The following is a 72,089-nucleotide window of genomic DNA, read 5'->3' as shown; positions in this document are numbered from 1 at the left end:
ACTCTGTGGTCAGTGTGTGGTCAGTGCTGTGACTGTCATGCTCTGTGTGATTGATGGTGACTAACGGTTAACCCTGCTCACCAGCTCTGGGAAATATGGAATTCATTATTATCTGTTTCCCCTGAGGGGTCAAAGGTTAAACTGAGACAATGATAAAACAGAGGCATCGTTTGCTTTGGGGTAGGATTTGGGATAGAGGGACAGCCCTATATCTCGGGGGAGGGGAAAGGTGTAGGCCTACGTTAATGTTAGCAGCTGTGTTCTCTCACCAGGTTTTACAGCAGACAGACAGCGAGTGTGAGAGAGCACGTTCGGGTGATGGAGAAACTGTGACGTTACTCCAGGGTCATGGTACCGTAATCAGGTTCAGAAATATGAAGTAAACATTGAGAAATGTGCATACATACATTTCCTATATTCATCACTGTGAGGACTCCCAGCTGCTGGTGTGAGGCAGGATTTAAAAAACCCTGTCAGGATTAGCAGGTGGGCCTTCTGCAGTGTGGTCAGGAGATGTATGCTATGGGCATTGAGAGTGTCATATTACTTTCTCATATTTGCAGCTCCAGCCAAAATGGCCACGTAAATATATGATATATTTTCTCTTACTTTGAAGTGCCTACACTGATAATGAACTGTTTTATGACAATGTTGTGTCGTATTAAGAATCACACAGTGACCATTCTAAAAATCACTGTTATCAAATGGGTGATTTCCCATCACCACACCACCACGTTAAGGCCGTGACCTCCTGCCCTTTCTGGCTAGGCCCTATTTGGCCCAATTATTAGCTGAAGTGATGAATTTGATCTCTTTTCAAAAGCCACCTTACACAGGGCCTCTATTCTCTCCTCAGCGTGTTTGGCCAGCGGACTAACAAGAGTGGACTGGTGCATTAATGATGATAGATTCCACACCCAACCCAGGACCTTAGAGAACAATCACTAGCAGAGTGCCCTGCAACGGGCTGACCCCCTGACCTGTCTCAGGCCACACAGCAAAGGAAATCTATAAGCAGATTTAGAGGCCGAACAGGAGTAACCAGTGGGGTTGACCAGTGGTGCTGGTCAGGAGGAGCTAGGGAAGGAGGCTGTTTGCTGGACAAACACGCTCAGTCACACCAGATCCACAGCTGGGAATTAATCCCATTCTTACTCCCTTGAATATCCGGGGCCATGCAAAACAGAGAGCTAGGGCTGTAGTAAAATATGCTAATCTTTTTAAAACCTAATGAAGCACAATCTTATTTCACAACAAACTGAATTTAGTTTCGAAGAGGCAGAAAAATAGGTGTTGTACGGAGTCTGTTGGTGCTCTGTGAGAAACCAGTCATCTTTTAACTCTGGGGGGTCTGGGGACTCCTGCACCTCAGCAACCAACTGGCTGAAAGCATGGACTGTTTCTCCTGATACTGCTTATCAGGCCTTTCAGCCGAGGGGATCCTATTGACTGTATTTTACAGTGTTCCACATGTATGGTCTCATTTACATATGAGCTAAATCTTTCTGAAAAATACATGATCCACATGTTTTAGCCTATGCATTCCAACACCCATTTATGCATATATAATATAATAACGTTTACATTTGCATAGTCTCGACCAACCCAATTAATAGTATGTTTGTTAGTAATACTGTAGGGTCATGTGTCTAGTGTCTGTGATTGTGGCACTGCATTGACAGGCTGTGTGCGTAACAATGCAGATTTCCCTGACAGATCAGCCATTCTGAGAGGGAGCAGGAGCTGTACTTTGCCCAAACATCTGCCTGGACTTAACTATCAGCTGTGAGTCCTGTCTGTAGTTTTTTTACTTCTCACTCAAATAGGCTGGCAGTCTTTACAAGCTGGGCGATAATCCCACCTTTTATAGCCACTAAGAAGAGGTAACTCTGCTGCTTTCTGATTAAATAAACCCCCATGCTGATATGTATTCCGTCACACATTTATGCGTTTATATTATAATACTTTTCAATGTGTATTAATTTGCATAGTCTCAACCAACCCAATGTTACTAATACGGTAGGGTCATGTGTCTGGTGTCTGTGATTGTGGCACGGCCGGGCTACATTAACAGGCTGCCTTGAGGAGTGGGACTGTACATACTCACTGGGAAGTGAATGAGACTGGCGGGTAGGAGCGTTGGGCAAGAAACTGAAAGGTTACTGGATCGAATCCCCGAGCTGACAAGGTAAAAATCTGTCGCTCTGCCCCTGAGCAAGGAGGTTAACCCACTGTTCCCCGGGCGCCGATGACGTGGATGTCGATTAAGGCAGCCCCCCGCACCTCTATGATTCAGAGGGGTTGGGTTAAATGCGGAAGACACATTTCAGTTGAATGCATTCAGATGTACAACTGACTAGGTATCCCCCTTTCCCTTATAGGCCTTCCCAATCACCCACTGCCCCCTTTGGCTAGCTAGAGTGATGATGACCGTATAGTCTCGAACAAACATTCAGATAACATTCTGCAGTTATCTTCAGAGAGACTAATAGTCATAATATTGATGGTTGTAGTAAATGTGACATTTAGATTTTTTTATCATACGCCTAAATAAAGTATAAGAAGTACTGTTCTTTTAGTGGGCTTGCTTGTATCCTTTTAAATCAGTTATATTGTCAAATCAGCAGTTATAACAAGTCAGTGTAATAATGTCCTACTTCTGTTTTGTTTTGAAGGGTTAGGTATCGATTAATACCTAGTCTCTTATCTCTTTCAGTAAAAGGGGGTGGAGGGGGTTACAGATTCATGTGGGACCTTAAATGGAACCCTTTCATAAAGCTCCTGGGGAAACAAACATTGTGCTGCATTCAAGGTCAAATTGTTTTCCATGAAAAACTGATAAAACTGATGTTTTCATCACTAAGTAAACCTTAGTCATTATTTGCCTTTACAAAAGATTCCATTTTAGGGGAAACCAGCCTATCACAGCCCTGTCCTTGTATGGGGCCATGTAGGATATTTGGCAGTTCTTCTGACTAATGTGGGGTAAAAAATAATGTTTTTGAGCAGATCCCTTTGTCCCATTGGCTGTGGCGGTTTATTAACCTGACTGGTAGATTATTTCATAGTAGTCAGACAGTGACCAAGGTTATGGCTCACAGGAGCAAACTTCACAGCGTGGGCATTATGGAATACTGGCCTGGGAGGGAATTCCCAGAATGTCTGTGGTCATTCTCTTGATGACCTCATCATGGCTGTGATTCCAGACCCTGATACATGTGTATGGAATTCTAAAAATTACCTATAGAAACCACAATAGTTATTTTTGACTAGTTAATGAAAAATGTGTAATGCATTATCTAATGTTCTTTCATCGCTCTTCAGTAATCCATAATTAGTGATTTAATTGCGTTTCCAGGGAATCTTAGGTACTTGTCATTCTGGGCTGTAGGGTGACTCATTCTTCATAACTGAAATGAAAATATGGTTCCAGCATCCCGTCACGTCATGCTATTTATTTGCAAAATGACATGTCACAATTCCGGTCACTGCTTTATGATGGTGAGTCATTCAGTAGTAGTAAGCACAGAAACATAAAGATGCTACACTGAGCTTGAACAGACACTCTTGTTGTGTGTGTCTTCGCAGCTTCTTTGTTATTCATTGCCAAAAGTGGATCTATACTATCTTGTTCCTATCAATGTCAGATAGCAGCCAGTGTCTATTCAGCGATGGCAGTCCTGCTGGGAAGGACTTAGTGATTAGAGCAGACAGGTGTTCTGGGTCCTGAGAGACATAAAGAAAAGGAGGCATCGATGGCAACATGAAGCCGTCATGGACCAACATCCATAAAATAGATCATGGCAAGGAGAAAACAGATAAGGGCTCTAGGCCATAGAGAAAAAGATTCAATCCATAGGGAAGAAATCTTTGACCAGGCTGGATGCTAAGCTGAGGTCCGTCCTCTCAGGTTGTGGGAAGATGTGAGAAGTGTCCGCGGAGGGAGGGGGGAGGAGGAAGGGTGTTTCTCATCTGTAGAGGTCAGTTTTGAGGCCTTGTAGTTAGCAGCACTGTCTACCCTTACGGAAAAAACACATGAATTTCACCTGATCGTATGTGAAGTGTTCCAAAAACAAGTTTTCATGTGATCACTTGATCTTATGTGACGTTAATGTGATAATCTGACAACACGTAAAGCAACATGATAACATGAAACTACACATGTGAAAACATGTTACCACATGTGAAGTGTTCCAAAAACATTACAGTGGGGAAAAAAAGGATTTAGTCAGCCACCAATTGTGCAAGTTCTCCCACTTAAAAAGATGAGAGAGGCCTGTAATTTTCATCATAGGTACACGTCAACTATGACAGACAAAATGAGAATTTTTTTTCCAGAAAAACACATTGTAGGATCTTCAATGAATTTATTTGCAAATTATGGTCAATAACAAAAGTTTCTCAATACTTTGTTATATACCCTTTGTTGGCAATGACACAGGTCAAACGTTTTCTGTAAGTCTTCACAAGGTTTTCACACACTGTTGCTGGTATTTTGGCCCATTCCTCCATGCAGATCTCTGCTAGAGCAGTGATGTTTTGGGGCTGTCGCTGGGCAACACGGACTTTCAACTCCCTCCAAATATTTTCTATGGGTTTGAGATCTGGAGACTGGCTAGGCCACTCCAGGACCTTGAAATGCTTCTTACGATGCCACTCCTTCGTTGCCCGGGCGGTGTGTTTGGGATCATTGTCATGCTGAAAGACCCAGCCACGTTTCATCTTCAATGCCCTTGCTGATGGAAGGAGGTTTTCACTCAAAATCTCACGATACATGGCCCCATTCATTCTTTCCTTTACACGGATCAGTCGTCCTGGTCCCTTTGCAGAAAAACAGCCCCAAAGCATGATGTTTCCACCCCCATGCTTCACAGTAGGTATGGTGTTCTTTGGATGCAACTCAGCATTCTTTGTCCTCCAAACACGACGAGTTGAGTTTTTACCAAAAAGTTCTATTTTGGTTTCATCTGACCATATGACATTCTCCCAATCCTCTTCTGGATCATCCAAATGCACTCTAGCAAACTTCAGACGGGCCTGGACATATACTGGCTAAAGCAGGGGGACACGTCTCGCACTGCAGGATTTGAGTCCCTGGCGGCGTAGTGTGTTACTGATGGTAGGCTTTGTTACTTTGGTCCCAGCTCTCTGCAGGTCATTCACTAGGTCCCCCCGTGTGGTTCTGGGATTTTTGCTCACCGTTCTTGTGATCATTTTGATCCCACGGGGTGAGATCTTGCGTGGAGCCCCAGATCGAGGGAGATTATCAGTGGTCTTGTATGTCTTTCATTTCCTAACAATTGCTCCCACAGTTGATTTCTTCAAACCAAGGTGCTTACCTATTGCAGATTCAGTCTTCCCAGCCTGGTGCAGGTCTACAATTTTGTTTCTGGTGTCCTATGACAGCTCTTTGGTCTTGGCCATAGTGGAGTTTGGAGTGTGACTGTTTGAGGTTGTGGACAGGTGTCTTTTATACTGATAACAAGTTCAAACAGGTGCCATTAATACAGGTAACGAGTGGAGGACAGAGGAGCCTCTTAAAGAAGAAGTTACAGGTCTGTGAGAGCCAGAAATCTTGCTTGTTTGTAGGTGACCAAAAACTTATTTTCCACCATAATTTGCAAATAAATTCATTAAAAATCCTACAATGTGATTTTCTGGATTTTTTTTTCCTCAATTTGTCTGTCATAGTTGACGTGTACCTATGATGAAAATTACAGGCCTCTCTCATCTTTTTAAGTGGGAGAACTTGCACAATTGGTGGCTGACTAAATACTTTTTTCCCCACTGTATTTTCACATGATTTCATGTTAAATTGCATGTGAAATAATGTGATTTTCCACATGTGAATTAATGTGGTTTTTCTGTAAGGGTATGGTATGTGTCTATGGTATTGGCCCTTGGCCACTGGGCTTGGAGTTGTTTGGCCATGTCATCACATTGCGGCCAAAGAGATTAAATCAACAACGTAATTTCAACATAATCTTGTCAAATGTATAATTGGATTTAATATGCTAACTGTGCAGTGTGTGTTGCTACTGTGGGCCTGTCAGTATCGTGCTAGCATGTCATGCTGCTGTAGCCTAACGTGACAGGAACAGGAAGAAACCCGCTCTCTCTCAGAGATATCATATGCCTGGTGAATTTGTCACCCCACATCACAGTCACCACGCCAGCACTTGTTGAATACTTGGTTAGTATTTTGTGAGTGACGTTTATTCTAAGCACTTAGAGAAAACCTTTTTTATCACTGTGAGCCAATGTGCCTGTTTGTCGTTTTCTATGTATATTTTTGGGGAGACATTTTGTATAAGTTTTGTCACGCTTTATACAACTTGTCAGGGTTTTTTCTCTCTCCCCCTTTTTCGCTCTCTCTGTCTCTCTGTCTCTCTTTCTCTCTCTCTCTCTCTCTCTCTCTCTCTCTCTCTCTCACTGTCTCTCTATCTATCTATTTCTCTTTCTCTTTCTCTCTCTCTCTCTCTCTCTCTCTCTCTCTCTCTCTCTCTCTCTCTCTCTCTCTCTCTCTCTCTCTCTCTCTCTCTTCTCTCTCTCTCTCTCTCTCTCTCTCTCTCTCTCTCTCTCTCTCTCTCTCTCTCTCTCTCTCTCTCTCTCTCTCTCTCTCTCTCTCTCTCTCTCTCTCTCTCTCTCTCTCTCTCTCTCTCTCTCTCTCTGTCTCTCCAGAACTAAAGAGTGATTTACTGTATTCACCAGTCGGCCTGGACCTTTCACTGAGAAACAGGCTGAACAGAAAGAGGAATAAACGTTGCTGCAGTTTTCCCAAGCATTTCTCAGATTCATTATGTGCATAACTTACTTAATAGCATTCCTTCCTTGTGCACTTCACGCCATGCCTACCCACCATGCACTGCAAAGGCTTTATATGCTCCTGGTGCTAAGGAAGGAAGGTCTCAGAGTTAGGAGAGGAGGGGAGGGGTGGGTGCAGAGAGGGGGGTAAAAACCTTTTTCAGACTTTTACATAGTTTGCAATTTCTGTGGGTTTTTATAGCCAAAAAAGACCGGAACAGCTAGCACAAAAGGGAAATGGGAAAAACCTTTAGGGAAAAATGTCCAAAACATAAGGCAGTGCTAGGACACGTCGTGTTGCTGAGAATACAGCTTGCGGTGAGAAGGATTTTGGTATTAAAAGAGTTTCCCCCCACACACAGCAAACAGAACAGAGTTGATTAATTCAGCCTCCACCCCCAGCTCTGAACATGATTCCCCCTCTCTCCCAACCCGAACCCCAGCACAGGAGCACTTGGGCATGTTTAGCACAAATGTAATTACGTCCTCGGTAAGCGGCCTGCTTTTTAAAGAACCCCTTCTCCTCCCGTCTCCTACTTCAATACCTGATGATGTCATGGCCCTTTGTGAGGTCGCAGAAACTCTTCAAATCAACTGCCAGTCATGAACTTTTCATTCAGAAGTTTTTTTCTCTCTCCCCCGTTTCCCCTATTTCTTTCGTTTCTTTTTTCTTCCTCTTTTCTCTTTCTCTTCATTTTCTGTTTGCTTCATAACTGAGGTCCCTTTTATGGGTTGATCAGACAGCCCCCTCCCCATTTGCTCTGGCTGCCTTTGGGAGCCACTTTATGAGAAATGCATGCCCCTGTTTAAATGTATTGATAGTCGTCATAGTCCACCCAGCCTTTTGTCCTCACAACTAGCTAATTTCTAAGAAGTTCCAGAACACTGATGGGACAACACTTTGCTGCCCAACATATATGACTTGAGACATATTGCAGTTTGCAGGAAGGAAGAAAATAAAGAGATTTGTGATTTTGACGCGGCTGCATACAGAATGTCAGCCATTTCACAGACTCCCTCAGTGGCAGAGAGGAATGTAATGTGGCAAACAAATGTTGTGACAGTCAGACAGCTTGTCTGGAGCGGTTTATAGCCCGTCTGCATTGTGACTGGTACATGGTTACACTATCACCCCCAAACTGTCCATACCACATGCCTGGCAGTCTTGGGCATGTTTAAGAGAGGAACAATTCAGAGAGGAACTGGAGGATAAAAATTACAAGCTATAATGTAAAGTACTGATGCTGAAGATATTTTCTGTGGATTGAAACAAGCGAACAAAACAAATAAACTGCGTTCTGAAAGTCACCATGTTGTGTTGGGCTCATCTTGGCTTTTAGAGATTAGTCTCACACCAGTGATCTCAAAGGCTCTAATTAATATCCTTGTAGTCAGATAGTTGTAACGTACCACCATGTCCTAACCCCCTTCTGATTGTTATTTGTCATACAGTCCTTTTATCACAACAAAGAATGAATAAAAACGAGTGGGCACAATAAAAATACATTAAGGTTTACTCACCCCCCACACCCACTCTCACTGTGGACTTTTCAATGGTACATATACAGTATGTCTAATTATCCCTGTCAGTGTGGGAGAAAGAGGGAGGCATTCATTCGTTCATTCTATCACTCCCTCATCCTCCCTCCTTTTCTCTCCTCTCTCTCTGTATCTCTCCTGTCCAAGTGATTACAGCACACTTATAGACCTAATTGGCCTTACTGCTTATTAGTGATACAATTATACAGGCCAGCCTTAGGATTGTCGTGTGTTCAGCCATCTGTAGATAAGAGACACTATTCAGATCTATCCATAATTCAAACCAGTTAATCTTCCGTTGGAAAGCCCAGGCCTTTTGTGTTGCACCGTGTATGGTGCTATGGTTCTGTTATTATCCTGCCAGCCATGGGCTTTTCATTTCTCCTCTGTCTTTTGATCCCTTTTTCAGTGATCAGTTTGTCCGACAGTGGTACTGAATGTGAAATTATGAAATTACCACTTTACACATCCACATAATGATTCAGATATTTAGAGAAATATCCAAGAAGTTTCACTAATGCCACCCAACTGTGTTGCAATTATAAGCTTTATTTTGCCGTTCCATGCTTTGTTAGGCGGTAAAAGCCTATGTTTTATGTTTTGTTGTGTAAATATTATTCTGTTGAAATCCTACTGATGCTTTTGAAAGATGGGATGTGGTATACACTAGAATATGTGAGCAACCTCTGTGACCTCCATGAGCAACCTCTGTGACCTCCATGAGCAACCTCTGTGACCTCCGTGAGCAACCTCCTGTCCTGTTGTAGCACAGTCATCAATGAATCTTTCCCAGAAATGGTAAGCCGTTTACACACACCACACATGAGCCAGCCCATCAACACCATATATGGCTCAAGGACATGCTCTTAGGAACATATTGTAAGTCTATGTTTGCTCAGACATACCACTCTCTCTGTTCATGTTTGAAGAGGAATAACTTTTACAGAAGAGGGATAACTTTTGTAACTTTTACAAGAGGAATAACGTGTACCAATGTCTAGTCAAGGAACAGTTGGACAGTCCTTTCCATAGTTATGATGTACAATTAAATGTACAGTATACAGATGTAGTGTTATGGAAACCGTACACGATTGTAGGCTGGCTGTAGTTGCACAGGGCATAGTGCTCATCTGCTCCACACATGCAGAGTCGGGCGACCAGGCTAACCCTGCACCGCTTCTCTCTCCAGTCCCCACATGGCCACTACACTCCGCAGCTCCCACTGCAACATCCCTCTCCAGGCTGGGAAAAGACAACATGGGGTGCCTGCCTGTAGCCTAACCCCACATGTACCTGTAACCCCCTTTGTGCTAACTATGCTACTGCACAGCGTCGGATTCCAAGTGAAATCATCCGTTTTGGAAAGGCCGTCTTGGCACCCGAACCCAAATCAGCAGACATAAACATGACCTCTCCCTCTAACTCCTAACTTGTAACCGCCTCTCTCTCCAGAGTTTGTGGTAGCTTGTCAGGTTTAATGTGGAGCTGTGTGTGCTGTGCTCAGTGGGCTCAGTTCAACTGACTTCAAACATACAGTATTTGGATGGTGTTTACATTTTCTCTGTTATTATGGCGCTGTGGTGTTTACCGATATGTTTTCCTTTTATTTTTAAATGAGTTATATCAAGTATGAACATGTACAGCTGACAATGATAATTCTGGTTAGCTGTTCCCTTTATTCCCCATCAGTCAGACGAGCAGTGGGTAGTTCAGTTGAGCTTCTCAGAGGGTATTGAACCTTGATGCATGTGATAGACGCATTAAGCCTGGTGCTACAGTGGGGAAAAAAAGTATTTAGTCAGCCACCAATTGTGCAAGTTCTCCCACTTAAAAAGATGAGAGAGGCCTGTAATTTTCATCATAGGTACACGTCAACTATGACAGACAAAATGAGAAAAAAAATCCAGAAAATCACATTGTAGGATTTTTAATGAATTTATTTGCAAATTATGGTGGAAAATAAGTATTTGGTCAATAACAAAAGTTTCTCAATACGTTGTTATATAACCTTTGTTGGCAATGACACAGGTCAAATGTTTTCTGTAAGTCTTCACAAGGTTTTCACACACTGTTGCTGGTATTTTGGCCCATTCCTCCATGCAGATCTCCTCTAGAGCAGTGATGTTTTGGGGCTGTCGCTGGGCAACACGGATTTCAACTCCCTCCAAAGATTTTCTATGGGGTTGAGATCTGGAGACTGGCTAGGCCACTCCAGGACCTTGAAATGCTTCTTACGAAGCCACTCCTTCGTTGCCCGGGCGGTGTGTTTGGGATCATTGTCATGCTGAAAGACCCAGCCACGTTTCATCTTCAATGCCCTTGCTGATGGAAGGAGGTTTTCACTCAAAATCTCACGATACATGGCCCCATTCATTCTTTCCTTTACACGGATCAGTCGTCCTGGTCCCTTTGCAGAAAAACAGCCCCAAAGCATGATGTTTCCACCCCCATGCTTCACAGTAGGTATGGTGTTCTTTGGATGCAACTCAGCATTCTTTGTCCTCCAAACACGACGAGTTGAGTTTTTACCAAAAAGTTCTATTTTGGTTTCATCTGACCATATGACATTCTCCCAATCCTCTTCTGGATCATCCAAATGCACTCTGCAAACTTCAGACGGGCCTGGACATGTACTGGCTTAAGCAGGGGGACACGTCATGCACTGCAGGATTTGAGTCCCTGGCGGCGTAGTGTGTTACTGATGGTAGGCTTTGTTACTTTGGTCCCAGCTCTCTGCAGGTCATTCACTAGGTCCCCCCGTGTGGTTCTGGGATTTTTGCTCACCGTTCTTGTGATCATTTTGACCCCACGGGGTGAGATCTTGCGTGGAGCCCCAGATCGAGGGAGATTATCAGGGGTCTTGTATGTCTTCCATTTCCTAATAATTGCTCCCACAGTTGATTTCTTCAAACCAAGCTGCTTACCTATTGCAGATTCAGTCTTCCCAGCCTGGTGCAGGTCTACAATTTTGTTTCTGGTGTCCTTTGACAGCTCTTTGGTCTTGGCCATAGTGGAGTTTGGAGTGTGACTGTTTGAGGTTGTGGACAGGTGTCTTTTATACTGATAACAAGTTCAAACAGGTGCCATTAATACAGGTAACGAGTGGAGGACAGAGGAGCCTCTTAAAGAAGAAGTTACAGGTCTGTGAGAGCCAGAAATCTTGCTTGTTTGTAGGTGACCAAATACTTATTTTCCACCATAATTTGCAAATAAATTCATAAAAAATCCTACAATGTGATTTTCTGGATTATTTTTTCTCAATTTGTCTGTCATAGTTGATGTGTACCTATGATGAAAATTACAGGCCTCTCTCATATTTTTAAGTGGGAGAACTTGCACAATTGGTGGCTTACTAAATACTTTTTTTCCCCACTGTATATTAGTACCTACCAGAAGTTGGCCATATCTCCACACCACTGGGACTGTGACTGTCTTCCGGTCGGTTCCTTGGCTGTAATAAGGCAGCTCTGATAGGCTCTAATGACAAGGCAGACACCTCTGTTCCTGATGCCATTATCAAAAGTGCCCTCATCAATCAGGCGCAGTGTGACAGGGATGTGTGTGTGATGACAGGATGTAGCTGTGATGAGAGGCTGCAGAGGAGGCGGGCGGGATGGGGGGATGGAGAGGAGGGATGGTTGGAGGTATGGAGGAAGGGGCTGTGGCCTAGGGGAGGGGTTAGGGGTGGGTGTCTAGGGGGCTGGGAGAGCAGAGGAACAGCCCACTTGTCAGTTCTTCTCATGCTCTGCTCATTCACTCACACACACCTCCCCTCTCATCACTCCATTGCACAATTGACTTTGATCTGGAACAAATTATTTTTATCTTTCTTATTTCACAAGACTAATGAAGGCCAGAAATATGTATGTACTTATATGACTTACAGTGTATGACTTATAAGGAAGTGACTCAACTCTCAACATGCCAGATTTCATGTTTAATGGAAGAAGAAAAACGTAACTTCCCATCTAACCAAAATGGTCATGTATAGTCACATCCTGAACTTTAATATATCACGCAAGTTTCCCCCTTTTTTTTACACAACAGGTGTCCTATTATTTTATCAAGATAATCATTAAGAACAACGTTGGGTAGGAAATAAAAATACATGTATGAATCGTTCGCTTGAATTGGGTAATATTGAAGTCATTTTTAAGAACTTCATAAGTCAGTGTCCTCTATTGACCACATCCTAAAACATCCTTATTGCTCAAAGTTACAGAGAAGGGAAGTTAGTCTAACACTGAAAAGCATTTCTTCTCAACGGCTGTGTGTGGCAGAAGGGTCTGAGTTTAGAGTTTACGCTCTTACGGATTAACATGTTTGGAAATTCTAACTCTCTCCATCTGACATCTTTGTGAGAGAAGAAAAGGAGTGATCCTTTGACAGTGACATTTTTCACATGATCTGGCTGAAAGAAAAAAATCCCCTTTGAAAGGCACTGAAGCCTAGGAAAATTGTTTGTTGACCACACAACAATTACCGTATTGCGGCTGTCAGGGCCGGCTCTGGCATGAGGAATTTCTTTGGAAATCAGATTAATAGTTCATTTTCATGGCAGTCGAGAACACTGAGAGACAAAAAAATCAAAAAGGTCTTTCTCTGAAATGTACCTTGTCAGCTTCACTTTCTTCATTTTCCCACCTATAAATATGTCTTGCAATGCCCTCTGCATCTATACAGGCTCTGTGCCTTGTTTGGCTGTATGAAAATAGATTTGCATTTTGGATAAAGACTGAGAGTGTATTTCCCAATGGTTTCGTTTTTCTAACTTGACTAAAATGTCATCCAGAATGCAGTCTCAGCTATGAGGAAGTTCAGCAGCATTTTTTTTCTTCCTCATAATCTCTTTTTTATTTGATCAGAGATGAGGCATCACTGCCAAGAAAAAGGCTTTCCTTGTTATAATCTTTTCTTGCAGAACTCACTTGAATATGTTGGAATTAGCATGGAATTTGAATTTCAGAATTAACCACTCTGGTTGGCCTATATTTTTACATAAAATAATATTAAATAAATACAAGTAAAATAAATAGGTAAAGTAGGTACATGAATTTGAAATCATACTAATCAATCATAATTTGATAAGCAATAAACAATATGAATGTGAATATCTCTTAACCTATTCTGTTTCGGTAGGACAAAGCCCAGTACAAGTAAGTATTCATTCCGAGCCACAACATTAGTTGTTATTTGTCTGAGGTGTCCTGTTTTACTGCCTTGGGAACCCACTCAACAAACACTAACAAATGAGATACTGAGACACAGCAGCCAGGCCTAAAGGTAAGTTGGACAAACTTTTGTCTTTTCTCAAGTTTTTTAAAAACCAATAATTGCTCTAAGTGGAGATATCAATCAGGGACTTTGCCATTTACAGTGCATTATCTCCCACATTAGCTCTGCTGATTTATGTGTGAGTGCAGATAACTGCACTGTAAATACAGTGGTGTGTGTGTGTGTGGCCGGCTCCCTGTATCAGGGTGTTCTTTAATGGTGTATGATGGTGTGGCTGCCTCAAAATGAGCATTGAAAGAGTGACATTATCGATCACACACCCTGCGAGCGGGGCAGCCTCCAAACACCTGTGTTTTTAATGGCACGCTTACCTTTTCATGGGTAGAGAAATAAATCACAGCTGGGGTGCCTCTGTGCTGTACCTGGGACCCGCCGGTGTGGCAGAGACATTCCATCACATTTTATACTGTGTTAATAATGTAATCTGTGTGTGGGAAGACACACATACACACACACCCTGCCTGCATTCATCACCAGTGTCTGGAGGTACAGGGGACGGGATGGGATGGGGGAAGGGAGTGTCGGGGCGGCGGGAGGGGAGACGGGGAGACGGACTCCTTCATTGAGCTCTCTGTCATTCCTCCACAGACAGACACAGACACAGACGGCTGGGATATATATAAGCTCCGTGTGACGCAGCGCAGGCAGGCCAGGCATCACACAAGCTGTCTGCAGCCTGGCTCTGGGAAAGCTGTTCTCAGTGACACTAAATTTAGGCCCTGACAAATATTAATCAAGACATATGTGTTTCCCCTTTTTTTAAAGGCTCTGAGAAGTTAATGGGATTAATGAGACATTTCTATTAGCGTAAAACATGCATAGAAAAGGAACAAATAATAGATTTTATGGTATTTGATGGATGGTTTCGATTTCATCATTTTTGTAAATACATTTTTGGAATACTTGTATCTAATGACTGCAAGATGCACAAGTCAATTACCATTTTTTTGGTTGATACATTCTAACTCTTCAGATCATTATACGATGTCCCTCTAAGCAACCTGGTCTCAGGGCATTTCATATTATTCTGAAAGTAAATCATAGACACTCCATTTAGTATGATATGTTACCTTTCATATGGTATGTATTAATTTGTGGAATTACAATTCGTATTATATGTTACGAATTTGCTAAACGTAAAATATGTTACGAATTCTAGCTAGGTGGCTAATGTAAGCTAGCTCGCTAACGTTAGCTAGGCTAGGCGTTAGGGGTTAGGATTAAGGTTGGGGTTAAGTTGAGGAGTTCGGTTAAAGGGTTAAGTTTAGGGGAAGGGGAATGGTTAGCTAAAAATATTTAAGGTTAGGGTTAGGTTAAGGGTTAGCTAAAAGGGTTAAGGTTAAGGTTATAGTTAGGGGAAGGGTTAGCTTACATGCTAAGTAGTTGCAAAGTAACTCAAAAGTAGTAAGTAGTTGAAAAGTTGCTAATTAGCCTAAATGCTATATCCACCCCCACCAACCACCCTCCTTTCGTTTTTGCCTTAAGTAACCATCTGTCTTATGTACCCATACCAAACGTAACATATCATACTGAATGGAGTGTCTCGACTTTACATACAGAATACTATGAAATGCTCTGAGACCAGGTTCTTCTATGTGCAGTCATCACCAGTCCTGTGAAAGAGCTTTAAAGGTCCTTCCCTCTCACTGTCTAACCCTCTCTCAAGGAATCAGACAAACAATGAGGCTCAGCTCCTCAGGTCTCCAGGGCTGATCAGGTCTCCAGGGCTGATCAGGTCTCCAGGGCTGATCAGGTCTCCAGGGCTGATCAGGTCTCCAGGGCTGATCAGGTCTCCAGTGCTGATCAGGTCTCCAGGGCTGATCAGGTCTCCAGGTCTGATCAGGTCTCCAGGGCTGATCAGGTCTCCAGTGCTGATCAGGTCTCCAGGGCTGATCAGGTCTCCAGGGCTGATCAGGGCTCCAGTGCTGATCAGGTCTCCAGGGCTGATCAGGTCTCCAGGGCTGATCAGGTCTTCAGGGCTGATCAGGTCTCCAGTGCTGATCAGGTCTCCAGGGCTGATCAGGTCTCCAGGGCTGATCAGGTCTCCAGGGCTCAGGGCTTCACTGTCTGCTGCTACTGACCATCCTGAATTACCTTCCAGAAAAATACCTGTACAGATCATACTGGAGGCCTGTTGGCTGGCACAATATGCTTTTAGTTTTGAGTTGACACACTTTCCACGCTTTATATATAGGAATAAATTGAAAATATAAAATGATTGAAACTTTTAAATTAGTTTATAATATTTTGAATGGAATGCATAGACAGGCCACTTGATATGGGATATGTATTAATTAAATTATACCTCTAACTACAACCATGTCTTTAGGTTAATGAATTGTTCATTGTTAAAGCCATTGCATTAGCCCCATCACATAATCTTCCACTTGAAACCCTTCTGACAATGAATACTCTCTCAGCCTTGAAATCAAAACATGAACACAACGTATAGTAAATCATTTCATGTGAACAAGAGAGAGGCAGTGCTGCTGGCACTGTACAATTACCCCAATGTACCCAGAGTGATAGCTTGTAATCCACAAGCAGCACAGATCCCTACAGGCACTTAAAGACTTTGACCCTTTGCACTCCCCTGCAATGTGGTTAATGCAGATTACAATGGTCTGACTACTGAGAGCTCTGACACAGCTGTTCCTTTGCTCTGTTCATCTGTGTGTGTGTGTGTGTGTGTGTGTGTGTGTGTGTGTGTGTGTGTGTGTGTGTGTGTGTGTGTGTGCGTGCGTGTGTGGGGCTGTAATTTAACAGAGAGGGCGGCCTGGCTTCTTCCCCTAGAAGCTTTTAAGCAAAGTCAATAGAAATCGGAAGGAAACTTTGTTAAAAAATCTAAATAATAGTTCAGAAAGACATATCCTCCTGGACCTGGGAGTTGTCCTCTGAGGGACATTGGGGAGGTGGAGGTGGTTGTGGTGGTGGAGGTGGAGGTGGAGGCGAGGTTAGGAGGACGGCCGCTGAGAAGAATCAAACAGACAGTTCACTTACTTATTTCATCAGGCTTAACACCTCTATACATCCTGTCTGTCTGTCTGTCTGTCTGTGTCTGTCTGTCCCGTCCCAGGACAGCCTGCATGGGCTTAGTCAATGATTTATTGCTGATATTAAATGTTTAAGAAATAATACAACAAAAAAATCATATAACATTACAGTAACACAATTTAAATTGCACAAGAATAAGTACTTTGCCGTTAGAGTAGGGTACTATAACTATTTTTTTGTGGATATTGGCCATATGTTCTGGGTTTAAAGCAGGGGGGATTTATTATACAGTGTTGTCAGTGAATTTCTCAGTGTATTGAATATATTCTTTAAACTAATTGACTAGTATGGTGAGCGCCACTGAATTAGGCAAATGGGCACAGGATGTGAAGCTGGACTTGATTTATTACTTTGAATGCAACTTGAATCAATGGTTCAGTCCCACCAAAACCATTGCATTTCCCAGCTGAAATCATTGTTATGCTTAAGAAAAGAGAGATTATGCGGGTCTTAATGAGTTTCACTGAGTTGAATGTGTTTGCATCGCCATTCAGGAGCGAAATCATATTTAATGGCTGACACTCAGTTCATGGCAGGTTCTCCTTTTTCTGCATGGCAGGTCTCCTCTGTCACTGGGCAGGCTTTTGAGAGGGAGGGCCACAAGATAGGGGCTAACATTCATGAAAAGGGGAATACAAATACTGTGGCATGAGAAATGAATTGCGAGAAAGGGAGAGCGGTTCATTTGCACACAGCACAACGCTGCAGTTGGGCTGAGACTCTCAGACTCTGGGCTCTGTCTGGGCTATAGGCCTCTGTCTGCTGACCTGTAACTGGCTGGGACCATTGTTTCTGTTACTGAAGAAGACCACTCATTTCATTTCAAGCCACAACGGAGTAGTTGCCTTGGCGTCTATGTGATAAATGCTGCAGATCTGTAATAAATTAACATGGGGCTGGCCCACTTTTTTTCCTCCCTCTCCCGACGAAGCTGTCGTTTGTCCCAGTGTCCCAAACTAAGCCCACAGTTATATTTTCACAACTGCAACTGCATTCATTTGCAAATCACCCCCTCGCTTTTAATTCCCAGACTCTGAAATACATTCTAGGACTAATACAGAAAGCAGAGAAACAAGCATTTGGCTTCAGTCCTAAGAGTTGCCCCAAATTCAACTTTCTGCCGTTTTAGTTTGGATTTCTTTGGCCCCTGTGCACACATCCGCTACTGTGGACCAATCAAAAGCAATATGTGATGCATTAAGTGCATTACCTCAGCATGGTCAGTTATGAGATGAGCAGCTATTGGTTGATGAATGACAGAGGCCCATCCCTGCTCTTTACTCTTTAATAAGCACCATCTCCATATTGATTATTCCCTGCTAATATGCAATAAACCAAATCAATACTGAGCTCTTTTCTCATTTCAGCACAAATCCAATTATTCTCACACCCAAAAATGTAAAAGAAAAACAATTTTTAAAAAATCTGCACAGGATAATCATTGGTATAAATTCAATAATATTAGTTTGCCTCAATGTAATATGTAAATATATATAGCCTACTAACTTATATCAATATCCATATGGTCTAAGTGTGACCCACATAAAGCATTGAGTTTTAAAATATCCCTGCATTGCATTCCCCTTGAGTTTCATAAGATCCTCTAAGTCCTTCTAATCACCTGGTTACACATAAGGCTATTTGGTTTTTCAAATCATCTCCAGGGAGAGAGAGAGAGAGAGAGAGAGAGAGAGAGAGAGAGAGAGAGAGAGAGAGAGAGAGAGAGAGAGAGAGAGAGAGAGAGAGAGAGAGAGAGAGAGAGAGAGAGAGAGAGAGAGAGTACACAGAGAATGAGAGAGAGACGGAGGGAGAGAGAGAGATTGGGAGAAAGAAGTGCGAGCATGAGAGGGAGGGAGATAGAGCGAACAATTGTGAGAGAAGGGGAGAAAGAGGAAGGGGGAGAGAGAGAGAGAGAGAGAGAGAGAGAGAGAGAGAGAGAGAGAGAGAGAGAGAGAGAGAGAGAGAGAGAGAGAGAGAGAGAGAGACATCATTACTCTGTAATAAAGCATCCATATGGTGTAAATGTTGAGCTGGTGTAAATCCCCTCAGCTTAACTGCAGCGTACCCTGGTAAGGAAGGTCAGGAGTAAATGCGGCTGACTTAAGCATGTGTTTCTTTTTCTCTCTCCTGTTGTTACTGACTGGTTGTTGTGACAGACAGCAGCTGAGAGGTATGACATGGATAGTATACTGTACAGGTGCACACTGCTCCCTACACCCTAAAACCTACATCGTGCACACTGCACTCCCTCACACCTCCACTGTAGCCTGTCAGATCTGGCCTCATGTCACCACTCACAAAGATACAGATGCAAGAGAATGCATTTTCTGTTAAATCAGTTTCTACAGCAATTCCTTTGCATACAGTACATGCACTAACTACTATTAGTCCCTTTTGTTACACAGACGCGTACACACGCACGCCAGGGCTCCGTGCTCTATGTTCACCCAGATACCACAAAGTGATTTGTCCTTAATCCTGTACTCAGTGTGACTACGTCCATGTACGGCAAATTACCCCCCGGTGTGCAGTCTTAATGACAATGCCATCTCGTAGTCTCTAGACTGGTCAATGTCAGATCAGGGTACAAGTGAGTGCAGTACATGCCAAGGGGAAGCATTATGAGTGCCCTACACTCTTAGAAAAAAAGGTTATTCCACTGTCCCCAGAGGAGAACCCTCTGTGGAAAGGGTTCGACCTGGAACCAAAAAGGGTTATCCTAAGGGAACAGCTGAAGAACCCTTTTGGGTTTCTAAGAGTGTAGGACCTTTTTTTCTAAGAGTGTGGGACCTTTCCCAATGGACATCACTGTTCACTAATCTCCTATATATAAGGTGTTCTGTTCTGAACTTTACCTCAGACTGCTCTCTTCTTCAACTCTTTTTATCACCTGGCTTGATACAGTATGATCTATTCACATTTATTCAGTTGTAAAAAAATAACCTAATCACCCAAGATCACTAAGCCCTTAGAACAAGAAAAAAAGGGATGAGAAAGAAAGATGAAAAGGGAAAGAAGAAGAGCAAAACAGAACATTGTACTTTCTCCTCCTGAGGAGTTTGAAGTGATTCTACTTTCAAAGTAGACAAGACAGTAGTCATCCAGGTCGTGAAGCCTTCTGCTCCTAATTACACAGAGAGCAGGTATAATTACACAACCTTGAGGAAAAACCAAATCCAGCCATTGTAAATTTAGATGGCTGCCTCCCCTCTACTCCCTATGATGATACCTGGTTTTCCAGCATTGAGAAGTGCAAATAATCCCATCAAAGAGAACAATACCTCCACACCTGCCTCCTACACCACACCTCTGTCCCAATTACGCACAGCTAAACATGCCGTCTGACGAATCTCTCTCTCCTTTCCTTTCTGCATTTACGGTCGGAGCACAAAAGTTCAGATGACTGAGAATTACAAGGTTCTATAGCTTTTCTCTCTCTTAATGAGGAGAGAGAGATAGAGGTGTTAAAACTCAGGACATGATTGCGTTCATCTTTTACACAGAGACAAATGCAGTACAATATGGCAGGGAATACGCACACACACAGAGGGCATGGACAATTACATCTAGCTGATCTGAGGCTTTTACAATAAAGTTACCTGATAGGTTTTTAAAAACATTTATAACGTGACTCGGTAGATCATTTTCTGCTCTTAATTTCATATTTTACCTCAGATTATATGTTAAATGCATTTGAAACTAAGTAAAACTTTAAGTGCCTGTTATTATATCTGTCATCCGTAAGTGTATGTTTCATATCAGTCATAAGATGGTTCATTTGCATACTAGGGAGCAGTTTTGTGTTAATAGTTTGACCCTGGGGGTGAAGGGTTAAGCTCTCATCCAGTTGAGTTGTCTGCACAGCAGGCCCTTTGTGTCTGCGGAGGCAGTCAGAGATGGAGCAGGGACAGAGTGTGTGTGTGTGTGTGCGTGTGCACGTGCATGTGTGTGGTGGGAGGGGGGACACAGGCTAAATGTGCCAGTCCACCCGGTCAAGTGTTCCTCAGATCTCCCCCACAACACTAAACACAGTGATCTCACCCCCTGCCTAGCCTGTAGAGCACGCACACTCCTACACACACACACACACACACACACACACACACACACACACACACACACACACACATTCACACACACACACATGCATTGCAACCACACTCCTGCTCACATGTGCACACGCATTCTCAATTGCATACACTTTTTCTGCCAGAACAAAAACACAAACAAACAAACTGTTGACAGGGTTGCCTCTTGATAAACCAAGTTTATGTACTAAAGGTAAATAAAAGTTACATGAAAACTAAATAGAAACACCCACAAACATTGTCATAAACATATAAACATTGTCATAAACATATAGAAACATTGTAATAAACATATAAACATTGTAATAAACATATAAACATTGTCATAAACATATGGGCGGCAGGTAGCCTAGCGGTTAAGAGCATTGGGCCAGTAACCGAAAGGTTGCTTATTCGAATCCCCGAGCTGACTAAGTGAAAAATCTGTCAATGTGCCCTTGAGCAAGGCACTTAACCCTAATTGCTCCTGTAAGTCGCTCTGGATAAGAGTATCTGCTAAATGACTAAAATGTAAATACATAAACATATAGACATTGTCATGAAAAGCATTGTCATAAAAAACATTTTCATAAACATGTAGACATTGTCATAAACATATAGACATTTTCATAAACATATAAACATTGTCATAAACATATAAACATTGTCATAAACATATAAACATTTTCATAAACATATAGACATTGTCAAAAACATAGCTTAGTGGGTAAGAGCGTTGTGCCAGTAACCGAAAGGTCGCTGGTTCTAATCCCCGAGCCGACTAGGTGAAAAATCTGTCGATGTGCCCTTAAGCAAGGCACTTGCTTGTGTAAGTCGCTCTGGATAAGAGCGTCTGCTAAATGACTAAAATGTAAATGTAAAAATGTAGACTAAATAAAGAAGACAGATGATGCAAATACACTGACCAAAACTCATGTAAACAACTACTAAAAAACACCCATATTTTACTTTATACTGGGTGTCACACTGAACACATTGAATAAAAGTCCCTGACTCTGCTGTTTGACACTAAAGCTGTCTAGCCTCCAGTCAACACTAAAATAACCATCCTTTATAAAACTGCAACCCATTGTCTCCCTCCCTCCAACCTTCTGCAACATGTCTGGATGCTAGCCCCTCCTCCCAGACCTTCAGACCACATCATTGGGACAGAACCTTTATGTTGAGCTGGAGGAGAAAGGACTACACTGGGGCCCAGGGTGGACAATGTCCCCCATACCGCTGTGTTGCTGGGAAGTGTGTGTGGAGCGTCGGAAGGGAAGACCATGCAGGGTGGGCTGGGGAAGGGGATGCACACTCACCGCACCACTGATCTCAACAACACCAGAGCAGAGCAAGACTAACTCTGTCCTCTGTAGTCCCTGAATTTCCTAGTGGTTGGTCTTGTACTGCTTTGATCCCTTTTCTTTTCTGTAGAATGCCCAATAGTGATACTCCTTTTACACTATGGATCAGGATCTCATATAAATGTAGAGTGTTTCAACCAAATACTTTTTGGGGTGTGTATTTGGTATTTCTTTGTGTGTTTATTTAACCTCCTCCTCTTCTCCTCCCCCTCGTTTCTCCTGAAGTTTCCCCATGCAGCAGCTGCAGGTCTCTCTGAGTTGTCACTAGTTACCACAGCCACAAATATTATTGTAAAAGTTCATGAAAACAAAAATTAGCTTTTTGGTTGTAATTTAAGGTCAGGGTTAGGAATAAGGTTGACTGTGTGGTTGCGGTTAGGGTTAAAGTTAGCTTTAAAATCCTATTTAAAGAAGATAAATTGTAGAAATAGACAGGTTTATGACTTGGTGGCTATGGTAACTAGTGACGACCGTCTCACTGTGCCTCTGATCCACTACCTTCGGGGCATTAGGACCTACAGATATAGGAACTTAATTTGACCACTGTTGTCGCAGCATAATAATTCTGCAGCAACAGGATTTGAACGTTTAGTCCATAATGTTGCTTGATTGGTGGTTAGGCTATTAGCTGGCGAACATTAGGCTACATGAAAAATGTAATACTGTTAATATAACCATGTGTTAGTGCGGGTTTTCAGTGAATTTATGTAAATCATGAAGCTCATCTGCATTTCTTGCGGTGCAGGAAAATTCTCAGCAACAAAGTGTGATCAAATTAAGATCCTACATCTGTAGCTGCTAGTTTAGGCCAGCTTTTATTGACTTTTACCATGCTGCTGTGTTTGAAGTGAGCTAGCTAGCGCCGCGGCTGTCATTTCCTGCTCTGCCCGCCTGCTTGCCGCTCACGACGTGTGTAATTAAGATAGAGGTTGAACTGTCCCATAGAACAGAGCGGCCGTGGTGGAGGTGTTTAAACCAAACACCTCATTGCCATTACAATTACCCTACCGAACAGGATATTCACATCACAGGATATTCACATCACATCACCTTCACAGGTAGAAAGTGCATTTGAACACTTTGTTTGTTTCAGTTTAGCTATCAAAGCTGCTGAGGACAATTTGACCACAAAGGGTAAGAGGGGTTCCCTTCTGATCTGGAAGTCTTCAATGTCAAACTGAAAGAGCTCGCTAAGTTTCAGCAGCTTTTTGAAAATGTGTGTGTATGTGCCTTGCCTGTGTGTGGGTGGGTGTGTTTGAGCCAGTATTTCTGTACGTGTACGTGTGTGTACGTGTGTATTTGTGTGTGTGTGTGTGTGTGTGTGTGTGTGTGTGTGTGTGTGTGTGTGTGTGTGTGTGTGTGTGTGTGTGTGTGTGTGTGTGTGTGTGTGTGTGTGTGTGTGTGTGTTTAAGCCTGTATGTGTATGTTTATAGGTGGTGAAGGTTAAAACTTTTAGGCCGTGTGGATCATGGTGAGCACAGATGTGTGTTAACCACTCCTCTCCCCTCTCTCCCCCTCCTCTCCCCTCTCTCCCTCTCCTTTCCCCTCTCTCCCCCTCTTCTCCCCTCCCTCCCCCTCCTCCCCACCTCTACATTTCACAACAGAGCGGATGTTGATAGCCGGAACACAGTTAATATTGAGTGCAACAATAATTACACAATCTGGCCTATTATAAAAAAAGAAAAACCCTGACTTCCTACCCCATCTCTTCCCTCTCCCAGTATGATTAATGAGAGAGTGGATGGGGATGTGGACTCTGGCACATTAATTTCATAGCTGTATGAATTTACTGCCGAGACCTGAGGCTAAAGGAACCTTTTCAAACAAAGGTTAAAGTAAAGGACTTAAGTGGGTCCTGGTTGTGTGTCAAAGCTGGAAATCAGACACTGGGATCTTTTAGTTTCTTTATGGACTTGGTGTGGGGTTGATCATGTGAATTTTGGGAGTATATCCTTATCCTACTTTGGGTAAAGTTAAAGGGCTAGGTCCTCTTGTCCAAAACTGTTAACTAATTTCAGTTATATAGAAGTGCTATCATGTCTTCTCTACTTGTTTTCTGTAGTTGTTCATCAGGCAATAGGCTGTAGGAAATAAGGGGGGCGAAAAGGAGTATATAGGGTGGTGGTGGTGGTGTGGAGTTAAAAAATGATTCCCCATCTAATGTTTTATATTGTAAAATGCAGATCCTCCCACACACAATGTTAATGGAAACAAGGCCAGTGTTTCATAGTTTAATAGCTTATTGTTACTGTCAGCTAGAAGCCAGTGTGTGTAACTGTTTCTGTCATGGCCAACAATTTGATTGTTTTTAACACTTAGGCTTTGCCAAGGATTCCAATCTTTCTCTGCTCCATTTTTGCGCCATGCCTGCAAGCCACCTGTGGTTTACAAATATTGGTTCTTAATCCCAGCGTTGGGAACTGTGTGCCCTATCGTATGGCATGCAACAAGCGCTTGACTGTTCATGGGATTCGTTAGCCTAGCCAGGCCGCTGTACTTCTGCCCTATAACATGGCCAACAGGTTCAATTATGACCAGTAAAAGCAATTTTGACACAAATCCACATCATATAAAGTGGAAGGAGCTACTCAGTGACTGCTCTTTCCTGATGCCACCGTTTAGGCCATTTAGTATTGGGAGTCAGTCCACTCTCTCGGAAAGTGAGGCATTCAGGCCAAGGTTTTTTTAATGCAAGAAACTCACATTTTTGCAAAAAAAGGTACAATTAAAAAAGCCCCAAAATGTAATCTTCTAGGTCAGGTGTTAGTTTTCTTTATTATTGTCATTATAATATCGTGGTTTTATATGCTGTGTGAGTGTCAGCCACCGGTAGTCATTTTTATTGTAAACACCCAAAGCACCCTCTTCTATGGTCCTTCAGCCCTCTGCCTGGTAATGGCGGATGTTTCTGAGATGCACTGTCCCAGCCAGCCTCTCCTGTGATCACATCTCTCCTGTGAACCATATGGACCCATTTGTGGACATTCCACTTCTTTATTTGTCTGATTCAGAACAAGTGGGATATACTGTATGTCAACGGGGGCGACGTGAACTGAAGCTATGGTGTTTTTCCCGATAATATGTCCTGAACTATGTGTGCTGCAAAATAAATATGAAACTATGTGCAGACTTTGTTCCCAGCGGCAGCCAGCAGCAGTGAAGAGGAGAGGGAGGAGTGGGACGGGACGGGTGGAGCTCAGACCTGGGTTCAGATACTATTTGAAATCATTTTTAAATATTTGTCTGTGCTTGATTGAGCTTGCCTAGCTTAATGGACCAATAGGATAGTGGTGAAATGGCAAACCCCACTCATCTGGCACTCCAGGCAAGCTAAAGCAAATGCTAACAGTATTTGAAAGATTTAAAATACTATTTGAACCCAGGTATGCAGGACGGGTGGAGCTACTAACATGGTGTGGTGGTGCTGTTATGTGTGTGTTTCTGGAGCTCACCCAGCTCCTAGCTGCCCTATTATCTCCCAGTCTCTGTCTCTGTATGTGATTTATTTACAAGCGCTGGCCGCCTCCTCTTTGTCAGGTCCTGTGTGAACGCAGAAGCCTTTGACCACCTTTGACACACAGTGGGAATATTTGAGCTCCTTTTAATATGCAGCATGTCTGAACTTTTATGTAAAGATGAGAGACAGACAGAACCGAGTTAATTTTGTCTTTACTACTGATTGGACTTGAATAATAACGTTTAATAAATCACCAAGCATAGACTTCTAAGTATGATCTTTGCAAAAGTGCATTGCCATACTCATTATATAACAAGTGGTTTAGGTGTGTTTAGAGTCCTCAGCAGCCACATTCCTACCAATGCTGTACAGATTAATACTTTCTCACAGAGGCCAGCTAATCTGTTCTCATGTTTCACTTTCATGAGAGGAACATTTTTGTTATTTGTGATGAATTCTTCTGCCGCATAATCACTTATTGCATGCAGAACTAAACTGTTTACTGTACATTGTCTTCTCTGTGCAGGATAACAGAACAGAAGGCAGGGTTCTCAGATCACAGGTGTTCCAGTGTTGCAGATACATCTGGAGGTGTCGGTTGGCTCTATGCTTCTAAACAATGGAGTTTGAATTGAAGTATTTCTGGTGTCTTATTTCATCACATGTTATGTTCAAAGGAGATTTGAGAGCATGTCTGAGCTGAAGGTTTGTCCCCAGTTTTAATCAGGTTTAAATCTGGAGTAAAGCAATCACAATAATGATATTAAGTGATTAGCTTGTTGATCACTGATTGGCTTTGACAGTTGACGTCTGCTGCATGAACGATTCCTAAGTCTCCATCTATGGCGTGTTTACAGTATGTGGAGCCTATGGGATTTTCCATAGATCTGAAGAAGATTGTGTCCTTGCAATAAATTGAGACTAAACATACCCTTGTATAGGAAGACTCCATGTATTATGCCTGAGTATGGATAAATATCCCTTGTCCTACATTGACTTCTGCTGTAACCAATGACACAGGTCATTATAGTCCTCCAGATTTCACATCACGCTAGACAGTTATAGTTTAGGTAATGGGGACATTGAATTATTTACAACCTCAGTGAATGGCAAATATTGAATCATCCTACTTTGATGTCAGAAAATGCACCCAATTGACCCAAATAAACTCTCAGACACAGATATTCCAATCAAAGTTCCAATTCCAAAAAGTTATGTTTTGGGAACTTTGCACATGCTTATACAATTACAGTACGCCCACGCTATGCTCAGAAGAATCAAGGTCCAATTTGGGATGTTTTATTTCTGGGAACGATTGATTCTGACTATCCCTATTCACAGGGTATAGAGTCAGTGTGTTTGGTGCCAGCGGTGTTTATCTCTGACTGTCATTATTCTGGCCTTGCTGACATATGTTTCAGGACTTGAGACGTAGTTTCTATTTTAATCTCTTGAACTGTTTAAAATGTGGACACAGTCACCATTCAGCTTTATTAATCCAGCCGGTGTTTCTGATGAGATGAGATGTCGTTCCCCTCTCCTACTAGGCCTCCCTCCTCATAGTCCTCCTCCTCCTCCTCCTCCTCCTCCTCCTCCTCCTCCTCCTCCTCCTCCTCCTAGTCCTCCCTCCTCCTCCTCCTCCTCCCCCTCCTCCTCCTAGTCCTCCCTCCTCCTCCTCCTACTCCTCCCCCTCCGCCTCTGTCCCCAAAGCTAGTCTCTTTGTCCATGATTGCAATAAGCAGAGGGATTTATCATTCATGACTCTCAGCTGACCTGAGAGCTGTGGGAGGCAGCAGATATGCTGTGTTCCATAGGCTGGGATGTGTACAGGCCTCTCTGTAATGCAGGGGATGGCATTGGCAACTCTCTAAACTCACTGCTTTACATTGTGTTCCTTATGCAGCCTTTTGCCCCACTTTGGTGGTAGACTACAAACATGAACTAGTGTGACTGTGTTTGTCAGTCTTGTCAGAGTGTGTATCCACTGCTGGGTTGGAGAAGAGAAGGACGGGACCGACCAAGACAGTCTCATGAGATATATGCTACGACAGACAGAATGACTGACCAGCAGACAGACAGACAGACAGACAGGGCTGTGTGCAGGGGGGGAGGAGAGGCGGGCAGGGAAGAGTAGAGGAGTGGAAGTAAGAGGAGCAGAGAGGAGAGAAGAGGAGAGGAGAAGAGAGGAGAGGAGCGGTTCATAGCAGAGTGACAGGTCCAGCCAGGCAGGGCAGTGGAGCGTTGAGGCCCTCCCACCCCCGCTGATCACAACAGGGGATTAATTATGTCAGCATAATAACTACAAATGGTGATCTGAACTTAGAATTAGCCCCCTGAGCAGAAGCCGTTGGAGTGCAGAGCTGCGGAGGAAAGAGGGGGGAGACCCGTCAATTTGTCTCTCCGCTCTGTGTGCATAGGCATGGGGTTGGCAGGAAGGGCGGGGTGGCTGGGTAGCTGGGTGGTGGGGGGCTGGTGTCGCACAGCCTGTCATCTCTGCTATGATTTGCATGGGTGTCAATCTCAGTGACCGACAGCAGTACAGGCTCTAACTGTGCTGGTGTTCAAAGCACCATTCATTACCAGCATCCTGCCTATGTCCCAGACCCAGCACCAGGCTCTGCTTGTTTAGAAGGCTGTTGCAAAACCAGACCTTTAACATACTTCTCAGGACAAGTCGGTCTACCTTCTTTAGACCTTGAGCAACTATTATTTAATCACATATTGATGTCTCCTTGTGTAAGCCTCAATTAAAAACGTTCTATCCTGCCCCTCTAGATTCACCAAGGTCCCCCCCCTCTCGCTCTCTCTCTGTCTCTCGCTCTCTCTCTCTCTCTCTCTCTCTGTCTCTCGCTCTCTCTCTCTCTCTCTCTCTCTCTCTCTCTCTCTCTCTCTCTCTCTCTCTCTCTCTCTCTCTCTCTCTCTCTCTTTCTAAGCAGCAGTTGAATGAACCAGCCAGGCTGTAACAATCTCTCCCCCAGGTTACGGTGCCCTACCAGCCAGGCTCAAGGCAGGCCAGGGCGACCAGTAGAAAACACTGTAACTCCCTGTGAAAATAGCCCTTGTCTCCCTGGCAGTGTGCCTTAAGCGCTTCGCATGCCCAGCTTCTCTGATGCCACATTACCAGAGCAAGTATGCAAACATCCAGAGAACAGAACTTTGTGTGCTCCAGTGAGAAACTCAGACCTAGGCCTCTCTGCCTGGAGATGTAGAGAGAGAGAAAACTGTGTACCAGCGTTGTTTACCTAACCATAACCATCCACACGGATACAAATCAATAAAGTAACTCACATCATGACCTCTGTAGAACAACAACAACAACAACCAGCAGCATAGCACCGTGCGTCCCACTGCTGGCTTGCCTCAGAAGATAAGCAGGGTTGATCCTGGTCAGTCCCTGAATGGGAGACCAGATGCTGCTGGAAGTGGTGTTGGAGGGCTAGTAGGAGGCACTCTTTCCTCTAATCTAAAGAAATATCCCAATGCCCCAGGGCAGTGATTGGTGACATTGCCCTGTGTAGGGTGCCGACTTTCGGATGGGTCGTTAAACGGGTGTCCTGACTCTCTGTGGTCACTAAAGACCCCATGGCACTTATGGTAAGAGTGGGGGTGTTAACCCTGGTGTCCTGGCTAAATTCCCAATCTGGCCCTCATACCATCATGGCCATCTAATCATCCCCAGCTTCCAATTGGCTCATTCATTCCCCTTCCTCTCCCCTGTAACTATTCCCCAGGTTGTTGCTGAGAATGTGTTCTAAGTCAACTTACCTGAAGAAAAAAAAACATCACTGAAATAGAGGGGAAAACATACTTTCACCACAATATACTGTGATGCAAACTCTTCCTCTTCTTCACCTTCCTAGACTAGACCTGTGTCTGTCAGCATATGTTGAGTTTACAGGCTGATCCAGACTGAGCCTATTTGAATAGAGAAACAGTCTATGAAGGTTATAGTTAGTGGCTCTAGATAATGATTCCTGGTCTATGGGCTGGGCTGGCGGAATGCAGGTCATGTGGCTATACGCTGGGCCTATAAATCCAGCTCTATGATGAGCAGACTGTTACTGTGTATGACTTATATCACTGAGGCTGAGGCCAGTAAAGACAGCTTCTCGTAAACATGTGGCATAGTCGCCGTGACACCGCTGTCAATTTTCATTTTTCAACAGTTATTGGAGTGGAGAGTGCTGAGTTATGTCTCTGGAAGACTCTCGTTAAGAGATAGAGGGAGAGGAAGAGAGAAAGAGAGAGAGACCAGAAATTCAGTTCATGTCATCACTCAAGATCTATCATCTGTTTATTTAGTTGTTCTATGACAAGCCTAGATGTAAGGCTCTCTTTAGATTTGTAATAGTGTAATAGTAGAGTTTTAGGGTTTAATAATTATTATCTTTTTTTTTTTTACCTTGTCTCTTGTTTCCCCTTACCCCTCCCTCCCACTCCCTCTGTCTGTCTGTTGGTCTCTCTTTCTCTCACTCTCTCTCTCTCTTCTCTCTCTCTCTCTCTCTGTCTCTCAGGGCGACATGGTGGGAGATGAGGCGTAATTATGGAGGTGATATGGGCACATTACTGCTGCTTGTTTTCAGGAGGAGGAGAGGAGGGCCCAGGGTGCTACTAAGAGAGAGCTCTGGATCAGGCTGCCTGGCGATGGCTGATGACACGGCACTGACTCACTGGCCTCAGCCCCGCCCCCAGGTGAGTAACGCACAGCAGTGTCACTTACTGGAACACACACCACCACGACACAATGGAGACTACACACACACGAATACACACACAGCGCTCCGACTAATGAATCAAACAGGGGACTAAAATCGAAACACCGCCCACTCCTCCACCTTTAGCTAAAAATAACATCCAATGGACAACGCAAGACCTGTCCTGTTTGGCACAGTGTGAAAGAGACAGTTAAACTCACACATTAAAAGTCATCAGGAGAACTAAAGGCTTGTTTTGAGACTGATCAATGAGGAAGCTGCTGCATGGACAGATCAGAGATCATAGGAGATGTGTCAGCCCTGGATCAGCTCTCTCCCCCTCAATACCCACACTAATGAGAAGGGTACTTCCATAGACATTATAAAGCTGTGAGTCATTTATTAAAAGGTAGAAAATGGTGGCTATAATAAGCAGCTCATATTCAAAATAGTAGGCTTGATGTCCATGGTTACTCAATGTTCTCTCAGGTCAATGATTAATAAACAGAGCCAAGAAAAGCTCTCCATATACAGTGGGGAGAACAAGTATTTGATACACTGCCGATTTTGCAGGTTTTCCTACTTACAAAGCATGTAGAGGTCTGTAATTTTTATCATAGGTACACTTCAACTGTGAGAGACGGAATCTAAAACAAAAATCCAGAAAATCACATTGTATGATTTTTAAGTAATTAATTTGCATTTTATTGCATGACATAAGTATTTGATCACCTACCAACCAGTAAGATTTCCGGCTCTCACAGACCTGTTAGTTTTTCTTTAAGAAGCCCTCCTGTTCTCCACTCAATACCTGTATTAACTGCACCTGTTTGAACTCGTTACCTGTATAAAAGACACCTGTCCACACACTCAATCAAACAGACTCCAACCTCTCCACAATGGCCAAGACCAGAGAGCTGTGTAAGGACATCAGGGATAAAATTGTAGACCTGCACAAGGCTGGGATGGGCTACAGGACAATAGGCAAGCAGCTTGGTGAGAAGGCAACAACTGTTGGCGCAATTATTAGAAAATGGAAGAAGTTCAAGATGACGGTCAATCACCCTCGGTCTGGGGCTCCATGCAAGATCTCTCCTCGTGGGGCATCAATGATCATGAGGAAGGTGAGGGATCAGCCCAGAACTACACGGCAGGACCTGGTCAATGACCTGAAGAGAGCTGGGACCACAGTCTCAAAGAAAACCATTAGTAACAGTCATGGATTAAAATCCTGCAGCGCATGCAAGGTCCTCCTGCTCAAGCCAGCGCATGTCCAGGCCCGTCTGAAGTTTGCCAATGACCATCTGGATGATCCAGAGGAGGAATGGGAGAAGGTCATGTGGTCTGATGAGACAAAAATAGAGCTTTTTGGTCTAAACTCCACTCGCCGTGTTTGGAGGAAGAAGAAGGATGAGTACAACCCCAAGAACACCATCCCAACCGTGAAGCATGGAGGTGGAAACATCATTCTTTGGGGATGCTTTTCTGCAAAGGGGACAGGACGACTGCACCGTATTGAGGGGAGGATGGATGGGGCCATGTATCGCGAGATCTTGGCCAACAACCTCCTTCCCTCAGTGAGAGCATTGAAGATGGGTCCTGGCTGGGTCTTCCAGCATGACAACGACCCGAAACACACAGCCAGGGCAACTAAGGAGTGGCTCCGTAAGAAGCATCTCAAGGTCCTGGAGTGGCCTAGCCAGTCTCCAGACCTGAACCCAATAGAAAATCTTTGGAGGGAGCTGAAAGTCCGTATTGCCCAGCGACAGCCCCGAAACCTGAAGGATCTGGAGAAGGTCTGTATGGAGGAGTGGGCCAAAATCCCTGCTGCAGTGTGTGCAAACCTGGTCAAGACCTACAGGAAACGTATGATCTCTGTAATTGCAAACAAAGGTTTCTGTACCAAATATTAAGTTCTGCTTTTCTGATGTATCAAATACTTATGTCATGCAATAAAATGCAAATTAATTACTTAAAAATCATACAATGTGATTTTCTGGATTTTTGTTTTAGATTCCGTCTCTCACAGTTGAAGTGTACCTATGATAAAAATTACAGACCTCTACATGCTTTGTAAGTAGGAAAACCTGCAAAATCGGCAGTGTATCAAATACTTGTTCTCCCCACTGTAGTTGGATGAGATTGTTGCCTATTTAAAGATGTATATTACATATATATACAGCTCCTAGGCCAGGACGAGATAGAATCTATAGTGCATGAAGGGTCATTGAGACAAAAGTATCAAAATGACTCCTAGCGATCCACTTCACAAAGACAGACATTGTGCTTCATTGAATAACAGCATACTGTATGGCCATTTCCTCTAATCGACGCTCTTGGCAAGTCTAATATTTACAAAAATGCTATAGGTTGACAACCCTCAATTAAACTTGTCATAACAGAATCCATCCAAAAGAAAAGAGAGGTAGAGAGACAGGAAGGAGAGATGCAGTGGATGATGTCAACAGGGTGAGCGAGGGAGGAAGAGGGCAGTCATACATGCCATGGGTAAACAGCTGTTATGGTTGGACTGGTTTCCTTTGTGCCCTGACTACACCTCCTCACACACACACACACACACACACACACACACACACACACACACACACACACACACACACACACACACACACACACACACACACACACACACACACAAGCACACACACACATGCATACACATGCACAAGTACACACAGGCTTGCACTCTCTCACACAGTCAGACAAAGACCCTTGAGTGATAGCACCGAAACTCAATAGCTTATGAAATAGCATTTCTGTTCAACTATTAATCTGTCCGTTTCAATGCTTTGAAGTTGATCTGCTTTTGAAACAAAGCAGAACTCACTGAAAGAGAAAGAACGAGCGAGAGAAAAAAAGCCCCTTTGCAATATATGTCTGAATTATTACAGGGATGTAAGTATGTAACCTTAGCCAGGGGGTAGAGGTCTGGAGTGCTTTTGAGTCTGTGTAAATGGATCTAGTCAGAGTGCAGGGAAAACAAGTATGACCCTGTGCACTGTGCATGTAAGAGGTCATCCTGTCTGTTTGGCTTTCTGGGTCCGTACCATGTGCTTTCTCTGAAAAGGGGCTGGACTACACTGATGTTGTAAATAACCCTGGCCAAGAGAGGAGAGAGCTGTGTGTGTGTGTCTGTGTCTATTTGTGTGTTACGGGGGCATACTGGTCTCCTTGTGAACCCGGCTCACACACACACACACACACACACACACACACACACACACACACACACACACACACACACACACACCCACACACACACACAAACACACACACATGCTGGGTTCATCTCACCCCAGACTAACTGCACAGCAGTGTGTCTCTGACCCCACACGGTCCTCCTCTCTCTGAGCCACAGCCACAGGCAAACAAAGCAGAGTCCAACAGGCCCCTGTGTCTGATTCACAAGTATGGTTCTCTATTGTAATTATATGCCTCCCAACTGCCGCTCCACTGTTGCTCACTAAGACCTGGCAGAGTGATAATTGAAAATGCCAATAAAAGTGCTCTGGAGAAATTCCACGTGGATTATCACCCCAGTAACATCAGCAGACGATGGCTTATCTTTCAGGGCAGAAAAAAAAATGTATCATCTTGATTTCATAAACCCTGTCTTCTTTTATTAAAACGTCTGCCATGCCAGGCTGGGAATGGGAGAGTAACATAAACATTTTTGGTGATGGGGGTTGAGTTGGGGGGGGGGGGAGCATCATATAAAAGAAGATATACAAGCGATTCACATGCAAATGCTGTGGGTGATTTAGAAAGAGGGGAGAAAGGGGAAATGTGCTATTGAAAGGCAGTGGAGGGATGGAGGGAGGAGGAGGAGGAGGAGGAGGGTGTGAGGTAGTGGCGCTATGAAACAGAGAGACATTTGTGTAATCTGGCTTTATGTATCACCAGTTGTGAATAATAACATAAAGAAAACTTACCTCATCATGCCTGGTACAGCCAAGGCATAAATAATGACCAGAACAATGGAATTACTATTACCCAGTCTCCTCTGGAGCTCACAGCTACATCACAGGATTCTTTAGAAGAGCTGGCAAGAAGATTAATGTTTTGTTAAATATCAGTGTGGGGGCATGTGAAGAAGGAGAGGAGGAGGGTTGAAGGGGAGGGGAGGATGGGGGGTAGCTTGCTGGGTCTTCTAAACTTAGAGTCTATCCTGGCACTTCTGTTAATTATGGTGTGTTGCTACGGATGCGTCACACTCCTCTTGGCCTGACTCTGGCGTCTCTGGCGTGTTGGTGGAGGGTTGTTATGGTTTTAGATACATGTATTTGTTCAGAGGATTATGGGTAGTGTTCCGTGGAATCCCAGGCGTCTGATTGGTCGACATGTGTGTTTTTCGGGACGTATTCCTTGGCTCCTGGCCCTCACAGCATAATAATGTGCTATGTGACGCCAACAGCCCGGCTCCTTTCTCAAAAAGCTGAACTTTAGAATCACATCTTTTATGATTCACTCCCAGAGAGTGTGAAATGCCTTGAAGCTTGTTCCCGTAGCTCAATAGCACATTCAGAATTAGTTTGACTCTCTTTGCTTTTGTGATGAGCATACAGATACAGATGCTGATGAACACCCAGGTTAAGGATAGATGTAGCCGGACTAATTTAGGATAAATGTATGTAATCATAATTGTAGTTTTCGTCATCCATACAGTCTATGATAGTGAGATCATAATGTGTGTGTGACCAGAACAGAGGCGCTACCCCCAGGGTAGTGTGTGTGTGTGCGTGACTCAGTGGTAGCCCCAGTGTGTGCTCCTCTGGCCATACCCCCCCCCCCCCCCCCCAACACACACATACACACACAACCTCACACAGACATACAAACACACCGGCACACACACCTTAACCCCTAACACACCCTCATAAATCTATGGACACATAGCATTAGCACTTTATGTCCGGGGCCTGTGATATAAGGAGACAGACATGTCCAGGCACAACCCCCTCCTTCTCTCTCTTTCTCTACCTTCTTTATTTTTCTATACCTGGGACACACAAGGTCAGCGGTGAGCCTGATAGCATGACAACGAGGTGACAAAGACACAGGCTAGGGGGACAGAGTGACAGGGTGGCGGAGATCCAGGGTGACAAGGTGGTGGCATGGGGTGACAGAGAAACTCTCTGGTGAGGACATAGGTGAGTGACGGCAACTGACCAACACACCCAATTCTCACCTTCTCTCTTTTTCTCTGTCTCTTTTTCTGTCATTCTCTCTTTATCTCATTCTCTCTACCTCCCTCTCACTCACCCTCTTTAACCACTACCTCCTTCATCTCTTCCTCTTTTTTCCCAGACGTTGACAGAAGGTATGGGTCCTGTGTAACCTGGTCCCAGGTCTGTTTGTGCCGTATAGCCTGGTTGGCTATTTAACAGATCTTTGTCCAGGCTAAGTCCTATGTTCCTGTCTGGACACTATAGTAGCTCAGAGTCCTCAACAGCCCACTTTGATCCTCTCCTCTGGAGCTGCCCATTGTTCCTGCTGCGTGTGCGTTTTCCCTCTAACTCTGATGTCATCGCCGTGCCGTGCACTCCTCCAGGCTTCATTAAGTTAGGGTCTTTTGTGTGGAGTGGAGGTGTGGGTCGGAGGGGAGGGTGGTGAAACGCTGCGCTGGTGGTGGTAGTGGTTACAGTTTTTTACAATCACTTTGGCACTAATTTCAGAACCTTGACGTCATTTTTCAAAACTCTAGACACAAAACTCACAACCAATGATCAAAAAACACTTTTGTCAATTGCTTGGATACAATACACATAAAACTAAGATCATTTGTTCATTTAACAAAAATCAACTGTTCAATATGACACAACTTAACATCAAAGTACTACTATTTCAAAAGGCAATTCACACATTACATTTCAGATGAGTGTCTATTCATTTCATTACAATTATCCAACTATCAATTGATACAACTGCTCAAAATGATAAGTAACTGTTGCATTACTCTTAATGCATAGTTGTATGGAAACAGACAAACAATATTCCATGTTTAGATCATGAAAGTTTTAAGATAACGACATTCATTGTCACCAATTAGCGTGGAGCATGAACCAATTAGACTACATTATCTATGGATGTAATATTTCATCATCATTCTTTATCAGACACCGTTTCTATGGTCCCATGTACCACCTTTTCAGACTATTTACAGTATTGACAGTACTGCACTGTATGGATGCAGACCCTTGTAATTGCTTGTCCAATTCTGCCAACTTGTTACTGATGATTGTGTTCACATTGTGGAAAGAGTATATAAAGAATTGATTGGGATCCACTTGCAACAACATAGCGACACGTACTGTAACATGGAGCTGGCAGGTGATCCAGGTCACAATAGAGGTCAAGCAGTGATGGGAGGAAGACGAGGAAGACGTGTTGGTCAAAGGAATGGCAGGGGACAAGCACCCCTTCTGAGAGGTGGTCGTGGGCCTCGTTTGAGAGATGTGGGGGAACGTGGTAGAGAACAAGGCCACGGACCAAGACAGCGGCAGCAACAGCAAAGAGTGTCCAATGAAATCTGAGCAATAGTTGTAGACCATGTCATAAATCATGGCATGACAATGACTGAGGCGGCTACAATGATACAACCAAACCTCAGAAGGTCAACCGTGGCCTCAATAATCAGAACATTCCGCAATGAGAACCGGTAAGTCGTCAGCATGCACTAAACATTATGCTACTCTCAATTGTCAAATGACTGCATACCAATGTGTATCACAGAGTAGGTGATGTGACCAAGTGTCTTCTTACTGTAATGTTCCCTGTAGAATTGAGACTAGGCCAAATAGGGGAGGCAGAGGCAAAATTCTGACTGACCAACATTTACATTTACATTTACATCATCCAGAGCGACTTACAAATAGGTGCATTCACCTTATAGCCAGTGGGATAACCACTTTACAATGTATTATTTTATTTTATTTTAATTTTTTATTTTGGGGGGGGGGGGGGGGGGGGGTATTCCTTAAAGAGGTGGGGTTTCAAATGTCTCCGGAAGGTGGTGAGTGACTCCGCTGTCCTGGCGTCGTGAGGGAGCTTGTTCCACCATTGGGGTGCCAGGGCAGCGAACAGTTTGGACTGGGCTGAGCGGGAACTATGCTTCCGCAGAGGTAGGGGAGCCAGCAGGCCAGAGGTGGATGAACGCAGTGCCCTCGTTTGGGTGTAGGGACTGATCAGAGCCTGAAGGTACGGAGGTGCCGTTCCCCTCACAGCTCCATAGGCAAGCACCATGGTCTTGTAGCAGATGCGAGCTTCAACTGGAAGCTAGTGGAGTGTGCGGAGGAGCGGGGTGACGTGAGAGAACTTGGGAAGGTTGAACACCAGACGGGCTGCGGCATTCTGGATGAGTTGTAGGGGTTTAATGGCACAGGCAGGGAGCCCAGCCAACAGCGAGTTGCAGTAATCCAGACGGGAGATGACAAGTGCCTGGATTAGGACCTGTGCCGCTTCCTGTGTAAGGCAGGGTCGTACTCTCCGAATGTTGTAGAGCATGAACCTACAGGATCGGGTCACCGACTTGATGTTAGCGGAGAATGACAGGGTGTTGTCCAGGGTCACGCCAAGGCTCTTCGCACTCTGGGAGGAGGACACAACGGAGTTGTCAACCGTGATGGCGAGATCATGGAACAGGCAGTCCTTCCCCGGGAGGAAGAGCAGCTCCGTCTTGCCAAGGTTCAGCTTGAGGTGGTGATCTGTCATCCACACTGATATGTCTGCCAGACATGCAGAGATGCGATTCACCACCTGGTTATCAGAAAAGGGGGAAAGGAGAAGATTAGTTGTGTGTCGTCAGCGTAGCAATGATAGGAGAGGCCATGTGAGGATATGACAGAGCCAAGTGACTTGGTGTATAGCGAGAATAGGAGAGGGCCTAGAACTGAGCCCTGGGGGACACCAGTGGTGAGAGCACGTGGTGCGGAGACAGCTTCTCGCCACGCCACTTGGTAGGAGCGACCGGTCAGGTAGGACGCAATCCAAGAGTGAGCCGCGCCGGAGATGCCCAGCTCGGAGAGGGTGGAGAGGAGGATCTGATGGTTCACAGTATCAAAGGCAGCAGACAGGTCTAGAAGGACAAGAGCAGAGGAGAGAGAGTTAGCTTTAGCAGTGCGGAGAGCCTCTGTGACACAGAGAAGAGCAGTCTCAGTTGAATGACCAGTCTTGAAACCTGACTGGTTTGGATCAAGAAGGTCATTCTGAGAGAGATAGCAAGAGAGTTGGCTAAAGACGGCACGCTCAATAGTTTTGGAGAGAAAAGAAAGAAGGGATACTGGTCTGTAGTTGTTGACATCAGAGGGATCGAGTGTTGGTTTTTTGAGAAGGGGTGCAACTCTCGCTCTCTTGAAGACGGAATGGACATAGCCAGCGGTCAAGGATGAGTTGATCAGCGAAGTGAGGTAAGGGAGAAGGTCACCGGAGATGGTCTGGAGAAGAGAGGAGGGGATAGGGTCAAGCGGGCAGGTTGTTGGGCGGCCTGCCGTCACAAGTCGCAAGATTTTATCTGGAGAGAGAGGGGAGAAAGAAGTCAAAGCATAGCGTAGGGCAGTGTGAGCAGGACCAGCAGTGTCATTTGACTTAACAAACGAGGATCGGATGTCGTCAACCTTCTTTTCAAAATGGTTGACGAAGTCATCCACAGAGAGGGAGGAGGGGGGTGGGGGGTGGGGGGGGGGGTGGGGGGGATTCAGCAGGGAGGAGAATGTGGCAAAGAGCTTCCTAGGGTTAGAGGCAGATGCTTGGAATTTAGAGTTGTAGAAAGTGGCCTTAGCAGCAGAAACAGATGAAGAAAATGTAGAGAGGAGGGAGTGAAAACAAGAGCAGGCTGTGGATGATTTGGTTCGGGCCAAAAATGATATTCGCCTTACAGAAATTCGCCAGCATATCTTGGACAATGAAGACATGTTTAACAATGTGTAATCCTGTCACGATGACGCTGTATGCGGTAGACTGAAGTCAGGCGCAGGACACAGAACTCAAGGGAAAAACGTAACTTTACTAAAGCTCGTAAAGAAACATGAAGCCTCCACGCAAGGAGGAATAAATCCGCTCACCAATGACATACGAGTACAAGCAACAAACACGCACAGAACACAATGGGAGCCACAGGGTTAAATAGGGGCGGAGTAATCACAAGATGGGCAACAGGTGTGAAACAATCTGACACAACAGGTAGAACATAGAAACATAGAACATAGATCGGCAGCAGCTAGTACTCCGGTGACGACGAACGCCGAAACCTGCCCGAGCAAGGAGGAGGGGCAGCCTCTGCAGAATCCGTGACAAATCCATAAGTTTGCCGACTATTGCACGCATGCTGAAAAGGCACCAGGTGTCTTTAAAACAACTATACCGTGTGCCTTTTGAAAGAAATGCAGACAGAGTGAAGCAAATTAGGACTGAGTATGTTCAGGTATGTTCAGTTTCAAGGTGGCTGTTGTAATAAAATTCCCTAATAATTCTTCATTGTACAGTAATCAGTAAATCTCTTTCCAAAATGTATTTTTAGAGGGTGATGGAGCTGGATGCTGATGACAACCATCACAAATTCATATATTTGGATGAGGCAGGCTTTAACCTGGCCAAGACAAGAAGGAGAGGTCGGAATTTAATTGGCCAGCGGGCAACCATCAAAGTACCTGGACAACGTGGGGCCAACATTACCATGTGTGTGGCTATATCAGAAGATGGTGTGGTGGGACGCAGACCTCGTATTGGATCATATAATGCAGCTCTCCTTGTAACCTTCCTTGATGAGCTCGATCAGGTCTGTAGAGCTGATGGCGTGACCTATGTCATTGTGTGGGATAATGTCAGGTTCCACCATGCTCATATGGTGCAAGCATGGTTTCAGGCCCATGCACAATTTACCACCCTGTATTTACCCCCATACTCTCCTTTCCTTAACCCGATTGATGGAAGGTTTATGATAGGCGCCCTCATGAACAAGTCACTCTTCTCCATGACATGGATGACGCATGCAATGACATCAAGGCAGACCAGTGTCAGGCCTGGATTCGCCATGCCCGAAGGTTTTTTACAAGATGTTTGGCTAATGAAAACATCCATTGTGATGTAGATGAGAACCTGTGGCCAAATCCACAAGACAGAGTTGATGAAAATGTAGAAGTACAGTAATCACTCCTATGTTTTGCTTTTTACAGTACAAGCAAGCAAGTTGATGTTTTACAGTACTGTATTGTTTTTCATCAATATATTTCAGATTTTGTTCAATGATTCCACTGTGTCTGTGGTATTCTCTCTACTACTGCAGTACTTTTACAGGGATGTATTTACATGTAGTACCATAATGAAACATGTATCACCTATTTTGTACTACAATATTTAATGATTGTACGAACAATGACACAGTGAAACTGTTGCTTGTGTGTGGGTGATCTAAATTAACGTTTCATTGGTATTTCACAATAAATTTGTATTTTGAATCAATGATTGTGCAAGTGTAAGATTTCTTTAAAGATATGAATGCACAATGCAATGTTTTGAACATTGGACAGCCTGTGTTACAAGTGATGACCGTTTTGAGTTTTGTGTCTAGAGTTTTGAAAAATGACGTCAAGGTTCTGAAATTAATGCAAAAGTGATTGTAAAAAACTGTAACACCCTTCCTGTTTTCTCTCTTGGCTGTGAGTCATGGTCTGTGAGGGGGAGGTACATTCTGGTGGGCATCCCCCCAACCCCCGTCCCCCGACCCGGCCAGCTAGGGGAGGGGAGGAAATGAAAACATCTCCACTCATTTCATACACCAACAACCTCACACACTAACTCAGCACAACACTGTGTGTCTGTGTGTGTCTGTCTGTGTGTGTGTGTGTGTGTGTGTGTGTGTGTGTGTGTGTGTGTGTGTGTGTGTGTGTGTGTGTGTGTGTGTGTGTGTGTGCGCGTGTGTGTGCACGTGTGTGTGCGCGTGTGTGTCAAATCAAATCAAATTGTATTGGTGTTATTGCAAGTGTAAAAAAATGCTAGTGTTCCTAGCTCCAACAGTGCATGTTTGCACAATATGTAATATATGTGAAATTTGCAAACACATACAGTACCAGTCAAAAGTTTGGACACACCTACTCATTCAAGGGTTTTCTTTATTTTTACTATTTTCTACATTGTTGAATAATAGTGAAGACATCAAAACTATGAAATAACATATGGAATCATGTAGTAACCAAATAAGTGTTAAACAAATCAAAATATATTTTATATTTGAGATTCTTCAAATAGCCACCCTTTGCCTTGATGACAGCTTTGCACACTCTTGGCATGCTCTCAACCAGCTTCACCTGGAATGCTTTTCCAACAGTCTTGAAGGAGTTCCCACATATACTGAGCACTTGTTGGCTGCTTTTCCTTCACTTAGCGGTCCAACTCATCCCAAACCATCTCAATTGGGTTGAGGTCGGGTCTTCACGATTATTCTACAATGTAGACATTTTTTTAAATAAAGAAAAACCCTTGATTGAGTAGGTGTGTCCAATCTGCCCTGTCCCTAGAATCAGATGAGAGATGAGATGGCATGGTAGAATAGCATGTGAGAGTCTGTCTGACCTGAACATTAGGCACACACACAGTGTCTTGTTCTGTGTCTAGTCTTAACTCCTAACCAGAGGGGTGTGGAGACAGACACTATAGCAGCACTCTCCCACTGGGTTAATAAGTATTCTGTCTTGGTCCCAGTCAGATGCACTTTACCTTCTAATACACTGTCTGTGTTTCCTGCCTTCAAAGCCACACTGCACAGCCGCAGTGACCTCATGTCTGCCACAGACGGCTTTTGTAAACTAATGAGTGATAGGGGCCAGGGCCTCCGCTGCTCTCAGACCAGACGGAGGCAGGCCACTGTGTGTGTGTGTGTGTGTGTGTGCATCCGTGTGTGTGTATGTGTGACTGACTGTGTGGGAGTGTGTGTGTGTGTGTGTGTGTGTGTGTGTGTATGTGTGTGTGTGTGTGTGTGTGTGTGTGTGTGTGTGTGTGTGTGTGTGCATCCATGTGTGTATGTGTGACTGACTGTGTGGGAGCTTGTGTATAACTGAGTGGAGAGTAGAGTGTGGTAATGCCTTGCAGGGTAGTATGGTGACTGTATAATTGGTCATCCTCTAGTTGGTTTTATTATGGTATGCGTTGTTGTCTCTGAGTTGTCTTTGTTTACACATAATGCTGTGTTTTCATTCAGGACGTTCAATTGCTTGTGAAGTAAAAAATGTGTAAATGACAAAACCTGTTTACACACCGGTAATGAAATTCCAATGATTTAGATGGCGAGGCAGGTAAATTATGTTTATTTCTTTTATTTTCTTTCTTTCTTTCCTATTTTTTATTGTAATTTCTATATCGACAGTAGCTTCTCCTAAAGGGGTTTATTCATATTAGTAATCACAAGTCTGCCCTCAAACACCGTTTTTTTTGTCTATCACAGAGATGATCTACGGTGGTCTCAGTGGTCAGAGAGTGGTCCAGTGGGGGTTAGTGGGGGTGTTCCAGGCAGCAGGAGTCAGTGTGGTCCAGTGGAGGGTTAGTGGGGGTGTTCCAGGCAGCAGGAGTCAGTGTGGTCCAGTGGAGGGTTAGTGGGGGTGTTCCAGGCAGCAGGAGTCAGTGTGGTCCAGTGGAGGGTTAGTGGGGGTGTTCCAGGCAGCAGGAGTCAGTGTGGTCCAGTGGGGGGTTAGTGGGGGTGTTCCAGGCAGCAGGAGTCAGTGTGGTCCAGTGGAGGGTTAGTGGGGGTGTTCCAGGCAGCAGGAGTCAGTGTGGTCCAGTGGAGGGTTAGTGGGGGTGTTCCAGGCAGCAGGAGTCAGTGTGGTCCAGTGGAGGGTTAGTGGGGGTGTTCCAGGCAGCAGGAGTCAGTGTGGTCCAGTGGAGGGTTAGTGGGGGTGTTCCAGGCAGCAGGAGTCAGTGTGGTCCAGTGGGGGGTTAGTGGGGGTGTTCCAGGCAGCAGGAGTCAGTGTGGTCCAGTGGAGGGTTAGTGGGGGTGTTCCAGGCAGCAGGAGTCAGTGTGGTCCAGTGGGGGGTTAGTGGGGGTGTTCCAGGCAGCAGGAGTCAGTGTGGTCCAGTGGAAGGTTAGTGGGGGTGTTCCAGGCAGCAGGAGTCAGTGTGGTCCAGCGGGGGGTTAGTGGGGGTGTTCCAGGCAGCAGGAGTCAGTGTGGTCCAGTTGGGTGAGAGACAAGGGAGGAGAGTAGAGGAGGAGGAGGGGGGGGGGGGGGGGGGGGTTAGAGGGGGTATCAGTGTCAAGGAGGGGAGAGGCTTCTGCTGCTGTCTGTTGTTTGTTGACAGGAAGGTGTCATTTGGCCGGGTGTCTGTTGCTAAGGGCCGGGGGCCAGGATGAGCCTCCTTCATTCCTAATGACTACTGAGTGTGACTCACATGACGACAGGCTGCTGAGCTGGGTGTAGACTAGGAGGGAATAGCACCTGGCGCTCCTCCACTCCACTCTGCCAGCCTAGCTACCTCACCTCTCTCAGGTAGAGGCTCTGTATCTTTATGTTTTCACCCACTGCTGAATAAGCCATGAATCAATGGACCATGTGACCCTCCCTAATTGTCATGTTTAAGCCCCTTCAAATGGGAGATGGAAAATTCCAAACCTGGAAGGTCTTTCAGCTCAGGCCACCAGACCCCTTTGTTTGCTCATGGCAAAACTGAAAAAGGTAACAGCCTATGTTTACATAATTTCATGTAAACAAATACAACATATTTTTTTCTCCATTTGGTTGTGTGAGTGTGTGGTTTTACTATTTACGTCATTTAGCAGACGCTCTTATCCAGAGCGACTTACAGTTAGTGAGTGCATACATTATTTTATTTTTCATACTGGCCCCCCATGGGAAATGAACCCACAACCCTGGCGTTGCAAACGCCATGCTCTACATCCCTGCCGGCCATTCCCTCCCCTACCCTGGACGACGCTGGGCCAATTATGCGCCGCCCCATGGGTCTCCCGGTCGCGGCCGGCTACGACAGAGCCTGGATTCAAACCAGGATCTCTAGTGGCACAGGTAGCACTGTGATGCAGTGCCTTAGACCACTGCGCCACTCAGAAGGATAGTAAAACAAGGAATATTCGTAGAAGTGGGGACATTTCGCCGGTCCCCGCAAGGAAAAATGCTATTTTAGGCTTAGGGGTTAGGTTTAGGGTTAGGGTTAGGATTTGGTTTAGGGTTTGGGGTTAAGGTTAGTGTTAAGGTTAGGTTTAGAGTCAAGTTTATGGTGAGGGGGAATCAGTTGTTTGGTCCCCACAAGGATAGTAAAACAAATGTGTGTGTGTGTGTGTGTGTGTGTGTGTGTGTGTGTGTGTGTGTGTGTGTGTGTGAGTCTATGTGTGTGTGTGTGTGTGTGTGTGTGTGTCAGTGATTTATTTTGTGTTTGGACAAGTATGTTAGATCTGGCTTCTCAAGCGTTTTCCATCTCTTTGAAAATATCAGTATTATCGCTCTGAGGGGAGCATGTGCCTAAATCAAATATTTAATGTGCTGCTTTAGCGTGTTATATGTAGTTCCCTCTTCAGATATAATATGGCTTCTGTCACAAAACAAACACAGATCTAAAAATGATGACGTTGGTTCAGTTACTTTGTGCCCCTGCCACAAGGCACATTTTAACAACAACAACAATAGACTCTTTAGAAATCCTCAGGTCGTGGATGTTTATAATTTCATAATGCTGGCAATGTGATTTGTAAAAGAGGGTGGTATCCTAGTAATCATTGTTGTCAGAGCCCCTCTACTCCAGCCAAGGTGTGGGTGAGACAACCAAATTACATCTGCATTTTGTTGAGACGTTTATAATTCCCACAACCTAATACAGGAGCATTGATTCAAATTACAGGCTTTAGAGCCCACGGTGGGAACTTATTTATTGTGGCACCTTTTCTTTCTCTGCCAGTGACAGTCGACTACAAAAACTAATTAGTGCTTTCAGCCCGACACCCATTAGCTGAAACACAATCCTCGAAGCCCTGTGAAAAATACAATTATGACATTCCTCTTTATAAATCACTGGTTAGGTCCTAATCCCCCTCCAACGGAAATATGATTTCCCACTACAAATTGTCTGTCCTGTTTTATGTTCGGCAACACATAATTAAACCTGTGGTGTGCTTGAGGAGAGGAAGTCATTTTGTTCAAAGACTTTTGGCAACAGTAGTGTGCTCTGTCTTTATGCTTGTTTCAGGAACAGCTACTGGTGAACCTGGTCCTGTGAGTTGTTGTAATGGATTAGTAACAACAGCAGCAGCAACCTGTGAATAACCAGCGTTTGTCGCTCGGCCAGAAACACAGACACACACACACAGTGGCTGACATGGACACACACACACACACACACAGGAGATGACATGAATCATAAAGTGAGTGTGGGTTCTGGTGGCCGTCAGCAGGTTAGTTAGATGGCTGTCACTCGCTGACCTGGAGAAAATGTGTCCACACATTACTGCTGGCCATTAAAAACAATCCAGCGTTATTCTCAAAGGTGGCTTTGCTGCTGCTTCACACCAGGATAAATCATCCACTGCCTGGTGGTCGAAACACGACCAGAACAACACACTATTATCAAAAGAAACAAAGTCTAAAGGAAACTTTTATGAGAAATATTAGTGACAGTTTTTATTAAAGTAAATTGTTCTACAAATATGGTGACTCATATTAGTAAGCATGACCATGACATTACAGTGGTTTGAAGAATAGACTCATCCATTTCCATTGCATGAAGAGTACAGGGATTAAACATAATCTGGCCGTAATCTGTTCTGTCCAGATTATTGTTGCAGTGGGTGAGCTAGTCTAATCCTCTACATAATTCTAATCCGACATGTAGTTGTTTGTCTGACTACAGTGCCCTTCCTCCAGGTAACGGGTGTGACTACCCTGGGGAGGGGGGAGGCCAGCCGACAGGACGACATGCCATAAACAACATCACTGTCAGCCAGGCAAAGACTGTCAGCCAAATGTCTGACTGCCTGCTTCAGAGGTCAGGGGGCAAATCTGGTGCTAATCTGATAATCCAATTGGGCTGCCGTATTCACATGATCTGCAGCGCTGAAGGATGGACACACTCACCTACAGTAGGCCTATACAAATGCAAACGGACACACACACACACACACACACACACAGGAACACACACACAGGAACACGCACACAGACACACAGGAATACACACACACAGGAACACACACACACCACACACACACACAGGAATACACACACACAGGAACACACACACACACACACACACACACACACAGGAACACACACACACAGGAACACACACACACCACACACACACTCGTGCTGTCAGTCTCCTGGCCTCTCTGTGTCTCGCGTCAGTGTTTGACTCGATGACACCGCTCCATTTGATTCCTCTAACTCTTCAAGCAGATTAGTGAAGGTGACTTGGAGGGGGAATTCCAGTGCATAATTGGCAGAATTTATAAAAAAAATAAAAGAACATTCTAAAGAGCGTTATTCTCTGCTATTATTAACTTGCTCTGATTGGATAAGCAGGGGCCCAAGTCGATGTGCACACTTCCTATCATACACTTACTGTTAGTAAGCACAGTGTGCCGGACCCCGTTTAACGGTCAACCATAGGACAGTGAGGCTCTGCGTTGTGGTCGGATAATTCCAGGGCCAACTCATCCCAACTCACTCAGACACAACAACAGAACATCACTACTCCCTGCTTGTCCTATTCCACATACATGTTGATGTTGCATGTTACACATTCTCTTCATGCAAACAAGTCAATAACAACAACCGTGTGTCCTGGCCTGCAGTATCTCTCTGTATGTGAAGGTACAGTCCTGCCCTCTGGCACCGGGATAGTAGCAGGCTTAGAGGGAGACTGGATCCCATTTCCCAAGCAGGCAGAACAGAACAGAACAGAACCCCAAGGCAGTATGTGTGTGTGTGCCTGTGTGTGTGTGCGCGCATGCGCGTACTTGCATCTGTGTTTGTGTGTGTGTGCGTTTGTGTGCATGCATGTGTGTGTGTGTGTGTGTGAGTGTGTGTGTGTGTGTTTGTGTGTGTGTGTGTGTGTGTGTGTGTGTGTGTGTGTGTGTGTGTGTGTGTGTGTGTGAGTGTGTGTGTGTGTGTGTTTGTGTGTGTGTGTGTGTGTGTGTGTGTGTGTGTGTGTGTGTGTGTGTGTGAGTGTGTGTGTGTGTGTTGTGTGTGTGTGTGTGTGTGTGTGTGTGTGTGTGTGTGTGTGTGTGTGTGTGTGTGTGTGTGTGTGTGTGTGTGTGTGTGTGTGTGTGTGTGTGTGTGTGTGTGTGTGTGTGTGTGTGTGTGTGTGTGTGTGTGTGTGTGTGTGTGTGTGTGTAAACTGAACTAATTGCAGGATATTGGGCCTGGGATGATTAGAGGAAGAGGTGAATTCCTGTGCTGTGATGCAACCAGACCAAGGTAAGGCTAATGAAGGAAGGATACAATATTTTATATTGTTAGATAAGTGTGGATCCCACAGCAGAGGCTGTGACCAGCGGCACCCAGAGAGGGCGAGAAGAAGGATGACAACAACAGCTCCCAACGTTTAAAGGGTCTCGTCTGTTATTAACACTACCATACTGCATACTGACGTGCTGATATACAAATCCTCTGGCAACTGTCAGGGTGCTGTATGTCTCCTTGATGATTTGCAACAAGTGTCAATATTCCTTTTCAAATAACACTTTCTTGCTTACAATTACTATCTAATACTACTAAATATTCAGTGTCTTATATTTCAAAATAGTGTCCACAGAAGACATCTTGGAGATCATCATGGCTTTCTGCAGTCTCCAGACCTTGATTGGGTCGTCGCTTGTTTAGCAGCCTCTTTGTTTACTGTGTTTGTTTGCCGTTACTTTAGACAGAAAGAGAGAGAAAGAGAGACTATTTATTGAGTACAGCCAGCTTCCCTATGACCAGAGAGGGAGACTCCAACCAGACCTGGGTTCAAATACTATTTTAAATCTTTCCAATACTTTGAGCGTTTGCTTGAGCCGGGCTGAAGTGCCTGATGACCAGGGGTTGAACTTTTGTCACTATTCCATTGGTTTCATTGCTCCAGGCACGCTCAATCAAGCACAGCTATAGTATTTGTAAGATTTCAAATACTATTTAAACCCAGGTCTGAGGACTGCAATTCTAACATATCCCCTCCAATCAGAGCAGGATGAGCAGGAAAATAACATTGTTTACCAGAGGAACTAATCACACTAATGACACCTCTATAAACCTCAGCTAACTGTCTGCTGTCAGTCTGTTGGTCGGGGGGCAGTGACTCGAGTGACTGGAGAGTACCTATGTGTGACCACAGACAATGCTGCAGCAGCGCCAAAGACAAATAGACAGGGGGGTGCCGTGCGCTGAGGCAATATTTGGCTTGGCCAGATGGCCAGAGAGAGAGAGCATGCAGGGCCAGGCGGGCTTCTTGGCCCTCTCCACATCTGCTGCTTGAGATTTGCCAGTCAGCCAGCGAGTGTCTGTCCGTCTCTTTGCGTTTGTGTGTGTGAGGTGTTTCCTGTGCTCTGAGGTAGTCAAACAGCGTGATGGGATGGGATGAGCCCTTCAACATTGACTGATCAGTGGACTGATTGGCTGAGCAGTGACCACGACCCTGGAGAGAGTAGAGACACATTATTACCCCAGGGGCCCAGGGACAAAAACGTTCATTTCCACTGGGATGGGCATGGCTATAGTCGATATAATAGAGATACTTACAAAGTCTAAGCAAAGTTTTGTTTTTGCGTTAGGCCTATGTGTCATATAAATGTACAATTATTGTACAATGACATGCATGACAGAATAGAAATAACAGGATGAAGTCAAAAAATGTGGAGTGTTTTTCAATATGCTGTGCTCAGATTGGCTGCTCTCATTAAGGCAGGAGGAGCTAATGCTAGACCTAGCCAAACTCCTCCTCTCTGAAAAAGTAAACTCCTCTCCTTAAGGACTGTCAGAATAAGACTTGTGGTGTGGTCCCGTTGCATCACCAGTCACCCAGTCCACATTCAGAAGCTTGCTTTCACAGCTGTTTAATATAAATTATCTGTGAATATCTTGTCCAGATGGTTTGTTTTTACAAACAATACAAAGGCCTGCATTCCTGCAGTGTGCCCCCCACCCTCCCCTGCCTGCCTAACTAGCAAGGCTCACTTAGGAGAGGGAGAGATGGAAGGGTGGGGGGAAGAGGGGTGCACAGATGGCACAGTGGCACTAGTCTCATGCCAGCAAGGTACAATAAAAAAGTGATATGTTCCTGTACAGGTATGGATACATAACATAGACATACATATTCAGAGACAGATACACACATAACACACAGTGTTTCATGTGAGGACTCAACAGATGTGTGGTAAAAAAGTGCATGTCTATGTATTTTGGATTCCAGTGTGTTTATTTGAACAGGATACATATCCATTTGTCATAGATCATCGGGGTTCCAGATGAGTTCCAGATGATGGCACAGCAGCGTTGTGTTAGTTATTGTCACTGATATTGAATGCAGGGGCGTGGTGTTTCCGTTTCCCCTCCGGTCAGCCAGATGGTGCCAGGCCCTGCACCCCTGCCTGCACCCCCAGGCCCTACTGACACAGCCAGCCTACCAATGCCTGCGCCCCTGCCTGTACCCCTCCCTGTACCTCTTCTGAGCCCCTAAAGCTCCCCTGCCTGTACCCCTGTTTGTACCCCCGCTTGCACTCTGTTCTGTACACCTGCTACACACCTGCATGCACCCCCAAGTCCCCCAGGCCTTGCACCCCTGCCTATATCCCGGACTGCACCCCCAGGCCCTACTGTCACAGCCAGCTAATGCACAGGCTTGGACCCTCTCTGCACCCCCAGGCACCACTGCCACAGCCAGCCAGCCAGCCACTGCACACTACACATCCACTCCCTTCCGGCCAACAGCTCAGGCCCTCCTCACAAAGAGAGCTCCTAACAAGAGAGAAGAAAGAGCCAGAGGCACTTGGACGGGATTACATCCTAGTAAGATTCTTCAGTCCCCTCCACAGGCCGCCCCTTAACCCTCCCCTCCCCTGTTCAGAAAGTGAGCAGGCAAGGACAGTGAATAAAGAGAGAGGGTCCACACAAGAACCAATGGAGTGTTCACATTTGGATGGAGTAGACTGACAGAGGGTCCAGTCTCTATATAGGGTCTGTAGTATACTGCGGATTCACTTACTACAGTATATACTGTATATTTTCCCTATAGCTTTATAGTGAGAATTCTGTTATTTTAGCTTCTGTGGAGTACCTGTATATTTACCATTTATGATGAAGGAAGTGTCTCATAGTTCCTAAATTGACAGTTATAAGCTTTAAACATCCAATAGGGAAGATAGCTGTATGTCTGCCTGGTGTAAACCGTATTTTAGGAACTTGCCTTGACTCGTCCAGAACTCCCACCAAGCCTGTGAGAGACAAGGTCATCACCCCACTGATGTTTTCCCATGTCCTCTATATCTTAAACACCCACAGCACAGCACACCCCTCAGGACACTTTATCCCACCTCTCTCTCTCTCTCTCTCTCTCTCTCTCTCTCTCTCTCTCTCTCTCTCTCTCTCTCTCTCTCTCTCTCTCTCTCTCTCTCTCTCTCGCTCTCTCTTTCTCTCCCTTTCTGTCCCCATCTCTCTCTGTCTCCCTCCTCTTTCTCTCTCTTTATTGCCCCTCCTCTATCTTTCTCTCTGTCTCTCTGTCTCTCCTCCTCACTCACTCCTTCATTGCCTTTACTCTAGGTGTTCTTGTCCAAACCACCACTGTGAGACCAAGCTGTGAAGCAGCCTATTGGGGGTGCACCCTCCCGTTCCTCCACCTGATCCCCCCACAGTGGCGGAAGGGGTCAGGTAACAGGTGGACAAAGCCTGGTCGATTCAGAGTAAATGATGCGTGGTCCCAGCGCGGTAAATCAGAGGCAGGGTGCCATCAAAGCAGGGCTTGTGATGGTGGTGGGGGTGAGGTCACCTGGCTGAGCCCACCGTGGCTCACCATGTACAGAGGGACAGAATGTGTAGATGTAGTTGACAGCGCTGCCTGTGGAAACCGGAGAAACTCACTGATGTGATGTATGAGTTCAATTTAATGGTCAAAAGAGAAGTGACATTCTTCTTGTATAGGAAAACTAGCAACCAAAGATAAATGGAAATAGGTTTTTGGGCTATGGGCGATGGCATAGGGTAAGATTATAGTTCTTTGTGGATGATAGCGGTAATAACCGTAATTTTTTGTGTTGTGTTTTTCTACTCGCTTATCTTCCATGGAGAAGTGTGACAGTCATTTCAGAGGTGAGGATAGGTTTATAAATCCCTGCAATAAAACCACATAGTTTGAAAACAAAAAACCATCCCGCAGTTTCCAAATAGCTCGTTATAGTTACTGCTGTAATGTTGTTGTTCCATCACCCCCCCTTTTGCCAGAGCAGGAGATGGGCTGTAGAGCGGTAGCCGTTGTTTGTAGGAAGCCTGCATGTGTTGTGTTGTTTAGAACGCCTTGCATCAGAGCTGCTGACCTCAGAGCTGTAAGACTAAATCACTCAGCAGCCTTCCCTCTGGAGCTCCCTTCACTGGAGCCAGGGAGGCAGCCCAGCTGCTGGTCCCCCAGCCAGGGCTAACCCAGCCAGGCTTCCCTCAGCCAGGCCCCAAGGCACTGCTCCACACCCCTCCTGGAGCTGGGGACAGGTTCTGGGCCTGGAACTCCTCCTCACATCGCAGCCAGGACAGCAGCCCGCCAGCCCCCTCAGCCAGGCTCCATTGTGGTGCTCCACTGCCCAGTAATTGATGCCTTGGACTGGGGATATATTTAATCACCATAACAAGGAGTTGGTAGGAATAAATGACCTTGTAAAGGCTCGCTCTCTATGAAGCTCTCTGAATGAGCTGGATCACATCTTATGGGCTGGGGTGGAGGAGGGTGGAGTTGTGTATGTGCAGTCCACCTACCTCCCCTGCTTTCCTTGCCCAGCCACCCCCCACCCCTCCTCCCTCCCTGCCTCCCTCCATCCACACCCCTAGCACTACACCCCCCTGCCCAGCCACTCCTCCATCCCTCCTTCTATCCCTCTCACCCCCATCCCCACCCTTAACACATCCGACTGCAGGCCAACAAATTTCATTACAACAGCCTTAAACTGCCCAGTTTTAGAGGCTTCTAATTATTCCTCTCTTAGATGTGGTTGTGTCGAGAAAGGCCGTAAATCAACAGAAGTGGGAGACGCCAGGCCTGGAGCTGTGAGAAAACTGGAAACAAATGATCTGCCCCCCCTCCTCTCCTCCCTCCCTTCCTCCATGCTATTGCTCCCTCCCTCCATCCATCCATCCATCTATCCTTCAGCCTACCCCCTCATCTTCCAGCGACGTGCAGGAACACGGGGACAGAGCGATGGGGGGAAAGTGAGGGGGGGCTGTTGTCCAACTGAACACCTCAAAGCGTTAGATGAGACCAGCAGCCAGAGACACCAGAGTACAGTGACCCTGGCCAACACTATATATACACTCCATGGTCACATCCCAAATGGCACCCTATTTCCTATATAGTGCACTACTTTTGACCAGGGCCCATAGAACTCTGTTCAAAAGTAGTGCACTGTGTAGGTAATGGGGTGCCATTTGGGATGCATCCTATATCACATAACTAGGTTACTCAGGAGATGGAACGATAGCAGATTGGGCAGATTTGTATGAAATGGTAGCATGTTTATTAAGAGGAAATAAAACCAACGTGATATAGTATGACTGTGGACAGATGGGACAGGACGGTGGCCTGGATATATGAGCTGGTCTTAGTCATATTGAAAATACTTTGTTCTCTGACTCATTGTATCCTCGGCTGTAGTGTCTAGTAATGAACAGACAAGATAGAGCCCCATTGACCACAGAGCTGAGCCCCACTGGCCTATAGATGTAATAGGAGTTGTGCCTTTCAGCCTATAGGTGTGATGGGTTGTCTGTGTCCTCATTAGTGTCCCCATAGTGTGAGCGTCCGCTGGTCAGGTGTTGCGGTGAAGGCCGAGGGCCGAGCTAGGGGAGTGACATGCCCAGCAGACAGACGTGCTAGCTGAGTGGTACCTGGAATCTGCCTGGCCTGTCTGTGCCTGCTGCTCCCTCCACAGTCTGGCCTGCCTGTAATCAGCCTCTTTAATGGTTCCAGCCAGTAATTGCTCTGTATAGCCCCAAGATAGCAATCAAAGGGCTCAGAGATGCTGAATTCCACTCTCTCTCTCTCTCTTTTTTGTTTTATCCGCTGCTTTGTGTTTGGGGGCACTGTAACAAAAGCATCTTGGCATCTGTTTCTTAGTGTTTGAGAGGGGGGAGATCAATTCAAATTGAACTAATGGCAAAATGGATATCTCTTTGAAGAGTGGGCCCAGCCCCCGCTTCCTCCGCCTCTGTCTTGTGTGCAGTTTTCCCTGTCCTCTGCTCTCTTATCTTTCAACAATTACAATACCTAGTCTAATGGCCCTGCCAGCTGTATTTGCAAAAAAAATGATGTCTTCATCTTCCTAAAACAAATAAAGCTGTGGTGAGCGAGGATCATTCTTATGCAGTGTCAATGCCTTTCCTCTGAAGTCATGGCTGCATGGGACATCACGCTGTCGGTTGGTGAGATGAGCTATGGCTGTGACCTCAAGTCAGTTTGGGCCTACAGGTACACGTACACTATGTGTCGTTTGTTATGCTCCAGGGACGTGTGTTTCACAGTCACTTGTTTAGTGGGGAGGGAGGGTGGCTATGAACAAAAGGGGACTATGATCAGTACAGCGATGTAGCAGGGTGAGATCATCAGTTAACACAGTGACAAGAGAAGGAGGAGGAGGAGGAGGAGGAGGAGGAGGAGGAGGAGGAGACACCTGCAGCTCAGCAGATGTTCCATCCATTATCACTACCATGCTCCTCTCCCCCAGCCCCATCCTCCCCAACCCATCCTCCCCCTCTCATCCCCAGCCCCCACCAGTCCCAGTACCCATGTAGGCCTAGCCTGTCAGGTGGGTGGGGGTAACTGATGCACATTGCCTGAAGGAGGCATCAGCCACCAAAATACACCTGCTTCTTATCTCCCACCTATCCTGTATCTAAGTACTGACAATGACCCTACAACACAACAAAGAATACATTACTAGTCCATACCTGTTTATGACATGAGATGCCTTCTACAGTGTCCAGGTCAGAGAGAGAGAGAGTAAACATGGCGTCCTTTCCACCTGTCAGAGGGTGAGATGCTAACCTGCTTAGAGATCTACCTAGCATGATCCAATGAAAGAAGGTCAAATCTCATAATTATTTAGCACGCACAGTGATGGATACTAATATATATGAGAAAGAGAGAGAGAGAGAGAGAGAGAGAGAGAGAGAGAGAGAGAGAGAGAGAGAGAGAGAGAGAGAGAGAGAGAGAGAGAGAGAGAGAGAGAGAGAGAGAGAGAGAGAGAGAGAGAGAGAGAGAGAGAGAAAGTTTAGAGGGAAAGAGAGTTGGAGAGAGTGGGAGAGAAAGAGAGATAAGACAGGCAGCAGATACCAGAGAAAATAATGAAAAAGTCAAGGAGAAGAGGGTATCAGTACCACAGCTCAGCTGAGAGAGAACGAGAGAGAGAAGGGAAAGAGAGAGAGAGAGAGTGTTGGAGCGGGTGAAAGAAAGTAGCGCTGGCCAAGTGTTTGAAGTGTATCACTGTAGGCCAAACATCTGAAGAGGACAAGATTGCAAACATGTCACAGTATCGCCTGCTTGCACTTAACAGCAGATGTTAGGTCTCTCTAGGCCTGGTAATGGCTCCATACTCAGGTTGGCCTGACCTGATGAATGAATAATGTACTAAAACTGTAACAAGCACATAATGCCGATCGCAAATCCTTCTCTCCTTTCCTCTTTCACCTTCCCTCCCTTCTCACCACCATTCCTCCCCTCCTCCCTCCCTTCTCACCCCCACTCCTCCCCTCCTCCCTCCCTTCTCACCCCCACTCCTCCGCTTCTCCACTACTTCCCTCGTTGCAGAATGCCCAGCCACGCTTCCCGTTTAGTGTGTAATTACTTTGAAGACGACGGAAGCCCATACATTCTCCCCATGTAACGGCACCGGGGCGATTTAGCTCCTAATTTATGGGCGAGGGGTTCAAAGTTTTAATAATATTTGGCTAATATCATGGTAGGCCCTGTCTGTTCTGCCGTGATCGATAGAGGCAGGATCAAGCCATTGTCATTCTGAGCATGACGAGATATTGGCACCAAACAACTTTATTCCCCCACAACACAGTCCTTTATAGGGCTGGCCGTGGCTGTTCCGAGGCTGGACAGGGCATGGGAGAGGAGCCAGAGGGGGGGTTCATGAATTATATATATGACTCTCTGAGTGATTGGGGCTGGGCCTGGCCATACAGACAACAGAGACAGGAGACAAGGGAGAGAAGGGCTAGCTAGCTGACACGCTGCTGTCCTCTCCTGCTCCACTTCCATGTTTATGTACATTAATGATCAGAAGCTGGAATAAAACAGTGTCTCTCTCTATTTTTTGGTGTCTGTATTGGTGCAGTTCATTGGCAGTAAAAGACAAAGCAGCGGAGGGAAGCTCTCGTCCCGGCCGGTGATGGTGGCTGAAGTGGTGATGAGTTATTTGGGCGGAGCTGGTTGGCTAACAGGCATGGTGTGGGAGGGGCTGTAGTGTTTTGGTTAATGTGGGTCTGGTTACTAGTTTTACTGGTGTGAGATATTATAATCCTGAGGCGGTTATACCGTATGTATTAGGATATACACTGAGTGTACAAAACATTAAGAACACATTCCTAATATTGAGTTGATTCTACAAGGTGTTGAAAGTGTTCCACAGGAATGCTGGCCCATGTTGACTCCAATGCTTCCCACAGTTGGGTCAAGTTTGCTGGATGTCCTTTGGGTGGTGGACCATTCTTGATACACACTGGAAGCTGTTGAGCGTTGCAGTTCTTGACAAAAACGGGTGCGCCTGGCACCTACTACCATATCCCGTTCAAAGGCACTTCAATCTTTTGTCTTTCCCATTCACTCTCTGAATGGCACACATACACAATCCATGTCTCAGTTGTCTCAAGGCTTAAAAATCCTTCTTTAACTGGTCTCCTCCCCTTCATCTACACTGACTGAAGTGGATTTAACAAGTGACATCAATAAGGGATCATAGCTTTCACCTGGATTCACCTGGTCAGTCTATGTCATGGAAAGAGCAGGTGTTCTTAATGTTTCGTACACTCAGTGTATATGATATATTGCAAACACTTTTTTAAATTGATCATATTTGTTTCGTTACAATATAGTAATTAGAAGAATCTCCCTGTTTGTGCCTTGATTTCTTTCTTGTTTTTAATTCCTCTAGTCTATAGCACCACTGGCAGGTCTGGAATGAGTGCCAGTACACGTTTGTAAAACACAGAATTGAACATTGCCATTCTGTTTTAATGAACCACTTGTTGGAAGGGCATTGATTCTGAGGACATTAAGCCGGTGGAGCCACACATAAGATAACAGAACATTCTTTAATCTAGCTCTGTCCCAGTTCACACTTGACCAGATGGAGATGTTGTTTTTTATCTTTGTAAGGAGAGAAAAATCTCTTTAAAAATGAATACATTATTTACACCCACCACTGACTTACTGGCCTGGCGTGTTAAATCAAGTCCACAGCAGGCTTTCTGCTGAGTCCGTCTTAATGACTTCTAAAACATTAGCTTTTTTAATCTGTAAAACCAAAAATTGCCTGCTTCTGCTGCTGCAGCTCTGGGCTTTTTTCCCTTTATTAAACCATAGTCACACACATGCACACACACACAAGCATGCACACACACACACACACACTCTCACACACATGGTACAGCCTGAATGACTATATTACACTGTCATTTCCACAGAGGCCAGTGATTAGAGGGGAGCAGGTCCTCCACTGGCCTGATAAGATCTGGGAAAGGAGACCGAGTGACCCCCCCCCCCCCCCCCCCCGGGGGAACGAGAGGAGAGGTGGAAGGAGGTAGAAAAAGAGGGAAGAGAGGGGGGCTGACCCAAGGTAGTCTACAGAGCAGTTGCTTTCATTGTCAACATCCCCCAGATAACATCAGCAGGAGAGGCCGGCAGGTAACTGTTTTACATGGTGTCATCTGGGGTGGGCCACACTGGGCTGGCTGGCAGGTTACCACCTGAGATTTATGAAAATGGGGAGTGATAAAATAACAATGGTCCCTGGGCCAGACAGGGGAGAGGTGTCTTATTCAATGAGCTGTCTTTATCCATGGCTCCATACCAACAAATAGATGGATCTCTAAGATGAATGCTTCTGCCACTTTGCCATCAATTAGCAAACAAGCCCAATTGTTTGATTGTCTCTGAGGGAAGAAAAATAAAATGAATTTGATACGGGACAATCAGAGGAGCAGGTGAGCAGAGAGATAAGTTTCCAGGTCATTGTTCAGGCGACAAGGGGGTGAATTCAATCAATTGACGATGTTTCAAATGATGCTGTTATGCGATTATGCTGTCCCCTGTGTCATAGGAGATAGTCAGTGTTCAAATGGATGTTGCTTGCCAGCATGCTCTCAGTCTCTCAGTCTATGTGATTGTTTAATAAAATGTCTGATTTCTGCTGTATATATACAGTATAATAACTTTGTATACTTATTTGTACATTATATTTACAGTTAGAATTAATCCAAATTATATATAAAATCTGTACATTTCTACTGCAAATGGAGAATACTAAAGCCTATGGATACGTTTTCTCCACTCAATAACAGCAGTGATCCTTACAGATGTTCCATCAGTCAGACATGCATGGCAAGCGTATGTTTTCGTGTTAAGAGGATATGTTTAATTCAACCAGAGAATAATTATTGAAAATACTTGGCTGCAATCCTAATCTGTGGGTCCAATCTGAGCATGAGCCTTAGTGGGATTAAATCTATCCCCACATTTCCATCCATCTGCTTCAAGACATCGCCCAAGAAATACACATTTTCTTTAGTAGGGAGAAAACAACAGAATTAGGGCCCTGGCCGCGGTATTAGTGCGAGTGTTTACCAAATCAACGTGGATTAGAGAGAAAGCCCCCACCCTGGCACAGGAGCAGGGTTACACTAAAGGACAGAACAACACTACATTCCTAAAGTTCCTTGACCCAGACCACCCCCCCAACCCCCCCCCCCCCCCCCACCACCCTCCACCTTCCCACCCCCCTCTACCCCCATTTCCATTACCCGAGCCTATGACTTTATATGCAATCAGCTTGTATATTGCTTGGATGCATTCTAAAAACCACAGCAACAAATTTGGGTCTCAAATTGACAAAGGAATTAATCAAAGGGATGATAAAAGGGGTGACATCATCAGACGTAGCCTTGATCCAGCTGGAAAGCCTTCCTTCGTTTGTCGGTCGGGGACATAGGAGATGGATCCCCTCCTTGCCTGAGTTTTTTCATCCCCTGTTGTTAGTTTTTTTATGAGGCAGGAATGGAATGTCAGGTGCCCCTCTGGACCCCATTGTCTCTTGGCATCTTGTGGCAGTGATCCACATCAGGGGAGAGAGATGCTTTGAGAGCTTGCATTAGAGGCATCCACCAGGCCTGGGTTCAAATAGTATTTGTTTTCTTTCAAATACTTTAAATGTTCGACTGAGCCTGTCTGGAGTGCCAAGTAGTCAGGGTTCACATCTTTGGGACTATTCCATTGGTCCCATTGCACTAGGTAAGCTAAATTAAGCACAGATAAAGTATTTAAAATTTCAAATAGAATTTGAACCCAGCTCTAGTGGCAGACAGCTGCATTAAAGGCATCTTGTGGATGAGGTTTGTCACGTCAGGAGATTCATTAAATCCTGTGTGTCAGGCCTGTTTCCAGCCGCCAGCCTGCCACCACTTAGCCTCTAACTGAAGATGCAGGTCACCTGTAATAAACACTAAAGATGGGACTGGGAGGAGGGTGGGGGCAGTCGGGGAGAGTGGTCTACTCTAGGGCCAAGGAGGAGGTTGGAGGGAGGGGAGAGTCTCGAGAGACTTTGAGAAGTCCGTTTAGAAGGGCATCAGTGGTGTGATACTTCTTTGTTGGGTGTTTATGTATTCATGGTAAAACCGTTGTCTTTTACTTGCTGTTAGATGCCACAAATCATATTTCTTAGTTTCCCCAAAGCATATTTCTCAGTTTCCCCAAAGTGTATTTCTAACTTCCCTAAAAGCGTATTTCTTATTTTCCCCAAAGTATATTTCTTAGTTTCCTAAAAGCATATTTTTTAGTTTATGAATGATTAAGATTACATCTTTGTATAATAACTCTTTTAGCTTTTTTCATATTTTAGACACCACCATTGTCCATCCTATAGTACACTTCAGTAGGAAGTACAGTATCTCTCCAGTCAGTCAGTTCATATGAGCCTGTCTTCTCCCCAGACATGTTCATGTATTCTGCTCTGATAGGTCCTGACAGGAGGCTGCTATTACATCACCCACCCAGACACAGACACAGCCTGCATGGCGGGGAACATGTCCGCCCATGGCATTTGGAGATTTGATGATATAGTTACACATGTTCACATATGTCTGGGGGAATTAAGGCACTTTACTGCCATTTGGGCCGATGTCTTATTTAACCTCCTGGTATTTACGACATAGCTCTGTCTGTCTGCAGCTCAGTGTTGCTGTTTCACACTTTGGCTTATTTCATTTCTCACTTTGCGTTTCGCAGCAGCACATCCCAATAAATCACCAAATGGCTCCTCTGTCTGCCCAACAACTCACTTTCCGTTCTGCTTGTTTTAGCCCCCTCGCTTTTAATGAGCATGGCCAATTGGATATGTGCTATTGGCAACTGCATAGCTCCTCCAGTACAGCAAGCCATTGTGCATTAGAGTAGCAGGGGACCAGAAAAGGGGATGCTGCATGGGTTGCCTCTGGATTTCTAGTTTTTAGAACGTGTGACAGTCTGTAAATATGGTTCATGTGGCTCCCTATCGGCCTGTGGTGTCATATGTAGCCCTATGTCAAGTGTATGAACTGTGTCGTATGTCATGTCATGTGTACTGTATGTTCTGTACAATATATGTGACTATATGTGCATAAGGTGTCAGTGTGTATGTGTGCATACACAGCCAAGCGAATGTAGACTAAGTTTTATGTTACAGTTCACCACGGAGGAAGTATCCTATAAAGTCTCATTACATCATCCATGGAGGTTATTGCAATCAGACACACCACCAGCAGGAAATGGCATAAGAACTGTCATTCATTTCAGTGGAATATTATTTTTGTTATTCACTCCGGTTTTTGAAATGTTGAGGATGTACATGTAATATTGTTGTGTAATGTGTTGGGGCTACCCTCTGGCTTAATAGTGAACTTGCCAAGATATTTCTGTTAGTGCCTCAGAGCATTCTCAATATCTGAGATAGGTATCAGGAATAGAAAGATACTGTATTTTTGAGGTGACAAAAATGTCACTGAGTAAGAAAATGTTTTCGTTTGACCTGTATTCAGGTTTGTGGTAAAAATGAAGTGGGGGTTTAGCTCTACGTCGAGACAAAGACTTTTCAAGAATGTCTACAATTTCATGCATGTAGTGTGTTGCATTTTATTTGATGTGAGCATAATTCAACCTTGCTCCAGATGTATCTTTTTTTCTCTTTGAAGATGAAAGAAGAGCTGTAAATCTAAGGACAATCACACAACAGATAAAACGCTGCTATCACTATCAATATGTTCAGTCAACAATACCCAAGCCCTTATAGATAATCCCCTTATCCACATCTCAAGAAGCTCTTTAAGCAATTCTTTATTAAGGAGTCTTTTGTAACTTGAAGTACTACTGCTGTGTTTCTCTGCAGCTTCACTAACTTGGTCTGACCTGGCCTAGTTAACTGTTACTATATTCATCCAGAGACCATCTTATCCATCAGCTCCTTTAAACACACCTTGTGGACCACCTCCCTCTCTGTGGGTGATTGTGGCCCAATTATCCGGCTGAATCTGACTGCAGGTATCCAAATGTCAGCCGTCCCCTGTGTTATTTCTTTGTGCTACAGTATCTCTGCATTGTGGATGCAGTAATTAGTACCTGTGGGACTTTGTCTGTGTGATCAGAGGGCTCAGGGTAAGCATGGCCTCCATTACGGCTCTGCAGTTGCAGCGTTCAGGCTTGGATTCTTCTGTGCAACTGTGAGAGAGGCCTTGCATTTACCTCGCATGGATCAAACATGGAGATGTCATCGGTGCACAGGTTTGGAGGCAGGGGCAGCTGATGCATTAGGGAGGGTCTCGGTGTTCTCACAACCTGGAGATGGAGACTATTCTAACTGTACATTCACACACCTTGGTACAGAATAGAGAATTAGCTGATAGTTTTAAAACTTTTCAAATGAAATTACTGTGATGCCACTTATAAATAATTGTACTATGTCAGTGTTGGATGTATTGAGGAAGGTTTTACTTCATTTGAGTCTTTTTTCATAGTTGTATATTAACACATTAACTTTTGTATCTTTTTAATCACCAGTCCCACAATGCATGATTCTGATACATCCCATGCCACACGGCGTGTCTCATGCTTGTCTTGGTTCTGTAAATTACGTAGTGAAGACTAATAAACCACACAAAAAAGGGAATCGACTGATGAGGCCTCTCCGTTCAGTGTCCCCTGTTTGATATAAGAGCTATTCTATGCTAAAGCACTCTCGGCTCGTTTTTCCTCACTCCTCTTTGTCACTTAAAGAATGCTTGGCGTCTGTGGATTAATTAAGGCCCAAACATTAAATATTGATTGATGCATTATCAGTGGCTCGCAGTCGCCTCCTCTCAGATTGATTTCCGACGTGATTTATTGTCATATTTGCAGAGTCATTTCACTTGATAACAAAGAGAAATTGCCTTGCAACCTCAGTTACCCCCCTCCGCCTCCACCACCCCCCACTACCATTAGCCCCCCACATTCACAGTCTCTGGTTCCTTAACACATTCTCTGGTCTCTCTCTGTCTCTCTCTGTATCGCTCTTATCGCTCTTTCTCTCTCTCCCCTGACTGACTGTCTTTTGCTCTTTCCCTTTATTTCCCTTTCTCTCCCTCTTTCTCTCACTTTCCCTCTATCTTTTTTGTCAACCTTTTGTCAACATCCTACCACTTCGCGGCTGAGCTGTTGTTGCTCCTAGACGTTTCCATTTCACAATAACAGCACTTACAGTTGACCTGGGCAGCTCTAGCAGGGCAGAAATTTGACAAACTGCCTTGTTGGAAAGGTGACATCCTATGACCGTGCCACGTTGAAAGTCACTGAGCTCTTCAGTAAGGCCATTCTACTGGTAATGTTTGTCTATGGAGATTGCATGGCTGTGTGCTCGATTATACACCTGTCAGCAACGGGTGTGGCTGAAATAGCCGAATCCACTAATTTGAAGGGGTGTCCACATACTTTTCTATATATAGTGTATGTCCGCACACTAGCACTTCTGATAGCATTATCTACTGGGCAATGATTGACAAGTGTTAACCATGATACAATACAATGTAGTAGCCAAAACTATTTAACACTTTCTCTCCCTAGAGAGCTGAAAGTCCGGGATCACGCTCGAAGGACCATAGTTGCAGAGTGAGTATGTTATAACACAATCCTTTTGACTTTTGATGTAATATTAATATGCCACACAGTATTTATGATTTGTGCCTTCCCTCTGTCAGCTGTGAACTACATTAATTTGCAGAGGAGGAGTCTGATTTATGAGCTTATGAGCCCCATGTATTCACATTATCATTTATACGCCTGATATTTACTGCCAGCTCTCTGGCTGATGGTAGGCTTTCTCTTTAACACACACACACACATCGCCTTGCAGATTTAATTTGATACAGAACTGTGCTTCCCCGATGTTTACGTGTCAACTTTTGATCCTTCTTTATTTTTCCCAAATGGACAAATCTGAGATGATCCTCTGATCTTGTTAAGTATGTACTACTATACATGCATGTAATTTCATAATAATTGATTGGATTTATGTAGCGCTTTTCTACCAACTGAGGTACTCAAAGAGCTTTACATACAGTAGTAGGGGAAACTCACCTCATTCACCGCTGTATGTTCACATATTGTGTTTGTGTTTACGCCTTTCATCATTCAATTAAGCAATTCATCTTCTCAACACAATTTTACAAATAAACAGAATGCTCCCACTGTAACGCTTAAGCACACTAAGTAGACACATTTCACCATGAGAGGTTTTCAAATATCCCTGTATGAGAACAAGCATGGGTTTATGGACTTCATGTGAAGCTTGAAACCATTCACTGCCAATCCAATTATCCTGTCTGTTAGGTTGGTATAATCCACACGCTATTTCTGTACCTGCATTATGTAAGGCATTAGGATGCCTTCTTAAATTTGCGATTTCATTGTAATTCTGTTGATTTGTACCTTGTCCTAAACAGAACAATGCATTGTTTACATAAGTTTAGGGGTATGAGGAACACCAGTGTTGAGGTGTGGGAATATGAAGTATAACAAGCCCCTAGTCTCCAACCTAGTATGCCCTAACAAGGCCTGAACTTAGCCAACCAGACCAGAACAAACCCTGGTCCCAAACTGTTTCCTGTACTCTTTATCTATTTTATTTATTTTACCTTTATTTAACTAGGCAAGTCAGTTAAGAACAAATTCTTATTTACAATGACGGCCTACACCGGCCAAACCCGGACGACACTGGGCCAATTGTGCACCCTTCTGCCTCCCCTCCTGCTTTAGTCTATTTTGAATAGATCAACCAATTGAGGCCAGATTTCATTTTGACCAAGTCATGCAGCTTCTATTTGGTACGCTTGGTGATTCATTAATTAATAATTAATTAAGATACGTGTAGCTTTTCCTTTTGTATTTGACATCCATGATCAGTGATAACTGGAAGGAAATTATATAATTAACCCTAATTAAGTCACAGTAATATTCATTTAACTACCTAAAGATTAGAGATGAGACATGTTCATGTACATTATTGTACAAGCTCTTTGTAATGTCTGGAAACAGCTAATTAAGACCACATTTGCTAATTGTTCATTTGTATTTTTCAGATCGTCCTGTCGTGATAAATCAGAGTGCTATAATTCATCATGCAGTCCCCCGTTCATCTCTGTCAGAAGAGCAGCGTGTCTCACTGTCCTGCTGAAAATGAAATGTGCGTATTTCACATCAATCACCCTGTAGGGGGATAGTGATGACACAGGGGATAGTCATGTTCACTTGGTTTACAGCAGAAGTAGAACTGTTTGCACTGTGGCCTTTATTATCACTGGGGTGAATGTCAGACTCAGGAGTGTAAAGCTCTGTATAAAACAGCCCTCTGTAGATTCAATGGGTGAGTCTCAATACACTTTCATGGATTCTTGCATCTTCTCTTTTCCCTCCTCTCTTACAAATAGGTGAAGGTTTTGGATAAGGATGGATAAGCTTTCAAGATATTTATTTCAGACCATCTGCCATATAGAAATGGTCCTCTGCTACTTCTCCTGTTATCTAGTCCCGGGCTACTCTCTCCTCCATACCTCAGTAAAGAGGGTTCGATACACTTCCAGTCCAGTCTCTTCCCTGGCCCTGCCTGTATTGGATTCAGCCCCTACCTATTGTTTTATTGATCACAAATGAAACAGTGAACTGATCAATACAGTCTTAATGCGAGTTTGTTGTTCAATCACTTGCCATTTAAATCACCCGGATCACCCCCAATGAGCTATCTGTTTTCTGTCATACATCGCACATGTATGACAAATGTTCCAACAATTTGCTTTGTAATTTTGGGGAGGAGGCTGCTACTCCCAGCTATCATCATAAATACCTAAACTCACTATATCTGTCGTTCAGTGCCATGTGTTATCCACAACTACAGTACCAGTCAAAAGTTTGGACACGCCTACTCATTCAAGGGTTTTTCTTTATTTTTATTATTTTCTACATTGTAGAATAATAGTGAAGACATCAAAACTATGAAGTAACACATATGGAATCATGTAGTAACCAAATAAGTGTTAAACAAATCACAATACATTTTAGATTTTAGATTGTTGAAAGTAGCCACCATTTGCCTTGATGACAGCTTTGCACAATCTTGGCATTCTCTCAACCAGCTTCATGAGGAATGCTTTTCCAACAGTCTTGAAGGAGTTCCCACGTATTCTGAGCACTTGTTGGCTGCTTTTCCTTCACTCTGCGGTCCTACTCATTGCAAACCATCTCAATTGGGTTGAGGTCTGATGATTGTGGAGGCCAGGTCATCTGATGCAGCACTCCATCACTCTTCTTGGTCAAAAAGCCCTTACACAGCCTGGAGGTGTGTTTTAGGTCATTGTCCTGTTGAAAAACAAATGATAGTCCCACTAAGCGCAAACCAGATGGGATGGCGTATCGCTGCAGAATGCTGTGGTATGCTTGTTAAGTGCGCCTTGAATTCTAAATAAATCACAGACAGTGTCACCAGCAAAACACCCCCACACCATCACACCTCCTCCTCCATGCTTTATGGTGGGAAACACACATGCGGAGATCATCCGTTCACCTACTCTGCGTCTCACAAAGACACGGTGGTTGGAACCAAAAATCTCAAATTTTGACTCATCAGACCAAAGGACAGATTTCCACCGGTCTAATGTCCATTGCCTGTGTTTCTTGGCCCAAGCAAGTCTCTTCTTCTTATTGGTGTCCTTTAGTATTGGTTTCTTTGCAGCAATTCGACCATGAAGGCCTGATTCACGCAGTCTCCTCTGAACAGTTGATGTTGAGAGTGTCTGTTACTTGAACTCTGTGAAGCATTTATTTGGGCTGCAATCTGAGGTGCAGTTTACTCTAATGAACTTACCCTCTGCAGCAGAGGTAACTCTGGGTCTTCCTTTCCTGTGGCAGTCCTCATGAGAGACAGTTTCATCATAGTGCTTGATGGTTTTTGCGACTGCACTTGAAGAAACTTTCAAAGTTCTTGACATTTTCCGTATTGACTGACCTTCATGTCTTAAAGTAATGATGGACTGTCGTTTCTCTTTGCTTATTTGAGCTGTTCTTGCCATAATATGGACTTGGTCTTTTACCAAATAGGGCTATCTTCTGTATACCACCCCTACCTTGTCACAACCCAAGTGATTGGCTCAAACGCATTAAGAAGGAAAGAAATTCTACAAATTAACCTTTAACAAGGCACACCTGTTAATTGAAATGCATTCCAGGTGTCTACCTCATGATGCTGGTTGAGAGAATGCCAAGAGTGTGCAAAGCTTTCATCAAGGCAAAGGGTGGCTACTTTGAAGAATTTCAAATGTAAAATATATTTGGATTTGTTTAACACTTGTTTGGTTACCACGTGATTCCATGTGTTATTTCATAGTTTTGATGTCTTCACTATTATTCTACAATGTAGAAAATAGTAAAAAATAAAGAAAAACCCTGGAATGAGTATGTGTGTCCAAACTTTTGACTGGTACTGTATAAAAAATGCATTACCTAGTCCCTTTACTACCTTTTACACAATGTTGAAGAATGGTACTTTTCTTTCGCCACCGATACTTATGGGGGCTATTCTTATACCTTAAATTAGGTTTCATGAATGTCACAAATGAAGCCAAAGTGCAGCCCCATTCATTGGCCAGGTAATTAAGATGTAAATGTGGCTGTGGGCTGGATGGTGGCTGGTGAGGGAGACAGCGTGGAGCTAGCCATCCCACCTGCGATAATAGCAGTGTGCTGTTAACATCACCAGGGGTCTGACTGCCACACGGTCTGCTGCGTTATCAATGTTTGGAGTGGAGTGATGCGCTTGGCTCTTAAATATAGGGCCTGTACTTAATACATGGTGTGTGTTTTTTTTTACCATGGTGGGGTTGGAGGGAGGCTACATGGTAAAACATTTTAAATAACATTGTAGTATTATGTTGTTTTCCATGGTAGCTATGCTTAGATAAATGATTATTTGAAACACTGTTATTTGTTATTTATCATTCTTAAATGATTCTATGAAATATGAAATTGCTTAAGATAGTGTGCATAAATGTAATACTTATTCCATAATTAATGTCACTGTAGGCTGCATCCACCCCCAATTTTCCACTGCAGAAAGCAGACTTGAGAGTGTGGCTATTCAGGGGATGGAGGCCTGTGTGTGTGTGTGTGTGTGTGTGTGTGTGTGTGTGTGTGTGTGTGTGTGTGTGTGTGTGTGTGTGTGTGTGTGTGTGTGTGTGTGTGTGTGTGTGTGTGTGTGTGTGTGTGTGTGTGTGTGTGTGTGTGTGTGTGTGTGTGCCCGCTACCCTCTGGCAGTGATGTCTAGCAGGGACTCTCACGTTCCTGTTTAGCTCCAGTGCCAGGCTGGAGGCTGTGAATGACGGGGGCCAGGGGGATCCGATGGGGGGCCAGGGTGGCACGTCCTGGGAGATGTTTGTCAGGAGACGTCCCTCCCTCCAGCATGTTTACACTCACGGGGCTGTTACTGGGCTGGCTGCGGGGAAACTAAACTGTGAGAGCAGCCGTTTTATGAAAGCCAGGGCTCTTTCTGTGAATATTAACGAGAGAGTAGAGCAGAGAAAAGCAGAGCTATCTGGACAAAACAAAGCTGGGTTTTGAGTTTTAGGGGGATAATAGCCCAGGCTCTTTCACAGCAGAACCCAGGGCACTCTGGGAGAGAGGAGAGGGACACTGAATGGGAGAGGAAGTCATAAAAAATGCAAACTTCTTTGAAAAGAGACCTGTGTGTGAGTGTACTTGTGTGCATGTGCGTAAATCGTTGTTGTTGTTGTTGTAAGAGAAAGTTTTCAATTTTCAGGCGTTAGAGACAGAATTAACGTAGCTAGCTCGGTCATGAAAAGGTAAGGAGATTCACACTATGCTCTTTGCCAGACACTGAGGGGCATAGAAAGCAACACAGACAGACAAGACAGCCAGGCCAAAAAGCTGGGAGGTGACTCAGATTAGAGGGCAGTGTTTCTGTTCAATGAGAGAGAGAGAGTCTGCAGACTGCAGCTCTGCTCTGTCTGACACACTGCCTGAGTAGGGCTGAGGAGAGAGAGAGAGAACGAGAGAAGGAGAAAAAGGAGGGGGAGAGAGAGACACTGGGAGAAAGCGATAGAGAGTGAGGAAGAGAGATGGAGAGAGAGGGAGTGGGTGAGAGAGAGAGAGGGGGGGCACTGTTGTAGTGTCACTGAATAAACTCACACATCCCCCTAGGTAGTGAGTGTGGTAATCATTGGGAGAGAGAGGGAGTTCTCTGAAGTCCCACATCCGACTGTGCTTGAGCTAGTGGGCTAAATGAGTATGACACATTAACCTCTGGGCATCGTCTCCCTCTCTCACGTGCCAAATACAGTAATACTGTAGACATGATAAGGAATGAAATGCTCTATTCTAATCATAACACATTTTCCTGAATGCGTTTGTCAGAGAAGATCTGCCAGCAGGGTTGGGGTCAGTTCCATTTCAATTGTAACTTTTGTTTACTTCCTGAATTGACTGAATTGAAATGGAATTGACCCCAACCTTGTCTGCTAGTTGTTATTGCTCTGCAGATATTTCCTTAGTGTAGTCTACACTCAGCGCTTTACGGTGTGGTCCCTATGAAATACAATAACAGACGGCTTTACAAAGAAGGACCTCACATTACTCTACTACTCCTCACTTTACTTTTCCAGACAGTGACACATTTCAACCACCATAACCTCAGTTCAGTCTAATGTGAGTTTGTGCTTGTTTTAAAGAACAATTAAAAATGGAAAGGCGTTAAAAATAAGGCATTATTGTCTTTATAGGGGCAGAGGGGGAAACATGAATGATGTAGAGAACATCTTGAAATACTCATCTGATATATCTCAAGCCACTTTTGCCCAGCATGGAGATAGCATGGCAACTGTTGTCCACCCAAGTAAATTGGGGTTATTATGCCAACCACGAGAAAGAACACTCTGAACCTGAAATACTGTAATACTTTAATATTGTTCAACTTTATTACAATGGCCAACAAATTACAGTGCAGCTATAAGATGACACCATTTGAACGAGAATAAAAAGGGGGGGGGGTTGGGGCTGGGAGTGTGTAGTGGTACACCCGACCTCCCATCCCTCTCCTTTGGCTCCAGGCAAGTCAGGGACAAGCGTGAGATCAATAGCCACCGTTTGCCCGCAGCAGCTCCATTTCTCAGCCGGGACACTGATGCTAACTATCAATAGCAATAAGGGGCTGTCTGAGACAGAGTTAAAGCGCTGGCCAACCAGCATGGCTGTCTGACGGTGGCTGATAAACATCTTGTGTCCAGGACCGCTACAAATAAACCACTTGATATGTTTGAACTTTTCAGGGTTATTTATTGCGAGGACATATGGTTTTCGTGGTGTTCACTGACTTGCTCGCTCTCCCTCCATTTTGTTACCTGCATGCATGGCCTTTTGTGGGGTAGTAAGTTACACTGCCTGTTTGGTTGGTTCACCCGAAGAAACGTCATATGCATATGTTTAATGTTTGCAAGTGTATGTGGTGTTGTAGGGATCATTTCAAGTGTAATTTTCAGTTTTTCTTCCAGGGTCTTAAAAATACATAAACACTCAGCTTTTTTGGTGATGTCTGTAATTTCTTCAAGATGTTTAAAGTGTTTTGTCCTCTAACTCCCATGTCTGAAGTGATGTGTGTCAGTGTAATTCTGACTCCAGTGAAACATCTAACAAAGTAAGCGTCTCTGTTTCCAAATATAATTTGTCAAAGTCATATGAAAGCAGAATCTGTTTTAAAAGAATATGAAGGATTCCAGAATTAGAATCTTGGTGGTATTCAGAGTGCCAACATGTTTATCGTTATTCCAACTCAAGCGAGTGGGTTTCATTAAATACAATCAAGTGAATTTGTATCATACCAATGGAGAGTATTTGATGATTCCATCTCTGGGAATGACTGTTTATCTATTGAGAAAACTTTCTGGGTCTCTTGGGGGATGGTTGAACTAATGAGAAACAGACATTAAGGTCCAGTATATGGATTTTACACAAATACTTTTTAAATCAAATATCTAATATCCTAAATGTATTTATCACATAAGATCATTAAATAGAGCAAAACACACTTATCAAGTGTTGCGCACACAAATACCACTTCCTACGAAAGTACACACGTACACCCTGTGTGTGCAACAATACTCTAACGCTTACTTCAATCAAAAGAGGCAAATAATTCCATTAAAATAGCCTTATACATATGTGTTATTAAGCCTGACCTGGGATGTGAGCATGTATGAACAACTTTACCAACCCCAACCCACTGTGTCCTAGTTTTTGGAGCTGAAAGGAGCTCTCACTCCCCCACTAACATCCTGAAGCCTGTACGCATACTCTAGCTAAGTGTCTCTTGGCCGTAAATACAAGATCAACTGTTGGCTCTCTGCTCTCACACCTCACTCCTTCTGATTGGTAGTAAGCCTTTAGGTCAGATACTTATTAATCTACCCGCAGCTCTCAGCACTAGTACCTGGACAACAGCTAACCTGACAACACACACACACACACACACACACACACAAAATGGAGAAACAGAGTGGTGGAGAGTGATGACCTCTGGCACCACTGTGACACTTGTGAATGTTTGCTTGTTTTTTCTCAAACAAGCCAGACCTGAAAGGAGAGGCTGTAATTCCAGCTAAGATAATGTAAAAACAAACAAGTTCCTATTGATATGGAGTAATGCTCCAGGAAGTTGTGGAGGGCAACAATGGGGAGACACAATCTGTGGGACAAGTGTAGCAGGCCTGCAAGAGGACAATAGAAGAGGTCTGATCTCTTAATGAATGGACATCATTCTTTGCTGCATGGAGCAGGTACTGAATTCTAATGCAGACCATTTTTCAATGGGATTCCTGCCAAATGGCACATTGTGTTGTCTTATTTAGAGTTTTAAACAGGGGAGAGTTCCGACATAAAATATGATTGTATTTTAATTTTTAAGTGGGTTGTCAGTTCTCTTGCTGTTATTGCTGATGGAAACTTGATACATCACAAAAATAAAGATGATTGACAGGGTGTAATCTTACTTATGAATAAATATTGTAATAATATTATTTTGTAAAAATATGTATTGAAATAATTTTAACAACTAAGGTCACAATATAATATGTAATATCCACAGTTATGTTATCTTGGGTTTTTGTATTGAATAGCTTAGTTATAATCTTAATCTTTAGAAGTAACATAGGCCTACTTTTAATTCTAGCAAGTTAGCACATGGAAAATAAATGACTATGGCTTTGTGTAGCAGGCTGGTCTCTGCATGAAATCCCTTTAATCAAGACTTTAATCCGCATTAAGGACGGCAGTGTCATAAATGAGGCCATCCTCTGCTTGTCCAGTATTCATCTTGATCATGATTATTGTAAAATGCCTGCGTTTGAAATTTAAACACTGACTAATTGATTATATCGTGTTTAGAAGTAGGCCTACCATGGCGTGCATGTCATGTGGTTCTCTGTAGCTCAGCTGGTAGAGCACGGTGCTTCTAACGCCAGGGTAGTGGGTTCGATCCCCGGGACCACCCATACACAAAAAAAAAAATATGCACGCATGACTGTAAGTCGCTTTGGATAAAAGCGGCTGCTAAATGGCAAATTATTATTATGTGCAGCACTGAAACTCAACTGAAATGGAGACATTCTAGTAAAGCAATATGAATTCTTTCAGCTGGGTATTGTCTTGTCCCATGTCAGTTGATGATGTGTTATTTGCTAGTTTTCTCCTATTGAAAGCCTTATTTATCCTCATGAGGCGCACAAGTGAATCTGGATAAATACCGGATCTTAAAATAGTCCCGTGTTCTTCAACTGTTCGCATGTAAATTAGGCCG

General features: G+C 44.4%; 1 long non-coding RNA gene across 2 annotated transcripts; it reads left to right on the top strand.

Annotated features, from left to right (window-relative positions):
- Positions 1-23,031: 23,031 nt before the first annotated feature.
- Positions 23,032-65,134, top strand: LOC311111849. Of its 2 annotated transcripts, XR_014610798.1 has the most exons (5): positions 23,032-23,184; positions 30,098-30,275; positions 62,804-62,848; positions 64,318-64,421; positions 64,666-65,134. It is a non-coding gene; the product is annotated as an uncharacterized lncRNA (long non-coding RNA). The 2 variants fall into 2 exon arrangements; XR_014610799.1 differs by having other exon boundaries at positions 64,318-65,134.
- The last annotated feature ends 6,955 nt before the right edge of the window (positions 65,135-72,089 follow it).

The sequence above is a fragment of the Coregonus lavaretus genome (genome assembly GCF_964263955.1).
Source record: "Coregonus lavaretus genome assembly, chromosome: 37".
Classification (NCBI taxonomy): domain Eukaryota; kingdom Metazoa; phylum Chordata; class Actinopteri; order Salmoniformes; family Salmonidae; genus Coregonus; species Coregonus lavaretus.
Note: the sequence above shows the minus strand (reverse complement) of the source record. Positions and strands in the feature narration are given on the sequence as shown.